The sequence below is a fragment of the Chenopodium album genome, chromosome 17, assembly GCF_948465745.1.
Source record: "Chenopodium album chromosome 17, dcCheAlbu1.1, whole genome shotgun sequence".
Taxonomy (NCBI): domain Eukaryota; kingdom Viridiplantae; phylum Streptophyta; class Magnoliopsida; order Caryophyllales; family Amaranthaceae; genus Chenopodium; species Chenopodium album.
Genome location: NC_137850.1, coordinates 9,010,212 through 9,082,300, shown reverse-complemented (window position 1 = coordinate 9,082,300; position 72,089 = coordinate 9,010,212). Strand labels below are relative to the sequence as shown.

General features: G+C 37.5%; 2 protein-coding genes, 3 long non-coding RNA genes, 1 other non-coding gene and 1 pseudogene across 12 annotated transcripts; 3 read left to right on the top strand and 4 right to left on the bottom strand.

Moving 5' to 3' along the window:
* Positions 1-1,921: 1,921 nt before the first annotated feature.
* Positions 1,922-2,027, bottom strand: LOC145590314 (small nucleolar RNA R71). The gene has a single exon (XR_014101945.1). It is a non-coding gene; the product is annotated as a small nucleolar RNA R71 (small nucleolar RNA).
* Positions 2,028-17,199: 15,172 nt separating this feature from the next.
* On the top strand, positions 17,200-22,156 carry LOC145588625 (D-ribulose kinase-like; annotated as a pseudogene). Its single transcript, XR_014101613.1, has 9 exons — positions 17,200-17,335; positions 17,708-17,753; positions 18,310-18,562; positions 18,657-18,789; positions 19,120-19,208; positions 19,418-19,695; positions 20,179-20,278; positions 20,797-20,920; positions 21,946-22,156. The product of XR_014101613.1 is annotated as a D-ribulose kinase-like (transcript).
* Positions 22,157-25,572: 3,416 nt separating this feature from the next.
* On the top strand, positions 25,573-33,105 carry LOC145587557 (protein disulfide-isomerase 5-1-like). 2 transcript variants are annotated; one of them, XM_081644287.1, is made up of 5 exons: positions 25,573-25,789; positions 28,982-29,040; positions 29,174-29,349; positions 32,326-32,425; positions 32,691-33,105. In XM_081644287.1, the coding sequence occupies exons 1-4, from the start codon at positions 25,649-25,651 to the stop codon at positions 32,418-32,420; spliced, it is 471 nt and encodes a 156-aa protein (XP_081500413.1). In that variant the 5' UTR covers positions 25,573-25,648; the 3' UTR covers positions 32,421-32,425; positions 32,691-33,105. The 2 variants fall into 2 exon arrangements, with proteins under 2 accessions (XP_081500413.1, XP_081500412.1); XM_081644286.1 differs by having other exon boundaries at positions 25,574-25,789; positions 32,326-32,429.
* A 3,459-nt stretch (positions 33,106-36,564) lies between these two features.
* LOC145587556 (uncharacterized) lies at positions 36,565-45,271 on the bottom strand. 5 transcript variants are annotated; one of them, XR_014101303.1, is made up of 11 exons: positions 44,921-45,271; positions 42,813-42,991; positions 41,673-41,780; positions 41,106-41,214; positions 40,797-40,868; positions 40,603-40,684; positions 40,354-40,459; positions 38,755-38,862; positions 38,537-38,665; positions 37,381-37,446; positions 36,565-37,143 (listed from the first exon to the last, which is right to left on the bottom strand). It is a non-coding gene; the product is annotated as an uncharacterized LOC145587556 (long non-coding RNA). The 5 variants fall into 5 exon arrangements; XR_014101306.1 differs by having other exon boundaries at positions 40,603-40,730; positions 40,824-40,868; positions 42,813-42,988; XR_014101304.1 differs by having other exon boundaries at positions 40,603-40,700; positions 42,813-42,988; positions 44,921-45,270.
* A 1,528-nt stretch (positions 45,272-46,799) lies between these two features.
* LOC145587554 (uncharacterized) lies at positions 46,800-48,936 on the top strand. Its single transcript, XM_081644284.1, has 2 exons — positions 46,800-48,214; positions 48,301-48,936. Exons 1-2 carry the CDS (start codon positions 46,855-46,857, stop codon positions 48,924-48,926), a joined length of 1,986 nt encoding a protein of 661 aa, XP_081500410.1. The 5' UTR covers positions 46,800-46,854; the 3' UTR covers positions 48,927-48,936.
* On the bottom strand, positions 48,878-49,475 carry LOC145587555 (uncharacterized). Its single transcript, XR_014101301.1, has 2 exons — positions 49,214-49,475; positions 48,878-49,126 (listed from the first exon to the last, which is right to left on the bottom strand). It is a non-coding gene; the product is annotated as an uncharacterized LOC145587555 (long non-coding RNA).
* A 58-nt stretch (positions 49,476-49,533) lies between these two features.
* Positions 49,534-52,045, bottom strand: LOC145587553 (uncharacterized). Its single transcript, XR_014101300.1, has 3 exons — positions 51,784-52,045; positions 49,710-49,832; positions 49,534-49,624 (listed from the first exon to the last, which is right to left on the bottom strand). It is a non-coding gene; the product is annotated as an uncharacterized LOC145587553 (long non-coding RNA).
* Positions 52,046-72,089: the final 20,044 nt, after the last annotated feature.

Here is a 72,089-nt window from a genome sequence, read left to right as displayed (position 1 = left end):
TTTTGGAGAGGAACTGCCAAAAATTGGCAGGAACTCCCCGCGGTTGCCCCGAGGGCTTCCCGCGGGCGAGGGCAAAATGGAGAGGTCTCTCCACTCAGAGAGACCGCGGCCCCCTGATCTGCCTTTGGGAGCAGGGGATTTAGCCGCGGGCGCGGATCTTCTACCCGCGGGCGCGGGCCCCTGATGCCGCGGGCGCGGGTTCTGCCCAGATGGCCGCGGAGGGTTCCGTACCCATTTTTCCGCGGGCGCGGGTTTAGCGGGAGAGACCGCGGGAGCTGCCGATTTCTTCTTTGTTTATAAATAGAGTTGTATTTCCTTTTTAAAAACAAGAAGAACTAACTTTTAGATAATATTGATTAGCTTAATTTTAGAGAGAGAAGTTAGAGAGAAGATAGAGAGAACTTGTTAGCTTTGGATTTGTAACTCAACATTTGATCAATCAAGTTTGGATTTCTTCATCAATTTTAGTGAGATCTTCTTCTTTCCTTAATCTTTACTTACTTGTTAATTGATCCTTTTGCTTGATGTTTGTTTTTCTTGGAATTGAGTTGTGATAATATTGAATACTTTGATTTCTATTAGATTTTGATTTAGAATGATGATCAATGCAATTTCTAGTTATTTGTTCTTGAGTTTCATCATGTTTAGTGAGTAATTTAGTTGCTAGGGAAGGGGGGAAGCATGTTTGATTGATGGAAATGCTAGTTGAAGCTCTTGATTGGTTGATTTGTTGCAATTAATTTGGTTGACATAGTTTTGCATGAGATTGATTAGACTAGGATTGATCACCCTATAAGATTAATCTAGATTGCATTGCAAATCTTAATGACATGACCAATTGATTTAAAAGTTGCTTTAATTGATTGAGTTTGTTTATGATTCTTCTTGGTTTGCCTTTCATAGTGACCACTAGATTGGCCTATAGGAGATAGTATTTGAACTCTCTTGATTGCTACTATCGTTTGTCCATTGCAAACACTTGAACTAATTGAATGAGTTTTAATCTAGCATTATCATTGGTTTTGCATGTGGAACCCATCTCCCTAGTGTTTAGACTTTTGATCTAATTCATTTAGTACCAACCGATATCTCATTCTCATCTCCGAGGTAGCTTGACTTAGACTTAGGTTTTCATCATTGCATTCCCTTGGGATCGACCCTTAACTTACCCTATATTCATATAAGGTTGGTTAGGTGTTTACAAATTTAGTTTGGCTAGGGGAAAGGGTAGGAACGACATGCATTTTCCCCTTGTCAAAATGGCGCCGTTGCCGGGGAGTCGCTTTTGATGCTTAGCTTTTGTTGTTGAGTCTACTTCAATTAAAAAAAAAAACAAAAAGATTTTGTTTCTTTAGGCTACACTTGTAGCCGTGCTACTAATATTGTTGTTTGAGTTTTTGCATGCACAGAACCCGTGATCGTCCCCTTCTTCCCCTTGATCTGGAAATAGAAAGGACTATTTCAAGAAGAAGAGTGGATATTAGATCCTTGGCTTACAGCTCTTCAAGTGAGGAAGAAATTCAAGAAGGACAAGGAATGGGTGAACATCCTAGATTAGCCTTGAAGGAGCTTGGAGTCCCCGGGGCTTATAGATTTGAAAGTGGAATAGCTCCTCCCACTACCCCGGCAAATGACTTCGAAATCCGTCCGGCAATGATCACCTTGATCGAGAGAAGGCAATATAGTGGGGCTAAGAATGAGAGCCCATTGAACCATTTGAAAGAATTTGAAAAATATTGCAATACCATTAAAGTCAATGGGGTTTCTCAAGAATTTATCCGCCTCAAGTTGTTCCCTTTCTCTCTAATCGGAAGATCCTTGGAATGGCTAGACAAGGAAGTGAAGCCCAACTCCTTGAGAACTTGGGACGATGTCACAAAGGCTTTCTTGTCCCGCTTCTACCCCCAAAAGAAGACGGCGGAGGCAAGAGCCTTGATTCAAGGGTTCAAGCAAAGGCCGAGTGAAAGCCTTTATGAAGCATGGGAAAGATTCAAAGAGTATCAAAGGGAGTGCCCTCATCATGGAATCCCCACATACCAAGTGATCCAAATCTTCTATGGCGGTTTAAGTCCCCAAGGCAAGTCATGCCTTGATGGAGGGGCCGGGGGCCCTATCATGAACAAAACCGAAGAAGAAGTTGTGGACATCATTGAGGATGTGGTGACTTATTATAGGGATTGGCAAGATGGAGAGAGGGACTCTTCAAGCAAACAATCTTCATTGTATTCGGTGGACCATCTCAATGCAATCAACAACCTTTCCTCTCAAATGACAAATTTAGGGAAAGAGGTCACCGCAATCAAGGCTAAGTTGGAGAGCACTTCTTCCTCTTCTCAAGCTTCTAATCTTCCCTCCCAATTTAAGGGGAGAGGTACTCTTTCTAACTCTCAACCCCCTCCCTCTTCGCATAATATGCCTTTGGGGTGTTTGTTTTGTGATGCATGTGGATCGTATGATCATGATTCTAGTGTTTGTCCTAATGAATGTGTTGATGAGTTTGATAACCATGAAAGTGAACATGTGAATTATGTGTCAAATAATAATGGTCAACGGTTTGAAAACCAAAGGGGTCAATGGAATAGGAACTTCCAAGGCCAAAGCAATTTTGACAACTATAACCAAGGCGGTGGTTATAGAAACCAAGGGAACCAAGGTTCCCGTGGTAGCTATAATGGTCAAGGTTATAGTGGCCAAAATCAAGGCCAATATTATGGTAACCAAGGCCAAAGCTATGGTTCTCAAAACCAAGGTTATGGAAATCATAACCAAGGTAGTGGGAACCATAATCAAGGTGGTGGAAACCATAATCAAAATTATGGCCAAAATCAAAATAGGAGTAGTTGGAACAACCAAGGTCGGGGCAATTTTCAAAATAATTCTCAAAGAGGTCCCCCACCCGGGTTTGTTCCAAAAACTCAAGGGGAAAGTTCCTATTCTCAACCCTCTTCACCCAGGACTAATTTGGAGGAGATAATTGAGAATCAAACCAAGTTGTTGAACACATACATGGCCGTGAGCGATAAAAAATTCAATGAAATGATGACTCATAATAAAATGCTTGAAAACCAAATCTCTCAACTTGCTAATGCCTTGAAAGATCATGCTAGCCCTTCTTCTTTACCTTCCCAAGGCCTTGACCCAAAGAAATCCGTGAATGCTATTGTTACTAGGAGTGGAAAGGTTCTTGAGGAGGTATTGCCTAGAAGTGGTGTAGATAAGGAGGTTCCTAGGGAGATTTTGGTTGAGGATGAGGCAAGAAAGGCATCTTTGGATGAGGTAGTTGTTGAGACACCTAGAGAGGTGAGAGTAGAGAAAGAGATTGTAAGACCCAAACTCCCCTACCCACAAAAATTCATGAGACACAAATTGGATGAACAATTTGGGAGATTTATTGAAATGTTAAAACAACTTCACCTTTCTCTACCTTTTACCGATGTGATCAACCAAATGCCAAACTATGCCAAATTCCTCAAGGACATTTTGAGTGGGAGAAGAACTTGTGAGGTTGTGGAGACCATCAACTTGACCGAAAATTGTAGTGCTATCATCATGAACAAAATGCCACCCAAGTTGAAAGACCCCGGAAACTTCTCTATCCCTTGTGCAATCAACAAAATGCAAATTGATAATGCCTTATGTGACTTGGGAGCTAGTGTGAGCCTAATGCCATATTCGGTTTATCAAAGACTTGAGTTAGGGGAACTTCTACCTTCTAACATTACCTTGCAATTAGCGGATAGGTCTATCAAATTTCCAAAAGGTAAAGTAGAAGATGTCCCTTTGAGGGTAGGGAAGTTTGTGTTTCCGGTAGATTTTGTTGTTCTTGAAATGGATGAGGATGCCACCATTCCAATCATTTTAGGTAGACCCTTTCTTGCTACCTCGGGAGCTATGATTGATGTGAGAAATGCTAAGATCTCCCTTAAAGTGGGAGAAGAGATTATTGAATTTGATTTGAATGAAAGCATGAAATATCCATGTTCTTCTTTGGAAAATTGTATGATGATTGATTCTCTTGATATTGTTGTGTCTTCCATGCATGAGCACTTGCTCACTTCTAACGATGCTCTTGAGAATGTATTGTTGAACAAAGACAAGGTAGGTGTTTCATGCAAGGAGATGAATTTCTATGAGGAATTACTTGATAGAAGTGTGGAGGATGTGGATAAGCAATCATGTTTTGGAATCTCAAGCAATGAAACTTTGCAAGCAACCATATCACAAGAAGGTAATGGTGTGCCTATGGTAGAGCTCAAACCTCTACCATCACACCTTAGGTATGAATTCTTGGGCCCTCATTCTACTTACCCCGTGATAGTTAGTGCATCCTTGAGCAAAAGCCAAGCTCAAGCGTTATGTGGTGTTTTGAGAAAACACCAAAGTGCTTTGGGGTACACAATTGATGACCTTAAAGGTATAAGCCCCGCTTTGTGCCAACACCACATAACGCTTGAGGAAGGCGCCCTTCCTTCTATTGAACGACAACGGAAACTACATCCCCAAATGGGAGAAGTAGTTAAGAAAGAGATCACCAAGCTCTTGAATGCGGGAATCATATTCCCCATCTCAAGCTCAAGGTGGGTTTCCCCCGTGCATGTCGTTCCTAAGAAGGGGGGTATGACCGTAGTTGAGAATGAGAAAGGTGAGCTCATTCCAACTAGAACGGTCACCGGTTGGAGGATGTGTATAGACTATAGACGTCTAAACACATCAACCAAAAAGGATCACTTCCCTCTCCCTTTTATTGACCAAATGCTTGAAAGGTTGACTAGGCACAAATTCTATTGCTTCCTTGATGGATATTCGGGATTCTTTCAAATTCCCATTCATCCCGAAGATCAAGAAAAAACAACCTTCACATGCCCCTATGGTACTTTTGCATATCGAAGAATGCCCTTTGGATTGTGTAATGCTCCGGCAACCTTTCAAAGGTGTATGATGAGCATTTTTGGGGACATGCTTGAAGAGGAAATGGAGGTTTTCATGGATGATTTTTCTGTGGGAGGTGTTTCATTTGAGGATTGCCTCAAAAATCTTGAGAGGTGCCTAGAAAGATGTGAAAAGGTCAATTTGGTGCTTAATTGGGAGAAGTGCCACTTCATGGTGGAGGAAGGGATAGTGCTTGGGCACAAGATTTCACATAAGGGCATTGAGGTGGATAAGGCAAAGATTGATGTGATAGAAAAGCTTCCACCTCCAATAAATGTCAAGGGAGTGAGATCGTTCCTTGGTCATGCGGGTTTTTATAGGAGATTCATCAAGGACTTCTCACTCATTGCTAAGCCCCTAAATGACCTTCTTCAAAAAAATGTTGAGTTCAATTTTGATGACAAATGCTTGAAGGCATTTGATACATTGAAGAAGGCCCTAATCTCTACTCCTATTGTTCAAGGCCCAAGGTGGGACCTACCTTTTGAGTTGATGTGTGATGCAAGTGATTGGGCAATTGGAGGTGTTTTGGGACAACGGGTAGACAAGAAACTTCATGTCATTTACTATATGTCCAAGACTCTCAATGGGGCTCAAAAGAACTACACAACAACGGAGAAGGAATTTTTGGCTATTGTGCACTCTTTTGAGAAATTCCGGTGTTACTTGTTGGGTTCCAAAACCATAGTCTTCACGGATCATGCGGCCCTCAAGTATCTCTTTGCTAAAAAAGAGTCCAAGCCACGGTTGATTCGATGGGTACTTGAATTACAAGCTTTTGAGATTGAGATTAGGGACAAGAAGGGTGCGGAGAATGTAGTGGCGGATCATCTTTCTCGCCTTGAAGGGGATCATATTCATGATGATGGTTTGCCAATAGAAGATAAGATGCTTGATGATTTCTTATATGCCATAGAGGTGAAGGAACTCCCATGGTATGCCGATTTGGTCAATTTTCTAGCATGTGAAGAGTTTCCACCCTCTTTCTCCAAGAATCAAAAGAGGAAGATCAAAAGAGAAGCAAGGCACTATTTGTGGGATGAGCCTATCTTATACAAACGTGGGGTTGATGGTTTACTTAGGCGTTGTGTTCCAAATGAAGAGGTGCCTAGTGTTTTAAAAATGTGCCACTCGGACCCTAGTGGTGGACACATGGGTGTTTCCAAGACCGCTACTAAAGTCCTTCAATGTGGTTTTTGGTGGCCTAATCTATTCAAGGATTCATGGGGCTTTGTTAAATCATGTGACCAATGTCAACGAGTTGGGAACATTTCCAAGCGACATGAGATGCCTCAACAACCTATCCTTGAGTTGGAGGTGTTTGATGTGTGGGGAATTGACTTCATGGGACCATTTCCCTCCTCATATGGGAACCAATATATTCTTGTGGCGGTGGACTATGTTTCTAAGTGGGTTGAGGCCATCGCCTCTCCAACAAATGATCACAAGGTTGTATTGAAGTTATTCAAGAAGATCATTTTTCCAAGGTTTGGTGTTCCAAAGGCGGTGATAAGTGATAATGGATCCCATTTTGTCCATAATGCCTTTCAAAAGATGTTGAGGAAACATGGTGTGCATCAACGATTTGGGCTCCCCTATCACCCTCAAACGAGTGGCCAAGTTGAGGTTTCAAATCGTCAACTCAAGCTTATTCTTGAGAAGACGGTTGCTCGTAATAGAAAGGATTGGGCGGACAAATTGGATGATGCTCTATGGGCTTATAGGACGGCTTTCAAGACACCAATCGGTACCACTCCATATCGCCTTGTCTATGGCAAATCATGCCATCTCCCGGTTGAGCTTGAACATCATGCCATGTGGGCTATCAAGACGATAAATTTTGACTTAGCAAGTGCGGGAGAGAAGAGGTGGTTGGACCTTCATGAATTAGAGGAACATCGACTTGATGCCTATGATTGTGCTAGCACTTACAAAGCTCGATCGAAAGAGGTTCATGACAAGTTGATTGAGAAAAAGGAGTTTTGTGTAGGTGACAAAGTCCTCCTCTATAATTCTAGAATGAAGTTGTTCCCCGGAAAACTCATGTCAAGATGGAGTGGTCCGTTCTTGGTAAAGGCTGTTTTTGGTAATGGTGCCGTGGAAATTTCTCCTTTGGATTCCTCCTCATCGTTTAAGGTTAATGTTCATCGGCTCAAGAAGTACTTTGACAAAGTTTTTGTTGGTCCTGTCCACCATATGATTCTTTTCCAACCACCTTGAGTGGAGTGAAGCACGTCGAGCTAACGACGTTAACCAAAAGCGCTTACGGGAGGCAACCCGGATTCTCATCTCATTTTTCTTTTCTTTTCTTTTCATTTTCCTTGTTTCGTTTTTGATTTTATTTTGTGTTGGTTTTATGTTTGTTTTGTAGGTTGCCTATTGTCATCACTTGTTGAAAAAAAAAAAGGGGTTTTATGAAGAGTTTTGAGTGCAGGGGAGAGGGCTCCCCGAGGGCTTGGAGAGACCTCGGGGGCCTCTCCAGTTTTCAAAGGCAATTACAATCAGGAACTCCCCGCGGTTGCCCCGCGGTCTCTCCGCGGGCGCGGGGGAGTATAGAGAGGCCTCGGGAATTTGGAGAGGGCGCGGCCCATTAAAACAGCCAAAATCGTGTAAACAGATCAGGAACTTCCCGCGGTTGCCCCGCGGTCTCTCCGCGGGCGCGGGAGGTTTCGGAGAGGGCGCGGCAAATATGGAGAGGGCGCGGCCATCATCAGGTAAATTTTCTTCCATTTTGGTCAGGAACTCCCCGCGGTTGCCCCGCGGTCTCTCCGCGGGCGCGGGAGAGTTCCCGAGACCGCAGCAGTTTCGGGAGAGGGCGCGGGTTCCTGGGTTATTTTTACCCGGACGCTCCTCCCTCTCTCTCTCTCTCCTCTCTTATTTTCAACTTTCCTCGCTAATTTTCCCCTTTCTCTCTCTACATACTCTCAAACCCTAACCCCAAATCATCAAATCCTTACTCCTTTCTTCAAATTTCCATCAAATCTTCACAAAATCTACCTTATTTCTCCATTTTCATCACTTCTACTCAAGTTTCTCGTGGTTTTTCGGCAAATTTTGGTAGTGTGTGGTGTTCTATGCTTGATTTGAGTCTCCAATCTTGGTATACTTCTAACCTTTGTATTATTCTTGTCAATTTTGCTTGATTTCTTTACATTGGTTGGTATTATCTTGCTTTTGAGCATGATTTTGTGTTTCATGGCTATTTTTTGTGAAATTTGGTATTTTTGAGTGATGCTTGTTTTTCTTGATAAATCTTGCATATATTTGATGGATGATTGTTAATATTGGTATTTGTTGTTGGAATTTTGGTTGTTGTGTTGATTGAAACAGGTACCTTGTAGTTTTTGGGGGTTTTGGTTGGATTTGAAGGAGGATTGTGCGTGTTTGAGGTGTTTGTTGTTTGATTGAGGGAGTTGGACTATTTCTTGAGCATTTTTTTTTGTGTGAGTTTGTGTGAAAAAAAAAAAAGAAACAAAATGAATTTGTTGAGACGTTCCAAGAGTAGCAAGAACCGCTCCTCCCAATCCCCCGGCCAATCTTCTCAAGGCCAATCCTCTAACCCTAACCCACAAACACACTCTTCTAACCAAGATGACGCCCCTCCTCCTCTACCTCCTCTAAAATTGTGGAATCGGTCTAAGTAATTGCCCATTTACAACAAAATGAAAGACCGTAGGTTTAGACCCACCCGCCACTACTTCCGTGATGATATGGCCAAGCTAGGGATAGATAATGATCTTGAGGTTCTTCTCAACAACCTTAGCTTAGGTGAATTTTTGAAGTACAACCCCCGAACTTACTTAGAACCCTCGATTGAGTTTTTCTCCACTTTCGAGTTCAATAGGGTTGGGGACACCGACTACATCATCTCCTTCCAACTTTTCAACATTAAACACACAATGAACCTAGCCGAGTTTAATGTTGCCCTAGGTTTCAACCCGGATGGTGATATTTTCGAACCCCTTATCACCCTTGCCCAAAGTGCGTACAATGAGGTTTCTTGGTGGAGAACCATAGCCCACAAAAGACATTTCGACTCTAAAACTTCCCTTGCTAGTGAGATCATTCATCCGGCCCTTAGGATCCTCCATAGAATTCTTGGGTACTCGGTGTATAGTAAGCAAGACTTGGGTAAGTTGTCTCGAGAGGAGATAATGGTTTTGTGGATGGCTACTAAGCCGGAATTGGGTTCTAGGATTAACTTTGGGTACATTTTCATGGAAGGGTGCAAGGAGATCATGCACGGGGTGAAAACGGGGGAGGTTCATTGTGGGGGAATGGTGACCCGGTTGGTGAGGTATTTTAACCAAGAACGTTTCTTGGAGTCTTGCACTCCGATTGGAGGGAGTGAAGACATTTGGATCAACTTGAGGCAAGTTAACACCCTCCGTTTCATCACTAGTACTAAGAGAGCCGGTACTTACTCTTGGCTAGTAAGGAATACCCACCATTGCCTTCTCCCTAACCCGGTCGCTACCTCCATTTTTCGCGAGGCTAGGAATGTGTGGATGGTCCCTAGGGACAATGGTAGGGTTGATGAGGATGAAATGGAGGAGGATGCTGCTTTTGTTGAGGGGGTCGGGTTAGAGGAAGTGAATGAGGAGGAGGAGGAAGGTAGAGGAGAAGAAGATGAGGAACAACAACAACAACAACCATTTCAACAACAACACCAACAAGGAAGGAGGAGAAGACAACAACAACAACAACAAGAACAACAACAACAACCGTCATACGACATTGAGCAAGATATGGCGGCTATGTGGGCGCAAATGGACCGCATGAGACTTTCCATGCATGGTATGTATTCTGACCACCAAACTCTTTCTTATCAAACTAGCGCTTTATATGATGCTAGTGTACGTAGGGGGGAGGTCGCACCCCCGGTCAACTATCCTTATGTGCCGCCCCAACAAGGGCCGGTACCTTCCCGGGGTGGTGATGGCCTCCCTACGTACCCTTATTGGCAAGGGGTTGAGAACCCCGATGTGCCAAGGCGCAACTTCCCGCCTTATGACTATAGGGCCCCGGGGGGGAGTGATTATAGGGGTGACCCCGCCTATTATTATGTTGACCCCCGTCACCCCGAGCCCCTTGTTCAACAACCGCCCTTTGACCAATTGACCCCATCCCAACAGGACCTATTTAAGGGTTATTACGGTTTTCCACCCGGTTTCACCGGAGGTTGGGATGGGGGCGACGGTTTTGGGGGTGATGATGGTGCCGGCCCGAGTGGCCATTAGTCCTTTTATTTGCATTTTTGTTTCCCTTTTGCTCTCCCCTTTCCCTATTTTTGCATGGTAGACGGCATCGGGGTCGATGCTTTCATTTTGTGAGGGGGGAGGGTCAAAAGGATGTGTTAGCATGGGGACGGCACCTTTGGCTCGGTGGTAAGTCTTTGATAAGGTTTTTGGTGGATCTTGCTATTTGGTCTTGTTGTTTGTTGTTGATTATTTCTTTGGATGGTGCTGTTGGGTTCTTCTATACAATTTTTGATGATGATGGGTTCTTCTAGGTTTTGTATATAGTTAGTGTTTTCGTTTTCCTTATTGTTTGCTTTTGTGTGGAAGTTACTAACAATTTCACTTTGTATATATAGCTTTCTTTTCTTTTACTCACCTTGTTCGTAGCTCATGCTTTGGATTGCGGACCCCTTTGGAGAAGCTTCTGCGAACTCTTTGGGTACTTTAATCTAGCACGGACGCTTGGTGAGACCTTTCTTATTTTACTTCTTTTTATCTTTCACTCTATTTTTTTTTTTCTTGGTTGCTTAGATTAAGATTAGACTTAGGGGAAGTTGAACGGTTCGAGGATGTATGAATTTAACACCTAGTGTGTTTGGGGTCTTTGGCGATGTGGCCATTAGACCACTTGTATGTCGATTGGGATAAATTTGTTATGATTGCATCTTTGCCTTTTCCTCTTTCTCTTTTCTTATCTTTGTCTAGGTTTTCCGTCTTTTCCTTTCTTTTCTTTTCTTTTATTCTTGTTGGTGTGAATATCTTTTTTAGGCTTTCCTTCTTACTTTTTCTCTTTTTGAAAGTCGGACTTGTATGCAATGGACTTTTGCTCTTGAATAATAGTCTTCCTAGGTAATTATGGTATGCACGGTTTGAGATTACGTTTGGTTGATTCTAGGATAAAGCATGCTAAGGTAGATGTCTAGAACTAGAGGGATCATGAAGCCGGATTCTACTTGTTTGTGGCATGTTTGGTAGTTGCTCCCTATCTTCGATTTGACAACCTTAGTGAGTTTTTGCTACAACCATGTGGGGTGTATATTTGTTCAAGCTTTCATCACATTCTTGCATGAGCGGCATGGATCCTTGATTTTCGCAAACCTAATCTAGAATCTTAGCATATGATTCCCGAGACCGCGACCGAACTTCCTAGGAAGGACAAAGGCACCTTTTTCGGGGTGGTATTTTCATTTTAGGATAGTTTGATTCAAATTTGTTTTTTTTTTGGGTTTACATTTGCCTTCTTGCAACCATTTGAGCCTTTTCCCTTCTTTTCAAGCCACATCTTTAGATATTTGGCCTTTTGTTTCATTTCCGTTCTTCCTTGTTTTTGTGAAGCAAATCGATCATATTTGTTGGAGTTTGTGGTGGAAAAGTTGGATATTGGGTTTCCATAAGTGCAAGATTACATCTTTGTGAATAATGGCAAGTGCTATTGTAAAAGCCGTCCTAATTCATAAAAGGCATGGACTAATAAATTGCATTATAGAAAGAAAAAAGCTGTCCGAATTTAGCAAAAGGCAAGGACATTGCAAGTTTAAGCTTTAAAAATGGAAAAAAAAAAAAAGTTGAAAAAAGTAAAATTCCAAAAATATTTTGTTGAATTCTTCCCTTCTAAGCATTGAGGACAATGCTTCCTTTAGCTTGGGGGGGAAAGCGTTTTTCCTTCACGCTTTTTGGTCTTATTCTTGTAGAGTATAGCGTTGAATAAGCTTGGGGGTGTTAATTCATTTTTGTTTGGTGATTACTTAAAGTTTGGTGTTGAGATTTGGCCGGTCTTTGCTTCACATTTTAGGATAACCACCAAATTTTAAAATTTTTAGCCTACCTTAACCCTTCTTGCCCTACGTTACAACCTTGGGGAAAGACCTTTGGACCTAGGAGTTGAGTCTTTCATCGGTGGAGGGAATCATAAGTTGTGGACTAAGGAAAGGGGATGCGAAATCAAGATGTCGAGTAGCCTAAAACTTTGATCTTTTTCCGGTTCCTTCGCGGAATCTATGAGATGCTCACTAAGGGGAGATATGAGATTAGTAGGGGGAACGCGGTAAGATTGTATGGGATGAAGGTGGAGTGTGATAACTAGTTCCTATGCTTAGCATATTTATGTTTCAATCAACCTTAGGTATCTTTTAATGTGCATACCATAATTCGCTTTAGAAAGGGTGTTATTCATTTGTACTATAGTCTCTTTGTAAAGTCCATTTCATAAAGATTTTATTTCCTTTTTCTTCTTTGTGCTTTTTCCTTGGTTTGCCTCTTGGGGGTTTGGTGGAGAGTTATGGGTAAACTCTTTGGAAACCCTTACGAGAGCATCACTCGTCCTCTTGAGCGATCTAGGGGTTCAAAATGGCTTGTTGTAGCTAAAAACAACCGTGATTCCTACGACAGTGAGTCCTAGTGTAAATTCTTACCCCTCTTTTTCTTTTTTTTTGTCCCCTCTTATTCCTTCTTGGCCTTTTTTTTGCTCGGGACGAGCAAAAGTCTAGCTTGGGGGAATTTGATGAGTGTCATTTATGGCACTCATAGGGTAGTCTTTTAGGTTATTTCTTTCCCTCTTTGTTGCTTTCTTCTCTTAGTTTTGGTTCTTTTTCCTTTAGTTTCTCCCTTTTCCTCTTTTCTTTTTGTTTCTCGTGTTTTTATCGTGTTTTCCTTTATTTTGCACTTTTTCCCTTTTATTTCCTTCTTTTGTTTACTTGTGTAGGTATTGTGAGTTTCACCTCGGCAAAGGATACAATTCGGGACCTCAAGGATCAAGCAAGGAAGAAGCATTGGGCTAGAGAGGGCTTAGAGAGGGCTTAGAGAGGGCTTAGAGAGGCCTCGGAGAGGTCTCTAAGGCATTGCTGCAGGCCGCGGGCGCGGGTCATCAAGCCGCGGGCGCGGGTCTTTTGGAGAGGAACTGCCAAAAATTGGCAGGAACTCCCCGCGGTTGCCCCGAGGGCTTCCCGCGGGCGCGGGCAAAATGGAGAGGTCTCTCCACTCAGAGAGACCGCGGCCCCCTGATCTGCCTTTGGGAGCAGGGGATTTAGCCGCGGGCGCGGATCTTCTACCCGCGGGCGCGGGCCCCTGATGCCGCGGGCGCGGGTTCTGCCCAGATGGCCGCGGAGGGTTCCGTACCCATTTTTCCGCGGGCGCGGGTTTAGCGGGAGAGACCGCGGGAGCTGCCGATTTCTTCTTTGTTTATAAATAGAGTTGTATTTCCTTTTTAAAAACAAGAAGAACTAACTTTTAGATAATATTGATTAGCTTAATTTTAGAGAGAGAAGTTAGAGAGAAGATAGAGAGAACTTGTTAGCTTTGGATTTGTAACTCAACATTTGATCAATCAAGTTTGGATTTCTTCATCAATTTTAGTGAGATCTTCTTCTTTCCTTAATCTTTACTTACTTGTTAATTGATCCTTTTGCTTGATGTTTGTTTTTCTTGGAATTGAGTTGTGATAATATTGAATACTTTGATTTCTATTAGATTTTGATTTAGAATGATGATCAATGCAATTTCTAGTTATTTGTTCTTGAGTTTCATCATGTTTAGTGAGTAATTTAGTTGCTAGGGAAGGGGGGAAGCATGTTTGATTGATGGAAATGCTAGTTGAAGCTCTTGATTGGTTGATTTGTTGCAATTAATTTGGTTGACATAGTTTTGCATGAGATTGATTAGACTAGGACTGATCACCCTATAAGATTAATCTAGATTGCATTGCAACTCTTAATGACATGACCAATTGATTTAAAAGTTGCTTTAATTGATTGAGTTTGTTTATGATTCTTCTTGGTTTGCCTTTCATAGTGACCACTAGATTGGCCTATAGGAGATAGTATTTGAACTCTCTTGATTGCTACTATCGTTTGTCCATTGCAAACACTTGAACTAATTGAATGAGTTTTAATCTAGCATTATCATTGGTTTTGCATGTGGAACCCATCTCCCTAGTGTTTAGACTTTTGATCTAATTCATTTAGTACCAACCGATATCTCATTCTCATCTCCGAGGTAGCTTGACTTAGACTTAGGTTTTCATCATTGCATTCCCTTGGGATCGACCCTTAACTTACCCTATATTCATATAAGGTTGGTTAGGTGTTTACAAATTTAGTTTGGCTAGGGGAAAGGGTAGGAACGACATGCATTTTCCCCTTGTCACCCCTACATTTAATGAATTGCCGAAATTGCCCTTGCTTAGCTTTGTGCATTTTCTTGCCATCTGTATTGGAGAATACAACTGTTTATTCAGGCCTTCCTTTGACTGCCAGCTAAGGTGGGTTGAAGCTTGGCTGCTCTTTCTCATTTCCTCAACTCATTCACCGACTTCATTCGCTCTCTGCCAAAAACCTAGAGAGAGAAACCTTCGACTCCTTCAGCAATCACCGATCATCCATTCGATGATGATTATGGGGCTTCGGTTCTTCTTTGGGGTAAGATCTTTATCCTTTTTATAAGCATCTAATATCAATTTGACAATCTAGGGTATAGCTATAATTTTATAGAAGTCCACTAATCCTTTTTTTGGTAATTCTTCTTAATTAATAATCTGAATTTCGATTGAGAAACCGAAGGTAATTCTTCTTAATTAATTTTCTAAATTTCGATTAGAAAATCGAACTATTTCTTGATGAAGAAGTGCTGATGGAATTTCTCGAACTTTGATGGAATTTCTGGTTGTTCTTCCTCTGTTTTCTTTTATGTGCAGGATGAACACCCTTGCCCCCAACATTAATGTTTGGTACGAACTGGAAATTATGAGGTTTTTTTACATCGTCAAAGAAAACCTGACCTAGTTCTCAAGGTTCGCAAACTCTAATCCTTAACTCTACGATTTTATTGCTTTCTTGCTGTGATTGAGTTCGTCTTTGATCTTATGTTAGCATTTGTTTGCTTTGATTTAAGATTAAATGTGTCAAATTATCAAGGTAATTTCCTCTAATTCTCTACTATTGCATGTTTGAAATGGGTTTTTTTTTCTTTTTTTTTTGCGGGTTGCTAATTCTTCTTTGCGTAATTTGTGTGTTAATTTTTCCCCTTTGTTATGAGAATTATACATGGAGATTAGTTTTTTTTTTTTTTTGTTCTTTTTTCTTTTAGTGAAAAGGATGATATTTGGTGGCTTGGATATTAACTTGAGTCATGAGAATGAATAAGGTTTAGTGGATTAGTTATGTGGACATTGTCATGGAGTATGAAATTTTAGGCTGCTTACATGAGAATTTTGGGGTAGGTGACCACCTTTTTGGTCTGTGTTAAGTGTATTTCTTTGTTGGTTGTAAGGAGGATGGGGTAGGGTGGTTTGGAGGTGGGGGTGGATGGTGACTGTAAGGAGAAGGGGGGTTCTACACCAAGTCAATTGGCTCACTTATTAGGTTGCAAATGGTAGCTACCTGAATCGGTGGAAATTGACAGTCGAATTGCCTCTTTGTATAGCACTAATGTGCATTAAGTGTTGTCTCTGAGGAAATGATTAGTGTGACAGGTGGTTATGATGTAGCAGTAGCAACAATTAACATAGCATTAATCGCTTTTCTATAACATTCCAATTATTCTTTCTAATTTTGTTTAATTTGGGTTGTAAATTCAATTTTAGGATTCGGATAATCTCAGAGAAGCTCTCAAGTACTCTGCTCAAATGCTTACGGAGCTCCGAAACTCTAAACTTTCTTCTCCTCATAAATATATCGAACCGTGTGAGTAATTTCTTGCTTTTATGATTTTTTACAGATGTTTATAATAATTATTTTTTCTGATTTTTTTTATATGTGTTTTGGAAGCTATGAGAGCTTTTAACGAATTAAGGAAGCTGGAATTGTTCTTTAAGGATGAGAGCAGGCATGGATTTTCAGATTTTGATCTTTACGAACTTGTTCAACATGGTAGCAACGTGCTATGGAGGCTGTAAGTTTATCTGCAATCTCAATTACATAGTTAATCTGAGTTGGTGAGCTTTGTTTTGACGAATGGTTTGGGGAGTTCTCTGATTGGTGAACCTTGTCAACTTCTGGTAATCGTTTGATCCAATTGTGGATGCTATTTCCTTTCCTTAGTATACGTTACACATACTATTAGGCTATATGCTCACTGATCAGGGGTTTTTTGGGGCTGGATAATAAGCCTTAACCTGATGTTTATTTGGTTTTACACTCGTGGTTGGAATTTGGAGTTAAGATTTTAGGTGTTCTTGGTTGTTGTGCGTCTTGTTTCTGAATTAGCACCTAAACCGTTGCATACAACTTATTGATTTGCTTACAAAGCAAAGTTTTTTTTTCAATTATGATAGATTCTTTGTTTTCCTTTCCTTTTTCTATCAAAGGCATGAAGGATATTCACATATTTTGTCAAGCTTCACTCTGAATTTTGGACTTTGACACCTTACTGCATATTGTTCAGAGTAAATTTCTTGCTCAATAACCCAAAATGAATCTCTAATTAGCGCTTTTCTTGTTTTGTTGAGAGCTAAAGGCGAGACCTTTGAAGAAGTAAGCTCCACCCTTTTCATTCTATCATTATTGTAATTAATTAATGGGTTTTAATTTTGAGATTATGTAATCTAAGGTTAATTACGATTTATTCTGAAAGGATAGGGTTAGTTCAAAAAGACCTAGGTTTTGATTTTATGAAATTAGCAATTTTAGGATTTTTTTTAAACAGGCAGTAAAATGACAACTTAAAATTATGGGTTTTGGGAATTTGGTTGAAATTCCATATTTTCAATTGGCCTTTGACTTTAAAAATAAATGTTGATGTTGCTGATTTCAAATTGATGAATGTATGTATATTCACCTAGTTTTGATCTACAGGTTTCCCAAAATGAGAAAGTACGAGGCATTGCTCGTCTCAAAGAGGAGCCTCCCCCGGCGCTGGGTTTTGCTGTATGTACTGTGCAGGGAGGGGGCGTGGTGGTTCAGATAGGCAGCAGGTTCCGGTATGTGAGAAGTGCAAGAAGGTGGGACACGAGACCACCAAGTGTTGGTCCGATAAAATCTGCAGTTTCTGTAAAAAAAAAAGGGGGGGGGGCATGAAGAGAACCGTTGCTATGATAAATATGGCTGGCCGGAAGGGACTGCTGGTAGTCCGAGGGGGGGGGGGGCAGTCTTCGGCAGGTCGTGGGGGTCCCGTGAAGGCTAATGCGGTTGCAAGTGGTGGCTCGAACTTAGAGGACACAAGTTCTTTTGCTTCGGGTCGGTTTTTGGGTTTATTTGTTCGATTGTTTTTCGATTTTTAATGGGTTTATTTGTTCTATTTAATTTCGTTTTTTGGGTTGAATTTTAGTGCCCTCTTCGATTGTGTGGTGGTTTTTTTGGGTTGAATTTGAGTGATTTATGTTTTTTGGGTCGATTTTTTATATTGTTAGTAGCATTATTGTCTGATTTGTAACAGAATTGTTGATCTCCAGGTACAATTCTATCTCCCATTTCTCTTTCTTGTTCTAATTGATTCCATTTTCATCATGAATGTCTGTGTTTTTTTGGTTTTGTTTTGTTTATTTCTCTTCTATTTTCCTTTTTTTTTTCTCATCCTCCAGTTTCTCTGTTTTTTTTCTTCTAAAATAGGCGGAAGGAGTAAGACGGAGCAAGGTTTGGTGGATTCGAGTTTGAGGTGAAGAAACTCAGATATTATTGCATGGTCAATTTATTTTTAATTTATTTATTTAATTTCTAGAATGTAATGATTTATTTATGATCTGTGCTGTGATTTGTGTGTTATTGTTGATGGTTGTTTGTGTTTTGTTGAATTGATGGAATTTTAATTTGATTGATTGAGAAACAAGCTCAGTTGATGTTACGCTTTTTTTTTTTTTTGTCAAATCTGAAGTGTTTTTAGTAAATTGGTAAATAAATTGGTGAGCGTTTTGAGTGGTAATTTTACACATTGATGAAGTGTTTTGTTGTTCAAGAATTTTAGGTAATGCTTAAATTAGGTTTTATTTGCACCATTATTGTTAAATTCGGTTTGAAATTTACTAATTTGTGTTCTTTTGTAAGAGTGATGTATGATGTGGTGGAGACTCGATCTCCTTAGATTGACTCGCAATCAAATGTGGATCATGTCACCACGTGGCTTAGCTTGTTATTATTTAGGGACAGAGGAAGTAGTTTTATTTTACTTGTTATAGTGGTATATGAATTTGTAGCATTTAGACTTGTGGATGTAGCTCTACAGGGGAGCCATTATGTAGGCCTATTTTGTATAACGAGAGTTGCCCGGATGCTTTACCAGCAGTTAAGTCCATAGCTCCCCCAAATCACACAGTCTGTACTAGCTCCTCTACGCTGTGCAAGCTGATTTCTTGGTGGCATTCTGATAGCCAGAACAAGGATTCTGCTGCATTATTGCATCAACCAGATTGGTTACTTTAGCTGCTTCATGGAAAATTAGGCATCTCGGACTACAACAATGCTCTGAAGGTACTTTGCTTCTCGGTTGATCATATGTTTCTCATTTCACTCAAACTTTGATTTAATAGGGAGTGTTTTATTGATGGAATCTGTGTGTATGTAGGTTGGTTTTGACCCTGAGACGGATGCCTATCCACCTTGGCTACTTTCACAACCTTACTCGAGTATTTTACCTTCTATTATAGCTCCAGGATCTGCAATAGAAAATGTCAAAGAGGATGTCAGAAAAAGATTAGGTATTGATTTTTATTCTGTTCTGAGGATTCTCTATACAATCAAGTTATGTATGTTGTAAGATGCATACATCCTTCTACCTTTGAGTTTGATGTGATCTGAGTTGAGTACGCATTTCATGCTTGATTTTAATAGGGGCTCTGAGTTACATCTAAGTTGTTGCCTTGTTTGTGAATGAGCCAATGGCTGTATTTTCTGCAGGGAAGTAACAAGTCGACAATAGCTCTTATCACCAGTCAATACGAGGACATAAATTAAAGATAATTTTGTCAAGTATTGTGTAATATATGACTTATATTTACATGTCATATAATCATTGAAATGCTTGACAGGTTTCTCTGAGGATTGCACTGTTTGTGCTGGAACAACTGATAGCATTGCCGCGTTTCTTGCAACTCGTGCCACAGAACCAGGAAAGGCGGTGAGACTTGCATTTAACATATAATTGTCATCACCGTTGTTTCCCTTATAATGTCAATGTTAATCTTGTCTTTAGAGAATCATCACTCAGTTGCAGGTTCTTTACTGCAAATCTTGGGGGGTTAAAATTCCTCTGCCTTGAGTCAATATGTAGTCCTAACTTGCATTTGAGACTAATCCAAATAACTTTTGTTAACTAACTGTTTCTAGGTAACATCTTTGGGTTCAACCCTTGCAATAAAACTACTAAGTAAAAGCAGGGTTGATGATGCGCGATTTGGAGTGTACAGCCATCGGTTTGATGATATGTGGCTTGTTGGAGGAGCTTCGAACACAGGAGGGGCTGTCTTGAGACAACTCTTTACAGATGAGCAGCTGGAGAAGTTGAGTGAGGAAATAGATCCTGCATTACCTTCTACTCTGGATTACTACCCTTTACTAGCTGTTGGGGAGAGATTTCCTGTTGCAGATCCCAACATGCAGCCTAGGTAAGAGACTATGCTAAACTGCATACTTTGTGAAAATCAAGTAATTTGGTTGGCAACTCTATTTTAGTCCATCTTCTCTTACATATTCTAATGTGTGCACCTTTATGGTCAGAGAACCGAGATGGAACTCAGCTCTATATATACTCATTCAGTGACCTTTATCTATACTGATTAACATTATCTATAAAGATTCAATAGATGTTGGATTGCTAAATTTGGCTTCTATTCGCTTAATAAGATTGTAAGCTACAAGAAATAGGTGTAGGATTAAGGCATACTGTCATAGAATTTGGGATTTGGGAGGGACTTAATCTATTTGATTGTTGTACTTGGAGGATTTTGGATAAGTTATATGCAAATGGTTTTTAAATCCTTTATGCAGTTGTTCGAATCTATCAGCTAGCCCTGATACAACAATTGAGTTGTAGTAACTCTAAAGTTGTTGTAGTTCTCACTCGCTCGTCCTGCTTTGTTGAGTTCCAGGGGGAAAAGAGGAGAAGATCGTGAGGAAGACAATCTCAGAGAAGTTCTCAAGCACTCTGCTCAATTGCTTTTGGAGCTCCGAACCTCATAATAAGTATTTGTGAGTGACTTCTTGCTTTTATGGATTTTTGCAGGGATTTTTTTTTTTTTGGGTACTTGTATGAATTTAACTGTTTTTTATAAGTATCCTTATTAAGCTTTAAAGAAAGATTTTATTGACTTACAAATATCTGAACATTTAGGCTTTGGTACTATAAATAGAGAGAAAAAAAAAATCAAGCGAGTGAACTAGGTTTTAGTATTCCTTCTCGAGCTTCTATTTCAATCATTCCTGAATTCACAAATAAATGAATGGGAAATTTGAAGCAAGTTGATCCTAGAAGACTAACTTCTTGATTTTGTATGATGTAGGCATCAAGCTTACACTCTCTTTTTCTGGCAGCTCTTGCTAAATTGTTGCTTCTTCGTGTTTCTTCTGCACATCCTATATGCCTTGTTCTTGAGTATTCTTGGGATGGAGGCATCATTGGCATTCCAGAATAATGATGCTGAATGAATAGTGGGTTAACTCAGGAGAAGTTCTGTGAAAACTTTCCTTGATAATCTTTTTTCTTACAGGTGAAAGCAGCTAGCAAGCTTCTAAAGGGAAGTAAGGAAACTGGCAGGGGACAGTTGATGGTGCTCCTGTTTTCTCAGCTCAGAATTTAGATATTGCAATAGCAACTCCTGAGGGAGTTAAGTGGTAAGCCCTCCTATTGTTTTGTATATTACCTTATAAGAGTTGCAACTGTTATTCCCTTTTAAAGTGGGACCTGATTCATATCTAATTGTCCATAACTCTTAAAAACATGGTATCATTCTGAAATCTATAATATTTTGGAGTTGATACATTGATACGAGATGCAAAGTATTCTACATGGTGATGATTTATTTGTTAATGCTTTGAGTTAGTTGTAATAATAAAAGCATTCTGGAAATATGTCCAGATTTCTGGGAGATCAAACTCAGAAGCAAGTACTGTATGTAAGAGTGATAGTGAGTTTTGACAATTGAAGAAATTTTATAAGACCTTTTGTTGATTTGTTAAAGTGGGTTTTAGGATAGGAGTTTCAGAACTTTTTACCGGGGACCTAGCCATTTTTTTCATTACTTACCTTGGGGTGTGTATCATATTGCAGTTAGCTCTGTAAATGGTGCAGAATAAGTAGAGAATAGCTTTTAAAAAAATATAGATACTTTTATGTCAGAGTTTATTTGTCAAAGTTTAATGCTGGATTGCAGGACTACCATGAAATGGATTGAAACATGATTAAATAATATTACTTTGTAATTTTAGAGTGGGGGACCTGGGATATTGTACTGCTAAGACGAGATCATGGGATGTAATGATGTATAGCTTGGAAAGAAGTGCACATTAATGGTGTAGGAATAGCTATTAGAATTTTAACTTTCAATCTAACAATTGTTAGGTTTTAAATATGCTCAAGCTTTGTTATGACATACATTGCCATTTCTTCTAGAAATTGTCTATTTTCCAAACCAATTAGGTAACTAATAAGGATAGAAATAGTTGCCTTAGTGACTTATTCTTTTATTGATTGTCGGGCAGCAGAATAGAGGTAATACTAAAATACAGCTTATTGGTAGATGGTGTCCTGATTAGCCGATTATTGAGTAATGACTGAAATGTATGGCATGTTTGTTTTATTTTTTTGATTACCGGAATGCAATTTTTGATGAAGTGTATGGTATGCTACATTTTTACAGGTCAGGAAACATTGCTGCAAAGATGTTGAGAGCTGAAAAACATCCAAGATAGAAGCAATAGATAGTGCTAATCTAGATCAGATTTGTAAGATGTGTTCTATTTAAGCTCCCTTGCCAGATTATCAAGAATATTGAGTCATTAAAGAACTCATAATTGTACCTCAAAAAATTTTGTTGATTTTAAATTAGTGTCACAGTTTCTAAATTTAAATGTTTTGCTAACTACTTGGGGGGTGTTAAATGTTGAGTAATCTAACCATGGAATACATCTCTATTTTAAATAAATAATGACCATGAGGGTTTTTAAAATTATTGCTTTTTTTTTTTTAAATAAATGGATGATTTTTTTTAAAACTTATGAGAAATAAGTAGGGTTTTTTAAAGCTTTGGATGATCTAATGTGATGGTGTGCTCTATGTATTTCTCGATTATTAATTCTCTCTCAATTTATGTGTCCAAAAATCATTTTGGTTAAATGTCGAATAAGTTATTCGGTAAAGATTTTGGGAATCATATTCACCGTCAAGAGTTTACGTTTTAGTCAAAATTGACATAAAATTAACCAAAAATAACTTTAATTTGCGTGTGAAAAATTGGCGCATACCATAAATTATTCTATACATTAAGAGTTAGAGGGAAGGTAAGGGTGATAAATTCATAAATATAAGTTTAAAATTGGCTTTAAGAAAGTAGGAAATTTTTCTAAAAATGAGAAAAATATTAATTAGAGAAATCATAAAACTGAATAGAAGTAGGAATCCTAATTAGAGAAATCATAAACCTGAAAGGAAGCAGATACAGAGTAAGCAAGAAGCTAGAATAAGATTTCAACAATTAGATCCCAACAAACTCCTTTCATAAAAAAAATGTTGTGATTAACCCTACATGGATTCGTGACAATTATGAGGAACTCAATTAATCAAAAACACATTTTATAATGAAAATTTCAACGTTATACTAGATTAAAATATAAGTAAGTGTTTTAAATTATGTTTATACAATCATAGTAATAGATACCTTTAGAAAAAGAGATGGTGGAATTGAAGCATAGGAGAGAGGGAGAGAGAGAGAGCAAAGGGGATGAGAAGAAGAACAATGCGTTGAGAGAGGGAGGGAGGGAGGGAGGGAGGGAGGGAGAGAGAAGTTGAGAGAGAAAGAGGGGGAATGTGTGAAAGGAAGATGCTTTGAGAGTTAGAAGGTCAAGAGAGAGGAAAGAGAGAGCATGAGAGAAAAAAGGTCAGGGAGAGAGGAGCCGAGAGAAAAGAAAGAGAGAGAGAACGAAGAGCTAGAAGGAACTTAAGAGATAGAGGATGAGAGTGAGAGAAGGAGGGTCAGGAAAGAGAAATAGACGGGGATTAGAAGAGAGACAAATATATCGATAAAAATAGTAAGAGATAAAGTGAAACTGATAAAGAGAGAGGGGGGCTAAAAGAATGAGTGGGATAAAGAGAAGTCGGGTGAGATAGAAGGGCCAGGGGGAGAGTAAGGCTAAGGGGGAGGGAGCAAATACAACCTATTAATTTTCACAACCTTTTAGAGGATGGAACAAGGACAAGAAATATTAGGAAACAAGAGTGAGAGAAAGAGTTTAGGTCAATAAAAGAAGGAATGAGTGAGAGAGGAGCAAGTCGACCAATACCTTTCAAATCCATAGAAAAAGAATAATTAAGACAAGGCAAGGGGAAAAGAAAAGGAAAAAGAGAGAATGACAATATAGGGCAACAAAGAAATGAAAAGGTTGGACTTGTTCCTCTATCACTTGCTTCTTACCACCCTTTTCAGATTATCCTCTTTTTCCACTCATTTCCAATTTACTCTACTGTTCGAAACTAATAAGACACTTTGTAGAAAACGAGTGAGTAATTATACTCTACTAAATACTTTAGAGATACATATTTAATTAACTACCAAATTCTAGATAACTTTACTTATTAAAATTGTTTTTCCATAGATATTTCTCCATAGCAACTTTATCACTACTCCTTGTTACTACTTGCTATTACAAAACCCGAATATAGCCACAAATATCACAAAAACCAAACACAACTTAACCACGAATTTTATTTATCTTGCCGTCGGGGAGGGGGGCACGGAAGAGAGAAAGAGAGAGACGGTCACTCAATAAGTGCAAATTTGTGCTAAAAGAGGAGAGCGCATCCTAGGAGAGGAGAGGCCTTGCTAGGAGTGGAGAGAACGGCTGGAAGATAGAGAGGGGAGAGAGAGAGAGAGAGAGGGGGGGGGTAGGCTAAGAGAGGAGGTATGGAAAAGAGAGAGAGAGAGAGAGAGAGAGTCATTCAATAAGTGCAATTAAGTGCTAAGAGAGGAGAGAGCATCCTAGGAGAGGAGAGACCTTGGTAGGAGTGGAGAGAACGGCTGGAAGAGAGAGAGAGAGAGAGGGCAGACTAAGAGAGAAGAGCTAGAGCATGCTAGGAGGGGAAAGGTTTTGGGAAAGAGAATAAAAGGAGAGGAAAAAGGGTCGGGAGAAGAGAGAGAGAACAAGGGGTAGGAAGAGAAAGAAAGAAAGAAAGACAAGGGTCGAAAGAGAAACAAGGGTCGGAAGAGAAAGAGAGAGAAATAGATAGAGTGATAGAGAGAGAGAGAGTGAGAGAGGGAGAGAGGGAGAGAAGCCAGGAAAGATAAAAGGGTCGGGGGGATCGATTACAAACTTTAGTACTAGCTACAGTTTTCAATAGAAAAACAACATTATACACATAGTCACTCGAAATTTTTTTTATCTTAAAGAGTCTCACTAACAACAATACAATTCTTTCATATCTTTTACGTTTAATCCATTTTACATAACCTTAACCTTTAATATTGCATTTTTTTTATTACTACTCATTATTATCACAATCATTTTAATACAAAGCTATTCAAAAATTTTTTAAGTAACAAGAAATTGTATTGCGTTTTAAAATATATAATATCGTTTTAGATTACCTCACTTTTAATAATTGTTTATTCATAGATATATGTTCATAGAAACTTTTTCACTACTTATTACTCCCTCCGTCCCCTATTGATGGTCATTTTTGCTAAAAAATCACGGGAATTAAGGAGAAATAAAGAAAGTACATTGAAAAAGTAAATTTACATTGGGTATGCAAAAAAGTAAAGAGAGAAAGTAATTAAAGTACATGGGAAAGTAAAATTTACATGGGAAAGTTAAATTTGCACAAACATTTTTGCAAATGTTAGAGAATTTTGGTAAAAAAATAATATTAATGGTACTTGAAAAAAGCAAATATGACTAACATTTTAAGTCACCAAAAATGGCAAAAGTGACCATCAATAGGGGACGGAGGGAATACTACTTACAAATTCATGTATCCTTGCTATTTCAAAACCCGAACACAACCGCGAATATCACAAAAAAAGAACACAACCACGAATTGTACTTATCTTGCCGTCGGGGCGCGTGCTCCAACGACTAGTTTACTAAAACATGAAGTACACTAAGAGGTAATTATTAAATTTTTCAAAAATAAATACGAAATAAATAAAAGATAGAATTTGTTACATACAATTGGGTATGTTGTATACCCATCTAAATTAAAGTTAGATTTTTGTTCTTTGATTAAATAAAAAACAATCGTCACGCCGGGGTGTATATAAGAATATCTCCAGGAGAGCACAACAAAACAAAGCAAATCCGTACTTGGAGAGTATTAACGAACACGAACACGAACACGAAGAGAGAAGCATGAGAATAGCAATGGCGGACAGCAGGAGGTTTCAATTCAAACTATCACCATGTGTTCTCCTCTTCCTTCTCCTTCTCACCATCCATACACGATGCAGAGCTGATGTTATTACCCTAACTGAAGATATTTTCTCCGACAAGGTACCAATTTTTATTCCTAATCTTCTCGATCGATTCTTCAATTTATTGAATTTTCTGTCATTTTTTTTTTTGCAATTTTTTTTTTCCAATTATCATCGTATTTTTGTCAAGTATCAGCTTATTAGAATGATTTTTTAGTATAGTTGAGATCCAGGTTATTGTGATTGCAGTTGCTATTGATTTTTTTCTTAATTGTGATTATGAACTGTGATTTTTTGTAAGATTATCGGAAATGGTAGAAATTGGTGAATGTTAAACTAGATTTGTGATCCACATACTTTGATCAATGGTTAATCTTCTAGTAAAATTATATATTGTGTTGTTGACTTCAAGTATCAGGAGTAATAGGTTAAAGATGTGTGTATTCATCCTTAATAAATCATCAGACGTAGTCGGTAGTCGATCGATGGATTGCTTGAAACTATTGATTTTATTGGAATTAGAGATTAGTATCGAACATTCGTGGTTAGCATGATGAAGCAAACATGTAGTCATGAGATAAGCAACCTATTTTTTTGCTTATTTAGGGCTTAACATTTTTATTAATCCTGCTTACAGGCAGTATTATTGAAATATCTACATTAAGAGGAATCTTAGTTTACAAATAATTTGGCAATAAAATGAGGTAGCAACTATCGTGGTACCGGCTGTGAAAATGAAGGAAAGTTTTGCCTGGTGAAAATCCCGAAGGATTACTTCTCCGCTCATTGGAATGACTAGCCTTACAATCTTCCATAAGCAAACGCCTAGAATCGCCATCATCATAAGCTCCTTGATTATTTATTCATCATGGGCTGCCGTCATTAAATGCAGATACCAAGAAGTACCAACACAAGCGCCAGCCACAATAGCGTCATGAAAATTAGAATTGAAAAAGTAGAGACCGTTTGAGAAATAAATTTCTAAAGGCACGCAAGCATTATGGCTGTAGGCCTGTAGCTTCATGGGCATTTCAACCATTATGGCACAGTCCTTATAATGATACTGCAACGCCAAAGGAACATTCTAGGACATTAGCTTCACTATCCCTTGGCGTTCCTTTACTTTTGGCCTGATACACTAGAGTTCTTTTTGCCAAATGATCCCTCATAGCATTATAAACCACCTACCATAAGAATTTAATCATCAAATTCTACCTTAAGTTATTTTTTTTCCATCCTTAAAGTAATGAATTCAGGTCTGATAAGTACAAATTACTTCAAAAGTTTAAATATTCATGAAAGGTTCTAGTAAACTTATACTAGGATTTTATCTTCTATTCACAACCAAAATTATGCTCAGGTTAGGGCTAATAGAATTAGTTTGGGTAGCTCAAAGTTCTGATTTTTGAGGTGAAACAAGCACTTCTTTATTGTAGCAATAACAGGTTTTATAAAAGAGAGGGTGCAGAGATGAAAACTAGACGAATTAGACTGTAACAGTCACTTCTTTATTGTAGCAATAACAGGTTTTATAAAAGAGAGGGTGCAGAGATGAAAACTAGACAAATTAGACTGTAACAGTTTAATCTTGACATCTGGGGAGTAGTCTCTTCTGTCTTCAATTCCCATGCAATTAGTGAATCCCAAAAAGACTTGATCCTGGATTGCTTCTCTATGGCAGCCCTAAATAAGCTACTAGATTCTAGATACCATTGAATTTGACACCTTAGCCATGATTAGAATTAATTCTTCCTAAACTACTCTCGGAAAAATTAGCCTCATACCGAACACTAATTTTTGAATTCGCTAACCTGTAAGAACCTGGTTGATTAGTTGAGTGTATCTGAGGGCAGCTAGCGAGTCATTAAAAGAAAAACCATAACTTCTTTCCTCCCTGCCACAAATTTTCTAGTCCCTAATTTGAAAGAATTTGCTTGAGTATTAGAGTTCATTTCATCAGCAATTAGAGAGCCATTAATAGAATCCATCGCTTCTTCCCTCTCTGCCTCAACACCCCCCCCCCCCCCCCCACAAAGCACAATTATCTGTAGCAAATTATTTAGAACATTAACCGATAAAGTAAAGAGAAAAGATGATGAAATATTTTCTTTTTTAAAATTCTCATGATGAAAACAGATACTCCTAGTGAAGCCCATAATTTAATAGTAGAAATTAAAGAATTAGAAACTACACCATATCCGGCATTTCAGCATCTCCATTTCCCACCAAACCCTTTCTTTCAAGCAACACCATTAGAAAAGATAAACTCTTCTTACTCCTTTATCTTCCTTAAAATTCTGACTTTAACCTCTTTTGGATATAAGGAAACTATCACTTTCATCTCATCTCATAAGGCCCCTATGTTTTTAACTTATAATTATGACCACCAATTCTGTGAAGTTGAAGGATTAATATACATAATAACATGGAATTAACATTATGAAAATAATTTTAAACATGTTTTTTCTTCTTCTTTTTTTTTTTTTTTTTATTTATTTATATTTTTATAGCATTCTTTATCAGTATATTTTAAGTGAATTTGACAGCGGAAATTGTTTCTTTACCTTTGAATTATTTTTTTTTGGTGAATTCCATTTCCAATTCTGAGATCCATGCCTATGTGACCCTCATTTTTAAGTCATAGCATCACAGATAAACAAAAATGAATATGAATTGATATACTTTGGGAATTGAAGCAATTTGGTGTGCTAGGGGCCTTCTCCTGGATCATAATCTTACTCTTGAAATGGAAATTATCTCTCTAGAAGGCAAGAGTATGCAAGTTTGGAAGCTCTTACCTCTTGCTGATGGAGGAAAGAAGTCCTCAAACCCATCCTTCCACTTAACAGTGAAAACGGATCCAAGGGAGACCTATTAATCACCCTGTAAACAAGGCAGCATTGCAGCAGATTAACTCTGATACTTGATTAATTGCAGCTGTGCAGTGCAATTATTCAATGCTGAAGCTGTAAAGTAGCCTATGTTGAGTTTGCAATGTACTAAATGATATATTTTGAATTCTTAATTGATACTTCCAAAGAAACAAATCATAAATTATTGCCTTTCTACCTCTGAACTTATTTGCATAAGTCGTGTTCTGCTCCCCTTCCCTCTAAAATGATGTTCTAAACCCTTACATTCAGCATATATCCATTTTAGGAGAGCTGATTGATTTACTATCGTCTAACCTTTATTAACAATAGACTAAAGTTCTTTATAAGCTGACAACTATGTCTCTGGTGTATTCATTGCACAATTGAATTTTGTATAGATAAAGGAGAAGGATACTGCTTGGTTCGTGAAATTCTGTGTTCCATGGTGTAAGCACTGGTAAGAAATTATCTCTACTTTAGAATTTATAGCTGGGTTAGTAGTGAATGGTGAACTATAAATTATAATCTTTTTATTTATTTTTAGTTATTTTGTATTGGCTTCTATTAATTCTAATACTGGGTAATTTCAGTAAGAATTTGGGATCATTGTGGGAAGACTTGGGGAAGGCCATGGAAGGGGAAGATGAGATTGAAGTTGGACAAGTTGACTGCGGTACTAGTAAACCCGTTTGTTCCGAAGTTGATATTCATTCATATCCAACATTCAAGCTCTTCTACAATGGTGAAGAAGTTGCAAAATATCAGGGTAATTATTTCGGTCATCTGAATGATATGTCTGTTTTTATATGGAACTGTTTATGCTTCATTGCTATGGCTTGGCTAATCCTTTACGTCGGATCAACATTCATGTTTCCTGCTTAACGGAAAACCTAATACAATGTTGTTAGATGATTAACTCTTATTATGCCTGATTTTCTTAACTAAATTTTTGGATATAAACAAGTTAAAAAGGACTGCCATTGAATAATATTTCCCTTTATTGTGGCCTGAAATGAAATTTAAGTACCAATTACTAAGAAAGTACGTCCTTAGGCCTTGGATTATATGACAAGCTCAAACTTTTTTACCTTCATACACCATATATTTAGATTACTCATAACAGCCACTAGTCTTGGAGACCCTTTTTGTTATTTTGAGTCTCTAATTCCAAGACTGAACTTATCTAACTTTAGCCCACCAGAAAAGCTATTTAATCCAAACTAAGGCTGCTAATTAACAATTGAAGAGTAGGTGATTAAATCCTTATGAACTCGTGTTCTACCCAGAAAATGCCGAGGATGGACTTGCATCCCCACTTAATAAGCTCATCTTAGTGCACTGCCCTTTAGCCAGTCAGCATAATTCTTTGCTTGCAAATTTCTGCACACTAGTTTTTTTTTTTTTTTTTTTTTACCCTTTTTGTTTACCAAAGAATCTTATAGCAAGTTCTTATGGAGGACTCATTTTTTGTACGAGTAGAAACCAATCTCCTTGAAACCCCTAACAGCGTTAAGTATTTACTGGAGCCAAAAATCTCTGGCCATCCAACTACGCTTTTGAAGATGCTTCCTGGATTTATTTCTGTGAATATTATGCTTATAGCCTCTTTGCCATATTTGTCCTTTTTGCATCATAGCCTGAAGAAGTGTAAGGATAGCAGCCTACTTATAAGTAGTAGTCTGAACCCCTATAGAGTCTACTCTGTGCCACAACATTCTTTCATCCTTGACAACCAAACACTCCAAGAACAGAAGGGTCCTATAAGTAGCTTCAATCAGCTTGAGGATTTCTGAAGTAAAGGGAAAAAGATTTCTGGACTTTGGACACCTGCGATGCAAGCAGGACCTATATAGAACCATGACAGAACATGTTTAATAAATGAGATTCACCTAGCATTGGATAGCATCCTTGCAGAGATAGGATGACATTCTACAAGACTGCCATAAGACTAGTGTTGCTCTATGGTACAGAATGTTGGGCTTCTAAGAAGGAGCACATTAAAAAGATGGAGGTTACGGAAATGCGTATGTTAAGATGGATGTGCGGGAACACTCTAAGAGATGGAATCATAAATGAGTTTATTCGCAAGAAAGTGGGGGTGGCAGTGCAGACAAACTAAGGGGAAATCGCCTACGTTGGTTTGGGAATGTAAGGCGGAGACCTAGGGTGCACCGGTACGAAGAGTGGAAGAGTGGGACTATGGAGGGGTTAAACGAGGGAGAGGTAGACCGAAAATGACTTGATTGGAAGGAGTTAGGGAGGATATAAAGTATATAGATTTGCACGAGCTTGAGGCATTTGATCGTAAGGTTGGAGGAGGAAGATTTTTGTGGATGACTATATGGAATAATCATTTTTTGTTCATGTAGCCGACGCACTTATGGGATTAAGGTGATTGATTGCTCAAAGTAGGTATCAGAATCAAAAGTGATAACTCAGTCGGGCAATCTGATTATCTGAGAGTGTCTACTTAGATTCAGGTATAAGTTTTCTACCGGAACCTAAATTATGATGTAGAGAGGCCAAACTCAAGTCATTCATGACAAGCATTAGACTACCCAAGTACCAGGAGACGAATAAAAGTGAGGTCGAGGATTCTACTGTATTGCATGACCCTCAATCCCAATACTCCTATTTAGAAATTTCTATCATAAAAACAGAGAACTAAATATATGAACCTCATAAATCCTACCTTCCCCTATCTCTCCCATATGTAACATTATTGATCTGCAAGTACACTGAAACACAATTTGGACGGACTCACTGAACATATATGATTGCTAGCAACTAATTCCAAACATCCCGGCCAATCACTGTGCAAAAAGAGTTGATATTTTTGGTTATCTGCTCATCCATGAGAGATAGGGAAAGGAATATAGAAATAAAAATGAAAGGAAAGAACTAAAACATACTTTCCAAAGAAGCATCCCTTAATATATTGAAAATTACATTACAGCGTTCGTCAATGAGTTTGGTTTCTCATAAAAGACTAAAATATTGATATCTAAAAAAAGAAACTCAATGTGAGCTTTTACTCCGGGATGGTGGAAGATACGTAGGGAATTGTCTAGCATGTGAAGAAGCTTGAATTGCTTGTAAATGACCAGAAGTTACTGTTTGACTATATTAACTAAATTCTTGTACATATGTCAAACAAAGGTATGTGTCCAGTTGTCATACTTAATAGTGTTAATTTTCTATATAAGGATCTTCTCTAGCTATTTTCCTAATCCCATCTTTGTATTAGAAATTTAGAACACCTAAACTAGCAATCAAGTGGAAGGCCAAACCCACCCCCCCACCCCTTCTTTTTTTCCTCATCATGTGCATCCAGGTACTATGACCTTTCTATTCCTAGGGTTGGGTTTATTTATAACCATGTAAGTGAGTTGAGAAATCTACCATCGTGGAGGTGAAATGAAGAATTTGTGTCGTGCTCATCATTCTTGTATCTCGTTAAAAATATGGTTTTGTACTTTTGCTGTGCAGAATTCAATGTCCTTGATTTTGTTTTTCTGTTTGCATTTTGTAATGGCCACTAGTAATGTGTTCATGAAAAAACATTTCTCTGAAAAGACATTCAAAACATGAAATTTGGAAATTCTTCCTTTTTAGAATATGAAGTACAGTATTTTTGTAAAAAGTGCTTTCCAAGTGTTTTTGGGTAGTAATTACTTAATTAAAAGATTTTGTAATAATTGTAGTTGATAAGATTTTGATTTTGGTCTTGTTATTATTTTAGGGAAACGAGATGTAGAATCACTCAAAGCATTTGTTTTGGAAGAAACAGAGAAAGCAGCAGCCAAAGCAGAAGATGATATTGACAGAGAATTATAACTTATGTAGGTATGCAGAAGACAGCCTAATTAACTTATTATAGTTACTATGTCTATATGAACTTGGTAGTCCTTATATTTCCTTTTTTATTATAAAAATCTTATCTTTTACTTAACTTATATAGTATGAGCTTATTAACTCTTAGCTGAACTTCTTTATCCTAAAATATGTGGAAGTAGGGTGAACAAAAAAGGGTCCTTAGCACGTGAATATCCAGTTCTATTTGTATATTTTATGAATTCAATTACAACTTTATTTATCTCATTGCAGGATTTCACAGAAGCTGGTATGGAATATTATCATCAGAATGAATGTGCAAAATGTAGCAAGCCTAGAATTCAGAAACCGGACATATGATTGATCCCTGGGCTGTATGGCTGCTGCCCCCGCAGTGATCATGAGTAATTTTTGATATTGAATTTACATTGGCGTTCATCGGCCCATGTACTCTTTACCTTGGATATTTCTGCTAGCGATGCAGTCTTTATTCTATTATACCACAGAGGATGGGTCGATATAAAGAAGAAAACGCATGTAACATTAGATTATTTAACATTGTACTGAATATTGCAGCGTCTGGCGTGCTGGAAAGTTATTATTTAGGAGCTGAATTTTCGTTTTCCACTGTTGTCACTGTTATGGATGCAATTTTTATAATGCAATTAATTAAAGTTTTCTATGGCCATTTCTGTAAGCAGTCACGTACCTGAAGGTAAGTAGGTAACTGCAATATTATACAAAGTATTAGTTATATAAATGCGATCATTGAAACACTAGTACAATTGAAACACTAGTACAATTGAAACACATCTGTAATTTGTGTGGGTACATTGAATTATCCTTTTAGCTCATCATTTTATATGAAATTGTTTTATGAAATCGAGCAAGAGATTGATGTGCCCATAGATAGGTACACTCAAGTGTATAATTTAACTGGTGTTTACTTTTCGAAAATACATTCTAGATAAATAACCTAACCATGGATTCTAGATAAATAACGTAACCATGGAATCTATCATATATATATGTTCTTCGACTTCTTTCTGCTGACGTCGAATGCCTGACGTAATAAAATTGTGAAGATAAAAACCACATAGTTCACGACTTCACGTTTCTTTAATATTTAATAAATAAAATAAATAACCCACGCCATAGAAAAAGGAGATAAAAGTTTTAAGGTGGCGCAGAAGATAATAATGCAACTCCCACAATTATTGATTGTTAAGTTATCCCACTTGGCTAGCCACATAAAAACAAACCTTGAAGAATCATTGGCACACTGCACACAAAGAAAGTCATGAAAAACATAGACAAAAATGTACCAAAAATCATTTTGTTTAGTATTTGAAACATTAGTGAAGAAGAAATGAAAGGTTTACTTCGCAGGAGAGATGATGCCTAATTTGAAACCATAATAAGTTCAACTTTGGTATCATTTCTCTTGCATAGTGAACCTTTCATCTTCTTCTACGAAAATGGTGCTTCGATAATGATCGATCATGGAAGCTTAATATGAAACCCGAAACAGGTAAACTCGATGTTTATGCTTGAAAATCGATATACATTACATATTTCATTTTCATTGCTTATGTTTATGAGCTATATCTGAAGCACCTTGTTAATGTTGGAGTTATTGGTTCTAACTCTCAATTGTATGCTTAAAAATTAAGATTAATCTCTTATAGCTCTGTCATAACTTTGGGGTGTAAACTGTGGGATAAATTTTGTGATGGTTAAATCTGTAAATTTGACAGTTTGGTTTAAGTACCATTTAAGCCTACTTGACTTCTTCAGTTTTTCTTATTGATTGTCACTTAATAGTAATTGACTAATTGTCACATTTTATACTCCAATCTCGTCATTTTATTTATTTATTTTTTTTTTTTTTTTTGATTTTGAAGGAACTCATCTTATTTTAGCTTAAATGAAATTATTTTTGTTGAATTGTAATTTTTTTTTACTAGACTTAAATTATCTTTAATGAACTAAAAGTATTGTTACTAATTAAAATTAATTTTACTAATTTTCCATTATATTTGTTCATTAAAGTTACATATTATTGAACTAAAATTGCTTTTATTGAATATTATTATTGTATTCTTAAAAAAAAAAAAAATTATTATTATTATTGTAAAATGAATAGAATATGGCCTATATGCCATGCCATTTTTTGTTACAGGCCCTATTCTCTTAACTTTATACTAGCTCTCTATGCAAGTATGGATTTTATTTATTTTTTTAATCTATATTGTAGCTTGTCAAATGGACTCTTTTTTTCTTTATGAAAATACGCTAATCATGGGTTAAAATATTGATAAATATACATTATGTAAATGATCTAAAGATCAAGGGTAATTCATTTGTGTGAATTTCCATCAAAACAAAATTTAACAATTTTTAAGATTTAATGACATTTAATTTATTATTAACTGTTTTAAAAAGGCCAAAAAAATAATGAGATATGCATGAAGAAATTTCATCATTAATTAGCGCCCTGTTTTATAATAAGTTACTGTACAAATTAATTTTTTCTTATGTGTAAGTTTTTTTTAATAGTATATAAGTAGTTTAGGTCCCGTGTCATACACGATAATTTCTAAATATAATATTAACTTTTTATTATAACTAGTTGTCCTATCGCGTGCGTTGCGCGCGCTAGCCAACATTTGTATGTTTAACGTTAAGATTTGCGTGATTTAATGCTTTTAAGTGGAAATTCTTTTGTTGAATCAATTTGTTAGATTGCAGTACATTTAATTTCGCCAGTAATTGTTGCTAAATTTATTAACATAAGGTCTTCGGAAGAGACATAAAACGGAAAAATATACATGAAGAAATTCTAGTTTATATTACAAATTCAAATCATATATAAACCAAATGCATGCATGAATTTTAAGACTACTGATTTTTTGTTTTAAATATAGTGAATGTTACTGTTGTTAATCTTTGTTGACTATGCTGTACTATCTAAGGTTAAAAGTGTAATTTTTTAGGTGAAAATAAGGTAAAGTAGGAATTAATGCGTTATATTATTTCTATTATTTTGATAAGAATTGATGAGCAAAAAGGGTAAATTTAATCTAAGGGTAATGATTGGATAGCTATTGTAAGATTGACATTATGTGGACCAAGTAATTGCTAAAAATTAATTGTCAAAATTGTGAATTAGCTTTGGTTACATATACTTCCTCCGTTTCTTTTTAGTTAACACGTTTCTTTAGTCTCGTTTGCCAATTCACAACTTCAACCATTCATATCTTTAATTACCGATGAGCAAAAATTATAAAAAATTGATATTTTGTAAATATATATCGTGACGAATCTAACAAGATCCCACATGACTATTTTTCATTACGTATAAAGCACAAAACACAGTCAAAGGAGAAAGTGTGAATGCTAAAGTCAAAATGTATCAACTAAAAAAAAACAGAGGTAGTATATATTTAAGGCTTGACAGAATAGTAATAGATATGTGTAATTGACTAATTGTGTACCTATAATATTATTAAAACTCAATGGGACAACATACTACCGGCATGTGTCACCATTCCTTTCATATGACTTAGCCCACATGAGCAATATGTATCACCTTACGTGTCATCATTCATTACCCTAAAACTCTTTAAACATTTATACTTGATTTCCCCATAATATGTATCTCCTAAATAATTATAGCACATTAAGACATTTTGTTGATTCCTTGGATGCTAATTTCCTAGAATCCTAGATTCAATACCAACCAAGCAATTATACAAAATACTCCGTAATAGTTACATAAATTATTATTTTATTATTATTATTGTATTCTTAGAGCAACTCCAATGGTTGTAGCTAGGGACTTGCTTGCAATTTTAAATAGTCTCTAGCTACTAGCTTGACCATTGGAGCAAAAATATGTAATTAGCTCAGTCAAGCAAATTAGCTTTGCCAAGCTAATTTGCTTGAAAAAAAACTTGCCAAAAAGAAAATGCTAATAGTCAATTAGTAATTAAGATAAAAATAATAAATTGATAATTTAGATAGTAAGCTAATAGCTAGCCATTGGAGATCAAACTAGCTACAAACATAATTAGCTTAAAAGCTTATGTGGCATGATAAGCTAATTTGACAATTAGCTTGTCATTGGAGTTGCTCTTATTCACTTACAAATATTGGTGAACACTACCCTTTTAAATTTAGTTTTTTCAAATATACAAATATATAGTGATCCGGGACATCATACAGGCCAATAACTAGTTAGGTAATTAAAAAGTTTTAGAAAATAAATCAGAGAGTATGTTGATGAGACTTACTATACCCACATTGCACAATAATCATCAACACATTCATCTACAATTCCAGTTAAATCATCAGCAAGCAAAGCAACTACTTTAACTGAGGTCCAACCTAACATAGCATAACCTAATTTCGACCAAATACATAATAATCTCAAATGCTTTGGTGGACAAATAATTCAACTAAAACATCCCTCTCTTCATCATCTTCAGTTACATGTTTTATCTTCTCAGCATCCCCAACCAAGTCCATCCAATCAAGTCCATTCCATATGAAGCGCAACCAGAAGCAAGTAACCATAATCTTAGTTTCTTTACACGAAGTGATAAATCGGGTAAAGCAACCCCGCAGATACGAAAGGCAAAGCAATACTTATTATACAAAACTTTGCTTCAGTGAGTGAAACCTACCCTTGAATTTCAAATGAACTAGAGATAGCCCGAGGAGTCTTCACGAACAAAGCAAGAAACATCGATAAACAATTTAAAAGGGAAAAAAAAAAAAGTTGGAAACGTAGGTAATATTCAATTATCATCATTAAACTTAATCATACCCTTCAAATACTCTCAAATTTTTTTCTTGATATTCAATATTCAAAAAAAATTGGAAAATATTTGAAGGGCATGATTAAGTTTAACGATGAATATTATCCCACCAGCTAAAAGAATAAAAGGGAATCGGTTACCTATTCCAATATTTTACGAGAAGAGGTACCCAGGAAGAATTGTTTAGTCTCCTCCCTGTCTTCTTGCTGAAAACCAAATACAAAAAACTCCTCAGACATCCTTATCCTACTAAAACACAAAATTCCAAATTATCATGTTAAGAAAATCAAAACTCAACTCACCTAAAAAGTAGCTAAAAAAAACAGGTTGACATCAACTACAACACTTCCAGTATCAATTACAATTTACAGAGTATGAAAGAGTAGTAACTGATATAACAAGGCAGCAGTAATGATAATATTTCAAGGGCTATTTAAAATGACAAACTATTGACATGGTTATTGTAGGTATCCCAAATATTTTAGATATAGAATTTGAGGGCAAAGTTTTTGACATCAAAGCTCTAAATAGAGATTTAGTTCATTGGTAAGCTGGAGATTAACCCCAAAATTTGGGATTTATGGTTATCTCTATGTATGCAAAAAATAGTCCAATCTCCCTCAATTTAGTTCTATGGTAAGCTGCAAAAATATAAGATTTATATCTAGTAATTACAAAAATATTTATTAATTCCATAGGTTGTACTTCAACGTGATCAAGCTGCTTACCATGAAGTAGAGCTTAAATCGTTTCAAAGTGATCTCTACGTCCCAATGTATTAATATTGCTTACTTCCCTCCTTGCCTGTCCTTCACTCTCTCACCTATTATGGTTGTGAGAAAATTAAAAGGCTCCTATAAGATTTATGTCTCTCTTCCTCATTTACATTCTAAAATGGTCTCTTAAGGTACTCCCCAATTCTTCCTCGACTCCTAGTCTTTTTCTTACCTCATATTCTCTCCCTCTCCCTCTTCTCTCCCTTCTTTCACTCTTTTATTATGGTCTTGATAACACAATTTTCCTTGCTCCCCCACCCCTCCTCGCTCCTTTCTACTTTCCCCCCTCTCATCTATCTAATAAATGTGTAATTAAGATATTCTCTTATAGCAATTTATATTTTTGTCATGTCATTTAAAAGATATTATGTTCTATAACAGTATCATGAAAAAAGCTTTAATTTTCATGCCTCTTCTCCGTAGTTCTTTCTATATCATCTTAGCCTTCCCCTACAATGAGAGCCGGAAGAACAAGTAATGCACAATGGAAGCAACATACTTCAGTTGAATATGAACTTACCAAAGCCCACATACTGAAAACTTTTTGTTTGCAGTCCTCCTTAGCAGCAACAGGTAGATCAAGCTCGTCTTCTCGCCTAAATGGGTCATAAATCTTTGAGAGAACCTCAGCGGCCCGGGGCTTATCTTTCTGCAAAATAGCAAATATTGATCTCACTTGATATTTCTCAAAGTTATTAAAGAAAGAATGGCTATAAATGATTTGAATAGGCTTCTGACCTTCATATGTAGCCATCAGGGGGATTCTGGCAAATGAAGCATAAAGAGAAACTGCAAAACAACAGGGACTCTTGATACTCCAAGCAGCCAACGCCAAGTTCCAGGCACCTGCTCAACAAACACATTACAAAAAAATGTAGGAATTAGTCCTATATATATTAAACCAAAATTCAACAATGCAGCCTCCATTTATTTTTTTAAACAAGAGGCTCAGATCCACATTTCATCAAACAATCCGGTGGAGAAATTTGAGGTGGTAAAATCAACTATGGCAGCAATCAATCAAATTAGTAAAAATAATGAAATTCCAACCGAACCAAACCACAAAATAAAAATAATACTTCGTATAAAATAAACCAACAATTAATCTTTCTACAAAGTCAAATGGATAAAATTACCCAAAACCTCAAAAAATTCTCCAAACCCAGATTAAACACTTTGAATGGTGTACACTCATCACATTCTTTAATGGCCGGTGATTTTTGTGGTTAGAAGATCAATGAGCATGCAGTCAGCAAAGTTACACAGTCTCAGCTCACAGAGACAGATAAAGCAGCTAAGGTTCTGGCATCTAATGGTTTGAGGACTGTTTTAATAGGTTCTAGATAAATCAACGGCGAAAGACAACCACTGTAACCAATAGTCATCTAAGAAGAGGGGAAAAAGGGTCCTCGGGAAACTCCCATGACCTCTCCCTGCCTCATTCTTGGTATTAATCAACGATAAACCCTAGATTATGAAACTGATATTCGTTGATTAAGAAAAACATTTCACCTCAGAAGCTCCTTCAATAGAGGAGAGAAAGCTCACAAAGTCATAAGCCATTTCAATGGAGAATTAAGAGTACGCTTCAATGAAGGAGAGACTGAGAGATAGGGCACAATACCATATTCATTCACCTTATCCTCTCATACATCATTATTGCATTATATCAAACAAATTTTATAAATTACCTTGGGTGCTCAATTATCCAAATAAAAAATCATCAGAAAAATATTCATCTTAGGAATTTGCGATTTTTTTAGCATGCAGATCATCAGTCACATCCAAGAAAATAGTTGAAATTCCAATCTTTTGAGCTACCCTTACAGATTTAATAACATTGACAACACTAAAAATTTAATTATTATAGCTCGTAAATGAATATTATCAGCCATGTTGTCACCATGTACAGAAATTGTTAAGTCAAGGTAAAGCTAATTTCAGTTACCAGTTGATAAAGTATGAATAATCATTTTCCCAATTTCTCACTAATACTCGCATCAAAACAGAGAAACTAAAATCAAATTTAAACATGGATAATCAAAAAATCCAAAAGGATATTCAGCTATCTGAGTATAGTATCCACATTTAGATCAAAGTGCACAACTAAATTTGATTTTTTTACCCCTCTAAATGGAAATCCAACAATACCTATCTACACATTTTTAGTCTAATTGCATAGATAAACAAAACTCGAATACCAAAATTCAATTTCACCACAATAAACACCAAAAAAATAAACATGAGAAATAGAAACATCAATAAACAAAGAAAGATACCAGCCTAAGAATAAAAGGATACCGAAAACTGAATGCCTAGGAGAATTGTGAAACTCACTTAATGCTGCCCTTTCGCTGGCCGTTAATCTTTTCACTTCAGTTTCCAACCTTTCCAATTTCCATTTCAGTTCCCATTCAAGTTTTCCATCTTCCCCTGTTACTCACTTCACAGACAAAGCAAAAATCAAAGGAAAAACAGTCAAAATGGGGTTTTACATGAGAACAAATTTTAGCAAAATAAGCAATAACCCGTAAATCAGAAAAAAGACCCAGAAATATGTGATCTAAGAGAGAGAAAGAGGGATACCATTAAGGCCAATAGAAGTGTGAGTAATGTCGATAAGTTTTTACAGACTTTGATATTCTTACAGACAGCTTCTTCGACCCCACTGAGATTGCAATGGCCTTACTTAAGCATCGATTGTATACCAACGACTATTAATTAAACAAAATAATCACAAATTAAAGAGGAATAAACAAAGTGTATAGAAGAGTGATTACCATTAGAATTTTCGATTCAATTTCAACCTTGAAGGACTTGTGGCTACATCACCTCCAATGAAACTTGGCAATCTAATTAAAAAAAATTATAAATTTTTTAATATAAAAAAAATAAAATAAAATAAAAAAACCAAGATGACCAAAATTTAAACCAGATAATCGAGTTTGAACCCAGCTACAATTTAAGTTTTAAAACAAAAAAACTTAGGCATTTAGGGTTCGATTAAAAACTGTATGAAATCTATGATCAATGTGTTTTGCTGACCCAATTTCATGCTTTGTAATTTGTATAGAGTAAATATTACAAACCTCAATTGCTCAACCTTTTTCTTGGTCAAATTCTCTCCTGTTCTTGCTAGCCCTCTCCACTGACACGTACTCCTAAATTCTTCCAAGTTCTTCACGGTAATGACTCCTCCTATGAATTGTTCCCCACAATTAGTAATAAGAATCCTAACCATGAGTAATCGAGAGCTCTTCTCCGAAAGTGACTATAACTAAGGTGGATATAACTAAGACATCATTAAAACACAATCCTATGAAAATTCGAAATCTAATTCCTATGAAGGTGAATATAACTAATACATAAGCACATATACATTTACACTACAAGCCTTTCCTATAACTAACTCATCATATACAAACAAATTTATAATCAACACCCAATTCAAAATAAAAGCCCAGATACTAAATTCATCAAAGTTCAGATTTCATTTTTACCTCAATTAATCAAACAAATAGTTGTTCAATTCTAACAAAAAAATACTTTTGCAATGACAAAAATTATTACCTTACTATGAACATATACTTAAGCCGCTGTAATTCTATCATAAGCTTGAAAACCCGCAATTTAGAAAAGAGAGAGAAAGAAGTTACCTGAGAGTTGCAATCATCGCGATCAAAGGAGAGGAAATGATGGGAATCGGCTGGAAGCTTAGTAAAAATTGACAATTGTCATTGACGGAGTTCCTTCGAAACCTAATTCTGCAAAATAATCAAATTTCACATTAACGTGATTCCATTTTCTTTTCCACTTAAATGAGATAACTCCTTCCAAAAGGTGGCACGATTGACACATAAAATAGTTTAATAACCACTACTTAAATGATTATAACCAATAGTTTAATAGTATCCTTTAGAATTATCCTAAATTGAGTACACAAATTAAATTTTGATAAACCGATACTTCTTGTAAAGTCCTTCGTCCAAATGACTGGAATTACCATATATAACAGCTCAAATAATCTCCTCAGACCCCATAATAATAGCTCAAATCTAGTAATCTACTCATCATAATGCACGAGGAAAAACCACAGCTCGAGATCTTTACTATACCAACATCCAAGGTTTCGGCACAAAGTCACCACAAACCAAACAAATACTGCTCACCGATCATATCAACTCAACTTTATGGCTCATCATATATACCTATTATGCAAGTATTCACCCATTTACTCGAGATTCAACATTATTCCAAACAACTCAGTAGTCCTTCATCAATCTTCCAAAATCAAAATACCAATCTACATCTATTTCCACAACAAGAACTCAAATTGAACAAAAACAATTCTGAAATTGGTCAAAATGACTCATTTAAACTCAGCAACATTGTCCCAATTCACAATAAAATCTTCAGAAAATCATCAAAAATTGGAACCATCCAAATTATATAAATAAGAAAAAAAAATTATATATATAAACCTTCTCTATCTCTCTCCTCCTGTTCATTTTCCCCAATTTTTATTTTATTTTTACTATGCTCATTGCTCATAAAATTAACTCATAATTGCTCATGTTTGTGTAAAACTTGTTGCCTCTACAACAACTAAAAGGAATAACAATTAAAATGGCTAATAAGACTGTAAGGTTTATTTCTAAGATTGTCTATAATCTAGTTCCCTTCATTGCAAACATAAGATAATAGAAAGAAAAGGAAAAAAAATCACAGAAAATAGTAAGTAATAGATCCCTTAGAGCAAGGAGAAAAAAAAGCAAAGAATACTGCCAGTCGTATACCTTGGAAGACTCTAACGCAAAATTCATCTTATTCCACATGTCTGACAGCTCTTCATTGGCTTCACTTACTCGTCTATAATGATACACACATAAACACCTTTGTCTTCTACCTTGACGATTTCTTTCTCTTTAACTTTAGTTGTTTTGACAGGTTTGACATCCACGTGATTGTCAACCTGCTATCACAATAGTTCCCGTCAAAACAAGGGAAGCAGATTTGATAATTTAGCAATAACCAGGAAACATAATGGCTAGGATTGAATCATAAACAAGCAGCATCAGTTAGCACTGACTATTGAACATGCCCAGGTCGTCACAAATAAGAAAAGGCCATATTTAGTGACTTGAGACACATTAAGAATGAGGAGGACAAAGTTTTTGACATCAAATTTCTATAGAAGCTAATACTATTCTTAGTTTTGTAGTTGTATACTTGTGAAATGATGATGAAGAGTGTAAGGTAGCTAAAATACAAAAAAAATTGCATTTTCAGTAACATTAATCTGTAACAAAAAAAAAAAACTTGAATTTCATACGGTAAAATAAAATCAACAAATTTATAAACATAGAAATTCGAAAACTGAAATTAGATGTAGCAAAAATTGATCTACTACTATTTAGGCTATTTGACAATAAACAGATTTTCTCAAGAGCGATCCAATATCTAAAACAGATTGTTAAATCCTCTCAAATTCAGCATGAAACATACTCTCTAGCATGAACCAATAATATACACACTTGCACTCCCCCAAGTTGGACAACTCTCTAGATTGAAATTACACAAACTAAAACGTTTAAAACATAAACAAATTGTTTTTGAAACATCACAAACTTAAACTCCCAATCAGAAACCAACTTCGAAATTGCAAATTAGTTGAAATCTCCCAAATTGAGGAAAATTTAGATTGAAAAATGCCCTATCAACAAACACAATTGCTCTCCCCCAATCAAGGCAATTCTAAATTGATACTTTCAATTAAAAGCCACATATAAAGTACAATTTGAGCTCAAATTTTCCAAACTTAATCCTACTTTCCTACCTTTGTAAACCCAAACCATCATTCTAATTTGTTCTTATTTTCAACCAATGATCCAAATTATACAACCCAAATCAAGTTTTTATCTATTTTCTCCCAAAATCCCAGTACCTAAAATTTAAAAGAAAAAGGGGTATGAGTTCTCCAAATTCTTAAAAACAAATAAACATTTAGAAAAACATAAAAATTAAAAGATACCTAACTAAAATTCACATGAAAAGTACAAATCAAACTCAAATTTTCCAAACTTAAATCTACTTTTCTACCTTTGCAAACCCAAATCATCATTCTCATTGTAAATCATACATTTTTTATTGAACCAAAACCAAAAATTGCTCTTATTTTCAAGATGATCCAAATTATACAACCCTAATTGAGTTTCTTTCCATTTTACCCCGAAATCCCAAAATCTAAAATTAAAGTAAAAAGGGTATAATTTCTCCAAATTGGAAACCAACATATTGACAGGTCATCTTTGTAAGCAAAGAAACCCATGGACAAAAACAAATAGCCGTATGTCATTCCCAACTGCACCAAAATGTTGTACGAATCAGTATAGCAATTAATTTTCGATCTTCAAATCCACGTTCTAAGGTCATTAAGTACTATCCTCAATAATCCTAAGTAGCCTGAAATTCTTTGACTCCATCGCGCAAACATTAATTACTATCCTCAACTAAGTAGCCCTCGTGTCTTAGCAACAAGGATCAACCATCCACCTTAAAATCAACAATGGTTCCCCTCCACAGTGTTACACCCGAACCAGTGAACCACGCCCCACCACATAATAAGAGTGCTTCCATCCTTGTTAACCCCCACTTAAATCAACATAAATGTACAAAACCTCAAAACTGAAATTCCATGCAATTGGGCTACAATTAACAACAACAAAATTTACCCATCAAATTCTTTGTTTCTTTTTCAGGGTGTCAGTGCTCCATTATTCCACTTCCCAATTATATAGTCTTAAAAACACTATTAATTAGATTATACAGGAATTTTAAACACTAAGTGAATTTAAACCCTAAATTGTCAAATTAATACTTGAGGATCATAAACAAGTAACGCTACCTGGAAGAAGAAGCTGATTCAATGGAGGAAAGCTCAGATTTATGTTCAATGCCGACCGAAATCCTCAGCCGCCATAGAAGCAACATAACTCAAGAACACCCAACGGAAGAAAAAATTGAGAATCTGGAGAATAGAAAAAACAAAAAAAAAAAAAAAAAAAATTGAGGAATCTGACAAAACAAAATCTCTTTGGAAATGGAGATGGTAAACTCAGAGTATAGCTTCAATGGTGGAGATGGAGAAATACAGAGAGCAGGAGGAGAGTGATAGCAAAGTTTTATTTTTCCTTTTTATCATCATGAATAAATGGAAGAGCTTGAAATTGGGAAAGAAATGACAGAGAAATAGTGGAAAATGAATGGAAGGGAGGAAAAAGGGGTTGTTATTTAACGCCCACAAATTACTCAAAACGCCCGCAAAATTACAAAATAATTACGATATTAACCTTGACTCTATTTCTTACCCTCTTCAACTCTATTTGTTATCTTCCATCCCTTTCATAACTCTAACTCTCAAAACCGAGCTAAAGTAAACTCTACCACCACCGAACACCGCCACGGTTACCAGCATCAACACCACCGCCAGCACCACCAACACCCAACACCACTACCACCACTATCACCACCACCACCACCACCGCCACCACCACCAGCACCACCACTATCGCCACCCGGTTACATGTCGGAGGCGGAAAGCAGGGTGTCCACCCCGCCGGACCCACTTGGGGAGGTAAATTTTTAATTTTTCTCGCCGAAAATGTACAAAACCGCCGGAAAAAACCGGTTTGACCATGGTCAAAACGCCCAGGAAAAGCGATTTGACCATGGTCAAACCGCCTAGGACAACCGGTTTACCGTGGTCAAACCGCTTTTTCTGGGCGTTTTGACCATGGTCAAACCGCTTTTTCTGGGCGTTTTGACCATGGTCAAACCGCTTTTCCTGGGCGTTTTGACCATGGTCAAACCGGTTTTCTAGGGCGGTTTTGTATTTTTTTTTTTTAAAAACTCTTTGCTTTAATTACTATTATTATTATTATTATTATTTCTATTATTATTATTATTACTATTATTATTATTATTACTATTATTATTATTATTTCTAATATTTTTATTATTATTATTTCTATTATTATTGTTATTATTTCTACTACTATTATTGTTATTTTTATGATAAGTAGAATTAAGTTGTGATCATTGTTGTGATTATTATGTTTTTTATTTCCATTATTATCATGGTTATTATGCTAAATTTCATGTTATTTCTTTGTTTAGGCGTCATTGCCGGATTATGGGGGTGATGGAGTTGACTACAGTGCAGTCTTTATAACGTCAACGATGTTCCCAACTTTTGAAGAGGCCTTTGAATGGGCTCAAAACATCTGTATTGGTTGCGGCTTTTTCCTTACAAAGTCTTCGTATAAGACACAACGAGATGGTCGGCCGGTCAAGTATCTGAAGTGCGATCGTGCCCATAGAAATACAGCCGAAGACAGGGATATGGAGAATGCTGTACGAAAAAACACAAAAAGAAAGGGTATCAAATGTCCTTTTCGGATCAAGATCACATGTGTGGTAGATGATCTTGGGTGGCAAATAATTCCTGTATCTGGTTTGCATGGCATGCACAACCACCCTATGATGGTTTATCGAGAGGGTCATAGACAAGTGAGTGGTTTAAGTCCGGCTGCGAAGCAATTGGTTCGACAAATGAGTTCAGCATGTGCAAAACCTAGTAACATAATGGCAGCTGTGAAAGATGCGTATCCCAATGAGAACCCTAACATGAGGCACATCTATAATTTCAGAAGTCGTTTAAGGGTTGATGATAGTGAAGGGAGAGATGTCGTAAACCAGTTTCTTCACTTGGCTAACGAGCACAAGTACGTTAGTTGGGTAGCTGCTGACCCCGACACACGTGTTGTCACCCATGCCTTTATGGCACATCCAGAGATGGCGAATATGTTGCGGACTTATCCACATGTCATAGGGATGGATTCCACATACAAGACAAACAGGTACAACATGGCGTTCTTCGAGATTGTTGGGGTCACACCGACAAACCAAAACTTTTTGATCGGGTATGCTTTAATGAAGACAGAGTCTTATGAGAGTTACAAGTGGGTGTTGGAGAAATTGAAGCTGTATATGGGTTTTGAAGTGACTCCTACTGCGATTCTAACTGATCGAGAGTTGGGACTGTTGAAGGCGGTGAAAGAGGTATTCCCAGACACAGCTCACTTGTTATGTAGATGGCATATCAACAAAGATGTGTTGGCCAAGGTATATCATTTGTGTAAGAAAGATATGGTGTTAGCTGAGAAATTTAGAAATGGGAGGTGGTCAAAACTCATGAATGCAACAACTGAGGCTGAGTATGAATTTGAGTTGCGTCAAATGAGGGATACTTGGGGAAGATCATGGCGTACCGTTGTGGATTATGTGAAAAAAACTTGGCTTGTACACAAGGAGAAGTTTATCTTGGCATGGACGAATCAGGTGTTGCACTTTGGCAACGTGAACACGTGTAGGGTGGAGAGCCAACATTCTGTGCTTAAACAATGGCTCGGTAGTTCCAGAGGGTCGTTGGATTCAATATTCAGTCGTGTGCACCGCGCCACAGAGGGTCTGCTTATTGGAATTCGTCATCATTTGGAGGACTCCAGACGACGAATTGGAGTGGAGTATAGGGGCATGCCGTTGCACAATCTCAGTGGCCATATGTCCTTCCACGGTCTCAAAATTCTGAAGCATGAGGTGACCAGGATGAGAGAGTTATCTGATGATGTGTACGAGCGATGTGGTTGTGCGTTGTTGATGACACACGGCCTACCATGTGCTTGTACCATATATACCTCGATTCAGGGTGGCACGGGTTTATATTTGGATCAGGTCCATCCTTTTTGGAAGACTCTCGTCATTGGGGATGGTGTAGGCATTCATACTTTTGCTGATGAGTCGGAACAGGACACTGCACAATTTAGATCCCTAGTTGATGAGGTTCTACAACGCGACCCCGGTTTTGTGCGGAGTGTGAACCGAGTGTTGTTTGCGGAGCTTCACCCTGAAGAAGGAGATTACGAAGAACCTGAGATAAACGAGACAACCAGGGGTCGACCACAAGGCCAGCAGTGGTCTTCGTCTACTAGACGGGATGCAAGTGGGTTCGAGCACATTCCGAGCAGTCGTAGTCGTGGTCGTGGTCGTGGGCGAAGTCGTGGTAGAAGCAGGGGTCGTTCTACATCCAGCTCCGGTCGTGGAATATCAAATGAATCTGTAAACATGAGGACGCCACCTGGTATAAATTGTTATTATTATTAATATTTTTGTACATTACGTAATGAATGGCGAATTGTAATTAATGCGTTGATGATGTATTTACAGGTAATCAGATGAACATCGACGAGTTTTTGTACGTCGATTGGTTTCCAAATGTCATGTTGCCGTATTTGGAAGGATGGGTAGACCCTATCGGTGATGGCAACTGCGGATTTCGTTGTGTTGCAGAATTCTTTTGGGGTAACCAGGAGGAATGGATATTGGCCAGGACTGTGATTGCGAATGAGATAACCAGGCATCCTAACGTCTACTCTCACATTTACGGTGATCAATTGGAAAATGAGGTTCGTCGTATCACGTGGACTGGTGGTAGGTGCACAGGCGACCATTGGATGGCAGTGTTTCAAGACTTGTTCCCGATCGCAAATCTGTTCAACGCTGTCATTATGCTATTCGGTACAGGCATTGATGGTGTAGGTGTGTATCCATGCATCACTGTGTTACCGTGGAGTGCCCCGTCCACTTCCACGGGCCCGAGTAGGGAGCTTGCACTACTAACGGTGGGGAACTATCACTACGTGCGGTTGCAAATGTCTCCTAATTTCCCTGTTCCCCCAATAGCCGGATTTTGGTATGACGTTCGTGAATTTAGCGTCCAAGATTGGGACCAACGATATGCAAGTAGGATAGCAACATGGCATAATATTAATAGAAATTCTACTTGTAATTAAAAACGCAATTTAAATTCCAGTTTTAATTAGTTTTTAATTACAATTTTAGTTATAATTAAAAATTACATTAAATTCTATTACATTCTCATCATTGCATCCCACGCCGCAATAAGCTCCTGGGCCTCAACCACTGTTGGGGTGACCTCACCGCCCGTGTCTGCAATGAATCGCCGAATCACATGCATGGAACGACCCATCCACTGCAAAATACAAAGCAAATAATCATAACGTATAATATTTTGTACAATAATAAAATAATACAATGATGCACTTCATAAAATACTTACGTAATCAGTGTTCGTCCTCTCTGGAACTGCCGGAGGGGCTAGTTCCGCAGTATCGCAGATAAGCCGAGGATGGGAGTACGTAAAAAACCATGGCAAATAGTCAGGTGAGCATGTGGGAATCTCATCTAGTAGAGGTGGATGGACATGCAAGCCGAGACAGCAGCTCCCAGGACCGAACTTCTTCCATAAGACCTGACCCCGAAAAGTGACGCTGTACGACCGGACATTAGCAGGTCTATACGCCTCGTCAGGGACAAAACCAGGGAGCGGTATCCCCTGCACGTGACCAAGTTGCCGTAAGACCCTGTCTGGGATATACGGCTCGACGATGTCCCGACACTGTATACAGCCCATGTAAGTGGTCCTCGGGACGTCCTGCGCAGGGGTGAGAGAGTAGGGCCGCCAGTTAACCTGCATATGCAATAACAATAAGAATGTTACGTTACATGACAACACGTTAAACAATATTACACATTTAATAAAACAATAACCATACCTCAGCATCAGTCATCTGATCAAGTCGGGCCCGAAATGATGCGAGTCGGTGCTCATCCCTGGACTGTGCTCTAGTATCCCACATCGAGGCACGAGCCTCACCAGGCTGTACCACCAAAGCTCCCTGACATGGCCGAAAGGATGGGAAGTACTCATATATCCATGCCTGGAGAAGCGTGAGACAACCACCAATGGCCTTACACTCAACACGGGAGGCGATACCCAACTGACGATAAAGGAAAGCAAGTGCAGCTGACCCCCAAGAGTAACGGTCAAGATCGTCAGTAGACTTCTTCAACTCCAAAATGCAGGAGGGAAGAAGGCGGTTACCACTCTTGTCAACGAATAAGGTGCTACCGAAGAGTGTAACAAAGAAAGCCATGAACTGAACGTCGGGAACCCGATCCAGCAACTTGCACCGCTCATAAATGGTAGTCACCGCAACAGCACCGTTTTCCCAAACTGCTCTTGGTTTCACCAACAGCTCATCCCTACTCAACCCCAGCAACTCCTGAAAATCAGCCTGGAGAGACGCACTGTCGCTGACCATGTCCACCAAGTCCCCGTCAACGGGGATCCCAAGAATGTAAGCGACGTCGTGTAGCATGATGGTCATCTCACCAAAAGGGAGGTGAAAAGTGTTCGTATCCGGCTGCCACCGTTCAACGAACGCAGAGATCAGAGGCCAATCAATGTGGGAATGCATGATAGACGGCAAGTGTCGTAGTCCAGTGACACTAACGCGCTCACGTAAATCAGCACTCAACTCTGTCTCCCACTCCTGCAGCGACTTGCACCACTGAATCCTACTGTGGCACCTCAACGGCTCACGATCCTGTCCGACCCAAATACGTGACGCAATATGAGCCGCGTAGCTGGGAATAAGACTCCCATCAACTGGACCCCCCGGCATCGCCTCCTGAACAAGCCAAGTAGTATCCGCGTCTCGAGCAGCACGAGACCTACGAGTACGGCCAGTGCTCGTACTCGCACTACTAGAAGCCACAAACCTCCCTCCTCTACCTTGCATGACGAAAACCCCTGATGGCGCCTCCTCGTGCTCGCCTCCTGCGGAAGTCGAGGCATCCTCCATGTAGTCATGATCAGGATCATAATCGTACATGTCATCATCCGCCGCTCGAGAAGCTGCCCTCTCCCTCCGAACAGAAGCATCAACACCTCGAGATCGTGTATGTCGAGGACCTGATCCTTCGACATGTGTGAACTCGATGTTTAACCTCCTTATGTTTCGTGGCTGTCATTTAATTAATAAATGTAATTGGTATACGATTCAATAAATTTAATATATATAGAAATATAAATGCAATTACTTTTTTTTATCTAATTTCCTAAATATAATGCTATTAATATATAAACTAAAATTTACCAAATATATTAATTAAACTCAACGTAAAATATAAAACTATACTAGTTGATTATCTAAACATACACCTAATTATTTTAAAATTCAAATACACAAATACATTATTTTATTTCTAAACATAAATTTAATAAAGCTACACATATAAAAAAACAAACATATACAATATCATTTTTTTCCTAAACATATAATTAATAAAGCTAAACATATACGAACATATTATTTAATTTCTTATACATAAAACGTGAACTTAAATTAAACAAATATATATAATTAATATTTTTTTAAATTATACATAAAATAAATATTTTTTTTTTACTAAACAAATATTAAAATTAATCTAAACAATTAATAAACAAATATATTATTAGTATAAATTTAAATTAAAAAAAAATAATAATTTAAATTCCAGTGCTCAAACCGCTCAAGATATCCGGTTTGACCATGATCAAACCGCCCAGTGAAAACGGTTGACCGTGGCCAAACCGGATATCCTGGGCGGTTTGACCATGGTCAAAACGCCCATGAAATCCGTTTCGACCACGGTCAAACCGCCCAGGGAATCCGGTTTGGCCACGGTCAACCGTTTTCACTGGGCGGTTTGACCATGGTCAAACCGGATATCTTGAGCGGTTTGACCATGGGTAAACCGCCTATTTTGGGCGATTCGGTCAAGCGTTAAAAAAAACCGAACCTGCTCCTCCGGCACGCCGTCTTCCTCCCTCGACCGTCCGACGTTCTTCGTCCTCGGCATCTTGGCGGTTCTCCGGTGGTGTTTTTGGGTGCTTGTGGTGGTGGTGGTAAGGGGGTTGGGTGTTGGTGAAAGTGGTGGTGGTTTTTTGTTTTTTTGGTTTGAAGGGAGTTGAAGAGAATGGTTTAGGGTAGAGTGGTTCAAGGGTAGAGTGGTAATTTCGTTGTAATTTTGCGGGCGTTTTGAGTAATTTGCGGGCGTCAAATAGCAGTTCACGAGGAGAAAATGGGAGAAAGTATAATTTGGTGACTCAACAAATTAAACGAAATAGCACCCAAATGTAAGAAATCCAAACTCTCCAAATTTTGCCAACCTTATGAACAGTGAATTTCATTGATTAGTTTCATGTTTGACCACCTCTCACTTTTTAATGGGTAGGGATTGGTTATTTTACAAAAGTTAAAAAATCTTTTAAAAAAAAAAAAAAAATACACACTATTTTGATGTGAATTCTAATCAATAAATAAACAACTATTTTTATCAGGGAAAATATATGTATGAATACTTTCTTGAAGTGATGAAAGTAAGTCGCAAATTATGTTAAAACTTTTTATTATAGTCATAAATTTTTGAATGGAAAAGTATATCAAATCTTATTTATTTCAAGTAATTATCTTTGTTATTAAGATATATAAAAAAAAAAAAAATTATTTTTGTATAAGATTATTTTATTATTTTATACCATAATTGATTTTTTTTTCAAAAGAATAATAAATACTAAGGGCACACCAGAAGATTGACACGTATCATTACTGGTTTGTCTTTTAGTATATAGTTGATGATTTGATTTTCTTTTATTTACAAAGGCAGAAAACATATAAAGGACAAGAAAAAACTAAACAGAAAAAGTAATTGGATTAGTACGACAATCATTAGCAATCAGGTGTGCTTGCTAAACCTTGTCCCGGTCTACCTTGAGGACATTACAGAGCTGAAAATGAGATCCAAGTTGACGAATCTCTTGTAATGTCCAATGCATGGTCACATTGGTATTGGTTGGTCGTCGAAGAAGAGTAACCAGGACCTTCGAATCTGTGTAAACTAAAACACTCATAAGGCTATGACAAAGAGCCCACTTTAAAGCCAAAACACAAGCTATCGCTTCTGTCATAAGTGATGCGTCAGTAATCCCAAAATTCCCTCCGACCTTCATCTCGTTTGTGTTTGTGAAGGTAGTCGTCCATCCAATTCCATACTGGCCCATCTCCTTATTCCAAGACCCATCAATGGCAACGATGCAATCTAAGTGGCCCAAAGAATCCTCTGTCGCATGGCCAAGCCTAGCCTATAAGAACCCTGGTGGATAAAGGCATTTATCATCATAAACCTGAAGGAATCCTAGACAGCGAAGGTCGGGTTTAAGGTAGTCCTGGAGACTCTTCCATGCTTCCTCCAGATTTAACCCCAGTTGTTCCCTAAAAGACCTGTTGGTTCCTAGTTACCCATAAAGCTCACAGAGTGGCAACAAAGTGTTACCCGAACTATGGACACCTTCATGACTATAAAAAAGCAGGATAAGCTTTTGTACTCATTCCTGAATCGAAATAAATGTAGAGTAATTGTAGACAAAAGTTGCACTAGCTAAATCCCATGCATACTTAGCCAAAGAACATGACTGAAAAAGATGTATAGCATCTTCCCGATCACCACTGTCACAAAGTTGACACATAGTATCTAAATCCATACCTCGGGCTTCAAGGTTAGCTGTCACTAGTATACCATTGTGGCCCAATTTCCAATAAAATATGCCACTTAGGGGGAAGTTGGAGGTGCCAAATAAGTTTGAAAAAATCAAGGCTTTCCTTCCGATGGGGAGGTTCTGAAAAGTCAGTAAGGAAAGCATACCCTGTTTTGACCGTATAAATACCTGTAGTAGTAGCTGGCTAATACAAGAAATCTGCCTCCTTAGTAGACGGCAACTCCAACTTCAAGATCTCTTGGGCACTTTCCCACTCAAAACGCTGACGAACAATTGCAGCATTCCAAGTCCTAGTATGTTGATTAATGAAGTCGCTCACTTTCCAAGACATGCTTGCCACTAAGTTCTAGTTTAAACACACAACTGGAATCTTTGAATTAACCCATTTAGTACTACAAGTAAGCAAATTTCATCTTGACCCTATTTTCAAAGCAAAGTCCTGTCTGAATTTAAGCATAACATTAACCAAACTTCGTCTAGCCTAGGATACTTTACCTGAGAAACCCCTAAAAACACTGTCAGGGCACAAAAAACACGATTGCCTGTCATTGAAAACTCGAGCAACTAGCAATTGAGGATGAACATGCATCCTCTGAACTTGCTTGAAAAGTAAGGCATCATTCATAACAGAATCTGACTGAATGCCTAGCCCCCCCATTCCTTTTGGTCATTGGATAACTTCTCGTTTCACCCATTGTGTACTACAAGCTCCCTGTTTGGCCCACCAAAACTGCATGATCAATGAGTCAATCTTATTAGTGACTACCAAAGGTAACTTAAAAGACTTCATAACGTGGGAGGAAATCCTAAGAAGAACCGTATTGATCAAGATGAGTTTAGCTGCCTCCAAAAGTCTGCAAGTAGACCAAGCCAAGACTTTCTCCTTTACCTTCTCAACCAAATAGGCAAAGTGGGCCGACTTCTTCCTTGTAATATCAAAAGGGACCCCTAAATGAATCCCCATGTGAGACACTGGAGTAACCTTAAGAATGTCTTTAAACAGAGCCGCATTAGAAGAAGAAACCGAGGGACTAATAACAAAAGACTTGTTAAAACTAATATGTTGACCCGAAGCTCTACCAAATCTATGAAGAATATCTGCAATCACCAAATATGATTCGAACTACCTTTAAAGAAAAATAAAGCATCGTCTGTAAAGAAGAGATAAGAGATAGAAGGCGACCTTCTTGAAATTTTCACACCATGGAAAAGCTTTATATCCTCCACCAAAGTCATCATTCGAGAAAGGACATCCATACAGAATAAGAACAAATATGGAGAGAGAGGGTCTCCCTATCGAAGCCCACATTGTGGATCAAAAGCCTCTAATGATTGGCCATTAACTATAGTACATAAGGAGACGGTGAAAATGTACTGTGAGATCTAGTGCAGCCACCGATCTGAGAACCCATAGGCCTGCAAGGCTTTGATCAAGAAAAGCCAATCAACCCTATCATAAGCTTGGGACATATCCACCTTAACTGCTGCTAGACGAGTCAAATGTCGTCTAGTATTAATGAAGTTCAAAAGCTCATGGGAGAGGTAAATGTTGTCCTCCATATGCCGTCCTGAAATAAAAGCATGCTGATAATCCGAAATTAAACTGGGCAACACCACCTTGAGACACTCAACCAGGCACTTGGCAATACACTTATAGATCATATTACAAAGGCTAATCGGTCGGAACTGCGAGGCCTATTCGGGTGAATCAACTTTCGGAATCATGACTAAGAGAGTGGAGTTAAACTCCTTAAGCAAGTAACCTGTAGAAAAGAAATGAAGAACACTGTCCACTATCGAGTCTCCAACAATCGTGCAATTAGTCTGAAAAAATTCAGCAATAAACCCATATGGACCTAGAGACTTAGAAGCAACAATATCAAACATTGCATTTTGGACCTCAACCTGAGTGAAAGGGTAGTCCAAAGACAAAACATCTGCATCTGCCGAAGAAGGAAAATGAATATCTCATAAGAGGAGATCAATAAAAGAGTCATGGTCATTGTCAACAACATGAGTGAAAAGAGTTTGTAGGAAACTAGTAATCAAAGTAGAAACCGCCACATGACCCTTAACCCATACACCTTTCTCATCCTGCAAAGTGAGAATTTCATTCAATTTACTCCTTTTCTTAACCTGTAGGAAAAGCCTTTTAGTCGGAGCATCACCTTCTTTAAGCCAGTTACACTTTAGGCGCTGCCGCCAATAATTGAACTATAGACGACATTGAGGAACAATATCCAACAGAGATTGAACAAAAGCACCCCCTTCATGGATGGTATTAATTTCCGAGCCAAGAGACATAAGATCATTCATGAACCCCCTCTAACTTACCCCCAAAACTTCTTATTAACAAGGCATCATTTTTTAATATGAGAACGAACAAGACGCTGTCTCCTTGCAAGAATAAAAGCCAGTGACCCTTGGAAAGGAGTAGGCTAAAAAGAACCAACCAAATGTTTAACTTCCGGGAATTAAGACACCATTGTTCCAGTTGATACGGCCGGTTCGATCGAACTTGTAGAGGGTTCTGTTGGGTTTCGTGATGTTGAATACCACGCGGAACTAAAACCCGACCCCAAGACCAGCACATAAATTAATGCAACTAAAACATGCATATTAATTAACAACATAATTAATAACATAATTAATTAACTAAGATGAAATGACGATCATACCCTTGATGCGTGCTTCATTCTTTCTTAGAGCTTGGACTTGAAAGCGTCGAGCCCCGCAAATGCCCAAGCCTCCAACATCTCACACCCTCGAGACCCGACCCTTACCCGGAAGCTTAGTCGGGGCTAGACCAAGAAAGACTAGAGTATTATGAACTTAATGGTTTTCTCACCTATTGGGAGATGCCTTATTGAGTTCAACTCAAGTGAGTAATCCCAACTCCTAAGGTTGGTATTTATAGGCAAAGGTTCCCAAAAACTTCAATCATCTTTCCATGTTGGAGAAATGATAGAGTGAGAAAAGAATGATTTAATTTAATTCTAAATTAAATTAAATATTCATGCAATAAGTAAACGACAAGTGGCACAAGAACAAGGAGAGTAGGTGGGAGGACCACCAAGCCTTGGGGACCAAGGTTGGTTGTCTGCCCACCATCCGCCAGCTGGCAGCAGCTACCTTGGGAAACAAGGCGTGTTGTGATAGTAGCCTTGTGCTCCAAGGTCGTGTTGCCGCTATGCTTTATTGCAAGGCTTAGCTGGAAGCCAACCTTGTTGTGCGGCACAGACAGCCCACGCACAGGCCAGCTTGCGCGTTGTGCCTCATGCTGGGCGGCTTTGCTGTTCGCATAGCCTAGCATGCTAACTAGGCCTTGCTACCCCATATGCGGCCTGCTATTAGGTCTTTGTCGCAAGGCTTGGCTAGCTGCCAGCCTTACAGGGCGCTATGGCCAGCCCACACATAGGCCACCTAGTGCGCTGGGCCTAGTGATGGGCACCTTGGCAGCCCACATGGTCTAGCATGCTAGCTAGGCCTCGTGTTGCGACAACCAGCCAAGACGAGCAAAGCTACCTAGCATGTTAGGCTCGAGTGGTGCGGTTGGTGTCTTAAGCACGTGTTCTTGTCCTAGGTCTTGTCCAACCATCGAGGTACATCATGACCTTACACTAGGCATCCGGGCTTAGGTAAATATGTTGTTTGACCAATTTCATCATTTGGTCAACTCCTAGAATTGACTCGACTTGCGACGCTCGGTTTCGACGTTCTAAGCTTAGAATCCGACGTCTTTGTTTGTAATAACTCTATTAACTCATTTAATCCTATCGGATTAATTTGTTGTCTCGGATCGGTTACTCGATTGGGTGTGACCCGAAGGGTTCAGTCAAGATTAAGCTGTAATATTAATTATTCATTAATATTACTGATTGGAAGCGGTCTCCAGCTAGGCATTTCGATCACTTGACCTCACTGAATAATTAGCTTCTAATAATTTTGAACCCTTTATCAGAATAATACACTTGTTCGAAGGACACCATTCCTTTCAGGTTCGATTCATACACAATAGCCGTATAGTTAGAAACTAGTATTGGCTCATGAAAAATCCGTCCATCCCAAAAGTCCTCCAACCAACCCGAAGTCACATAACCCTTTCCAATCTCTCCATTATTAAATCACCATCCTACCGCATGTTCGTCCAAGTAAATTTCGAACCCGAAAATGGAACATCAACAACATCATTTTCTAACCTCCAGTCAAGGAAAAGATCAAGCCCTCTAATAAAAGAACTACCACCTAATTTATCCGATAAAACTCTACTTGATTAAAATCACCTAAGAGTAAACACTTCGAATAACTATGTAAATGAAAAGCATAAGTGGAAATAACAATTTAAAAACGTAATTAAAGTTAGATCAAATAAAAAAAATTGTTTTGCAAATCTAGTTTAAATTTACAAAAACAGTATTAAATACACAATAAACAAAAATCCGAAAAAAAAAATTGATTTAAATTGAGATCTTAAAAATAAAAAGGAAATATATAACAAAATTAAAAAAAATGTTGAAAATTGTTATGAAATATTAGGTGGATGCCCATTACCCTTCTTGTATCATCCAGAATATTCTAAATCTAGGGTTTATTATTATCCAAACAAACCCTAATTATATTGTATGTATATATACCCTTATCATATAGAATAAAGATACATACATTAGTTCTCTCCCAATCTCTCATAAGTCTCCCTATTTCATAACACGTTATCAGCACACTCTCTATCCAATTGAGCACAAAATATAATTATTCATGCAAAAACCAACTAGAGCCCTGCACGTTTGATTATAGTAATATCTCAAACATAAACAAAGGTACACATATACTCCAATGCTTAGTTATTAATTAATTTTCCGTAGATATAAGATGGAATGAATGTAAGTTGGAATGTATGTGCTATATTTTCAAGACAACTCGTGATTCGTATGAGATTTTTGATGCACTATGATTTAATCTGCCAAACTTATATTGATTACTTGAGTGCTATAACTTAACAAAGTCACTATTATTTAACTTGTATTCTTTTCATATGTATATTATTTTTGGTTAGTTGAATGGATTATTAAACTCTTGCGTCATAGGATTACTTTTTGATCATTCATGGCTACATTGTATTATAGTCAATTAATACTTTTTTTTTGTTGTTCTCTGAAAAAAGGAAATTAAAAAGTTTATTCTCTCTAAAAAAAGGAAAAGCTTGTTCTTCATTGTCTCTCTAAGATGGTGGATAACACCCACCCTCCTGATCCGCCTCACATTTCTGATGAGGTAATGACTGATTTAGTGAGGAAGGAACCTCCTTTTGCTAGTTTTTGTGAGGTTGTGGCTAGTTCTTCACAATGGTTTGAGGAAGCTAGAAAGATTGTGGCAACATCGATTGAATGGACTCAAGATGAAGATTTTGGTCCAGATTCGGAATTGGCTGTCAGATTTGATAGGGTTACCTTGGATAGATTAAGGAAACCATGGGGTTTAACCTTAATGGGGAAATGTTTGGGTACTTCAATTAGGCCTGCCTTATGCTTAATCGAGCACGAATTATGTGGAAAATCAAAGGGGGTTTGGAAACAATTGATCTTGGTCATAATGTTTTTCTATTCCGATTTACGATGGAGGATGATTACGAGAGGGCTTTGTTTGGAGGCCCTTGGTTTGTTTTTGACCATTACTTGATGATGGCGAAATGGAAACCGAATTTTAGACCTTCTGAAAATCCCTTTGATAAGATGACCGTTTGGATCCGTTTCACAGAGTTGCCGGTGGAATATTTTGACAAATATGCTCTATTTGAAATTGCAAAGCTTGCAGGGACTCCAATTCGGGTGGATTACGCCACCGATAGATTGACAAGGGGGCGGTATGCTCGTGTTTGTATCGAAATTGACTTGAGTAAACCCTTGGTGACTAAAGTGTGGATTGGTGGCGCGTGGCAGCAAATTGCATATGAGAATGTGACTACCTTATGTTTCACATGTGTCAAAGTGGGGCATGTTCAATCCAATTGCATGCTCAATAAAAAACAAGAGGTGGCAGTTAATTCAACAGCTGTTGTGAAACAAGCTTCTCCAGTTCAGAAATCAGCAGAAGTCAATTTGAGTTTTGGTGCTTCAGTTTCTACAAGTGTTGGATCTCAGAATGATTCTGCTACTGTCTTACAACCCACTTCTAATCTTGGGCCTCGGAATATAGGGCCTCAAAATGTTGGGCCTCAGAGTGTTGGGCCTCAGATTGTTGGGCCTCAGAATGTTGGGTCATCTTCAAAGTCAAAGTCTTCTCATACTTTGGTTGACAATGTGTCACAAAGTGATTTTGGTCCATGGACCTTAGTGACTAATAAAAAGAAATTCACAAAATCTGTTGATAATAACAACAGGAAGGGTAATATTAAAAGCAATTCCTTGGTTGATAACAACAACCATAAATTTGTTAAAACTAATATTGTTGATAATAGCAACAATAAAAATAAACTCAGTAATAAAAAAAAAATAATAGTACTAATTTTATGTATAAAAGGAAAGAATTGGGTGAGGCTAGTGTCACAAATGAGAAGGCTAATAAAGTTGACATAGCCTTGGAGATTAATAAGATTAGTACTGCTGATTTGGATATTAGTAAGAAGGGTACTGCTGCTGCTTCTCCTAATGTGGATGTCATTATTGCTAATTTGGATGATAATTCTGAGGTTTTAGTTCCTAATCTGGATGTTAATGAGAAGGCAATTGGAGTTGCAGAGACTAATTCAAAATCAGTAATTAACAATATTACTCCTTCTAACAATGAGATTACTGAAGTTAATATCTCAACTGAAGTAATGATGGTGGATTGTGTTTCAATCTCATCTTTGGAGGAGACAAGTGTCATTAATGCTAAGTTGTCAAACCCGAGTAGCCACTTGGAAGAAATGCAGTTAGATGTTTCACCTACTCCCTTGATTTCTAACCCCCAGCTTTCTTATAGTGAGGTAGTCTCACACAATCATCTTCCTCACCCTGCTTTAAAAGAATTAAATACTACTTCCAATTCCCAAATACAAAACCATTCAATTTCTAGCCATGCAGAACCAAAATCAACCCCCATTATCTCACGCTCTTCCCATGATTACTTACCAGAGACGCAAGGACTCAGATCAGGGGAATTGCTCGAATTTTCGAGGAAAGGAGCTAATTCTCCAGGGGATTCCAGTGCACGAATTGCAGCAGGGATCGGGGTCGAAATCGAACACGCTTCAATTGTTCCCGACTTCACCAATGATAAAAACTCTTTTGATCAAGCGCCGACCGGGTTCTCCGACGGAGTTAACAGGGGCGGTGAGGTTACTGGATGCTCTGAAAAGAAAACAGGAAGCTCTGTCTATTCTTCGGGCGGAGGAAAGGGATCGAACTTTTCCTTTTCAAATTCCAAGAAGAATTCCGGTTTTTCACTTGCAATTAGAAACCAGAGGTCAAAACATGGCAAATCGCCTTATCGCAACATTCATCTCTCAGGATGCGGTGGTGGGGATGCAATTGCAGATTCGATATTATCGGTATCTTCAGGGGTCGAGGGAGATAGTGGCTCAAATGACCCCATTGTCATTAGAGGATGTGTTACCAATAGGGATGAGCGAGTTTTGGAGGGATTGGGAGGTGTATTACCTTCCTCCGAATCCAGGCCCGAATGATCGCCCTTCAATTACTTTGCAGCGCCCGTTGCCAAATTTGAAAATGAAGTTCATTTTATGGAATGTGAGGGGAGCTTATAGGGACGAATTTATACCTCATGCGTGTCATTTAGTTAATTTGCATCGCCCTGCTGTCTTTGTGTTTCTGGAAACCAAATCAGATGATCTTCGAGCTAGGCAGGTTATGCTTCAATTGGGATTTCATGATTTTAAGGCTGTCGAAGCTAATGATAAATGGGGAGGTATTTGGCTATTCTGGAAGAATGTCGTGGATGTGGCTGATTTCAAGGAGGATTTTTCGTTTTTTCATGCCTTGTTCCATTTCAAAAATACCAACAATAAAGCTCTTGTAACTGGTATGCATGCTCCTTCAAGGCCTAAAGAGAGGCATGCAATGTGAAGGGGAATGCAGGATGATCTTCCTCCGTCTAACACTCCATGGCTCTTATTTGGAGATTTAAATGAGGTTACTTCGCAAAGTGAGAAATCTGGGGAACGAGGCTTTAGACATGCACAATGTAGGGATATGAACAATTTTACTAATGCAGTGGGTATGTTTGATATGGGATACAATGGGAATCCATTTACTTGGAGCAATGCTAGGGAGGGTACCACCTTGATTAGGCAGCGTCTTGACAGAGCTCTTGGAAACGCAGCTTGGGTGGAGCAATTTCCTCACACTAAGGTTTTTCATCTTCCTTTTACATATTCTGATCACTCTCCTATTTTAATTGATTGCTCTAATCTGAGAGTTAATGGCCCTTTTCCTTTACGTTGCAAGGAAGTTTGGCTTTCTCACCCGGATTTTAATGAGTTTTTTGTTAGTAATTGGTTGGAACTGTGTGATAATTATATCTTAGGCATGAATAATTTTCAAAATAATATCAAAATTGGAATCATAATATTTTTGGAAATCTAAAGTATAAAAAGGATAGACTCTTGGCAAGATTAGGTGGTATCCAGAAATATTTAGCTACTAGGAATTCGGTTTTTTTGTTAAATTTAGAAAAAGATTTGTTAAAGGAATTAAAAGATATTTATGATAAGGAAAGAATTATTTGGGCACAAAAGGCTGGCATTAATTGGCGAAAATATGGTGATTTAAATACAAAATACTTCCATATTTTAGCAAAAATAAAAAAAAGTAGGGGAAAGATTTTGTGCTTAAAAGATTCTGATGATAATTGGATCACTGATGACTCAGTTTTGAAAAATATGGCTACTGAGTTCTATAATAATATTTTTCAGTAAAAAATAACAAATAGAGGTGGTTCTGGTTCTTTTAATCCTTCTAACAGGATATCAATGGAAGATAATTTGATGTTGGCAGCTTATAGTCCTAGTTTGGTTGAAGTGAAGAATTGTTTGTTTAGCATGGAATCTATGAAATGTCCTGGTCCGGATGGTGTCCAACCAAGATTTTTTCAAGCTAATTGGGATTCCTTGAGTCACATTCTTCATAAGTTATGTGTTGACAGTTTTGCTAATGGTTGTTTTAATTCGGATATCAATAAATCTTACATCTCTTTAATCCCTAAGATTGATAATCCAGTTAATTTAACTCAATTTAGACCTATAGGATTGTGTAATACTGTTTATAAATTAATTACCAAGTTAATTTCCTGTAAACTTAGATCCTTTTTGAATACTTTGATTAGCCCCTTACAATCCAGTTTTATTCAAGGTAGGGGAATTGAGGATAATGTTATCATTATTAAGGAAATGTTACATATCTTTCATAAAGCTAAAGTTGGAAAGAATATCATGGCCCTTAAGCTTGACTTAAAAAAGGCTTATGACATTTTGGAATGGAATTTCATCAAGGAGACCCTCATTGGTTTTAATTTTCCCTTGAATTTTGTTAATCTGATTATGTTTTGTATTACTTCCCCTCAAATTTCTGTCTTATGGAATGGGGAAATTACTAGTGAGTTTATCCCTTCTAGGGGTATAAGGCAAGGTGATCCAATGTCATCTTATATTTTTGTTTTGTGCCTTGAAAGACTTTCTCTCATGATAGAAAACAAGGTAAATCAGAATTTGTGGAAGCCTATTAAGGTAACAAAATCAATCTCTTTATCTCATATTTTTTATGCAGATGATGTTTTCCTTTTTGGACAAGCTTCTAAGAGTAATATTCAACTAATTATGCAAGTCTTACAGGATTTTGGGGATATTTCTGGATTAAGAGTAAATCAGAACAAATCAACTGTTATATTTCCAAAGAAAATGAATCATAATGTGAGAAAAGATTTAATCACTGAATTTAGTTTCACTTCCACTACTTCCTTTGGCAAGTATTTGGGAGTTGAAATTCATCCTAACAAATTAAAAAAAAGTGATTACTTTGGCTTGCTTGATAAAACTTTCAATCAAATCAAAGGTTGGCAATCTAGGTTGTTGAATATGGCAGGGAGGTGTACCTTGGTTAAGTCTGTGTTGTCTTCTTTTCCTGTTTATTTAATGCAGACTAGTATTCTTCCTCTTGCTGTTTGTGATGATATTGAAAGAAATTGCAGGAAATTTTTGTGGAATAAGGTTGATAAGTCTAGATATTCTACTAGAATAGGTTGGAATCACATTACTAAGCCTATGAAAATAGGTGGTCTAGGGATTAGAAGGTTAAAATTGTGGAATATAGCCTTCATGGCTAAGTTAGGTTGGTTTGTTCTTACCAAACCAGAAAAGCTTTGGGTTAGGATATTTAATGAAAAATATCTTAGGAAGGGAGGTTTGTTTGATTGTCATGCTAGCCGTTCTCACTCTCAAATTTGGAAAGACATTTTAAAAGGGAGGGAATTGCTTGCTTCAGGTTTAAGGGTAGGGATTGGGAATGGAATTGCTACTTCCTTATGGCATCATCATTGGTTAGGGAAGGGTCCTTTGAAGGATGTTATACTTACTGATATTCCCTCCCACATGATTGATTGGAAAGTTTCTAATATTATCAAGGATAAGGCTTGGTTTTTGAATGACATTGATCATCTTCTCCCTCAACATATTCTTAATATGATCAAGGCCACCCCCTTGTCTAAGTTTGCTAATTTAGAGGATTTTATAACTTGGGATTTGAGTAAGGATGGTATTTTCAATATTAGATATGCTTATCATTTTCTTTTACAGGGGAAGTGCTTAGTTTCTTCTGATATAAAATCTTGGAAAAATCTTTGGAAAATACAAATTCCTTTTAAGTACAGAATGTTTTTATGGAACTGTGCTCACTCGATTCTCCCTGTTGCTGAAAACTTGTCTGCTTACATGCCTCTTATTTCTCCTATTTGTTCCAGGTGTAATATGTACTCTGAGTCTCATATACATATTTTTAGGGATTGCTTTGCTTCATCTATCTTATGGAATGATATTTTTAGCAAAATTTATCTTCCAAAAAACTTTGATTTTAGCATCTTTAAAAATTCTGATTGGGAGGTTTGGATTAATTATAACCTTGGCTTAGATAAAAAGTGGAAACTGATCTTTGGTACTGCTTTGTGGCATCTTTGGATTCATAGAAACACTTCTATTTTTGAAGAAAAACAAGTTGGTCCGATTTCACTTTTTACTAAGTTTTATTTCGATTATAAGATTTCAAGTTCCTTGATACAGGTCAATAATAAAAGTAAATGTGGGGAATCAAGTTCTGCTGCTACAACTTAGGAGGAACCTAGAGAGGGCTATTTTAAAATCAATACTGATGGAGCATGGCTCAACTCAGCAGTCTCTTCTGGAGGAGGTGCTATTAGGAGATCAGACGGCTCGTGGTATGTTGGATTCTCATGTAAATATGATGTTGTTTCTCCTCTCCTAGCTGAACTGTATGCATTGAATGATGGCCTTTCCATTGCTGAGGATCTGAGGGTTCAGAAGGTGATTGTGGAGACAGATGCCAAAGTTCTTAGGGATTTGCTAATGTCAGCAGGTCCTAATCCTCACCATGAGCTTACTGCTGCAATTTGTGATGTTGCCACGGTTCTTTCCAAGTTTGAGGTTGCTGTAGTCACTCACATTCCAAGGGAGGCTAATGAATTGGCTCACCGTCTTGCTGTTTTGGGAAGGGAGATGGCAGTGGGATATAAAACTCACTACTTGGTTCCAGAGTGTGTCATGGATCTGTATGAAGCAGAGAAAAGCAGGATGGTTGCAGCAGCAACTACTTAGTGGTTGTTTACTTCTCATTCTCTTCTCTATGGATGGATATATATTTTGGGTTAGCTTCATGGTTGTTATAATTTGATAGCTTTGCTTTTGGGAAGCAGATTGCTTTTGGGGTTAGTTTTGATGTACAGTTTGCTCCTTGTGGGAGCTTATTTTCGGATGTATCTATGGCCTTGTGTTTAGGTTTTTTTTGCTACTGCTTTGTTTATCAATGTAAATATTATGGGACTATCTTTGTGAATATTAAGGCTAAAGCCTTTTAATTAATATATCTTCTAATTATGTTAAAAAAAATGGCTACATTGTATTATTTCTTTATTTACTTCTACAATTCCTAAATTTGATTATATATATTCATGATCATATACCCCGTATCATCATGCATGTATTTATTTTTCACTGTACTAGAATCCGTAATTGTATCATTAAGAGTATGCGGTTTCTCCGTTTTAATTAATAATCTGTTATATATTCCTTGAATTATCACTATAAGAATTTAGCGGTAGCTAACATTATTGAACAAATTATCATGAAATTTTGTTTGGTATTAGTGTCGAGTTTCAGATTGAATAGAAAGACGGGGTACAATTGGTAATGCTTTGATTATTGATTATGTACAAAGCAACATTTGAATTAAAAACTCGAATTAGATTTCTCTTCATATACCCCTTTTGTTTTTTTTCAGTCATTCATTGAATGATAAATCACTACAAGTGATGGGGATACACGATTTAAAGAACGGAAAATCCAATATTTTAAAAATGTATTTAGAATGATTGGAAAAGTGGAAACAAGACTCGATATAATTTGATCGTTATGGGCAAATCCAAAATCTTTGTAGATAGAGCTAATCAGTAGTTCCCAACCTTATGGTTCACTTTGCTTGCCATGTTTTGTTATGCTAAGTTAAGCAAATGGATATTGATAATACTACGTATATATTCATTAGGTGAGGTTTCATGTTTTGTTGATTTAGTCGTGGTTTGCAAACAACATAGATGCTTTGAAACATGTGTGTATGTATAGTACATATAATAATTGTTGTAATATAAGAAGTATTTTCAAGGTTATATTGAAATTAAAATAAGAAGATCGAAAATATGATCTTATGACAATGAAAGAGTACGGTGTGTCGTGATGCAAATCACTGACTTGAAAACGAAATTCCGGCGCAACTGGGGTGCACAATTGTATTCGCTGGCACGTTCCCTAGGGTTAACACACCACTTCCACACAAAGTCACTTTTGGGTGGAAGGTTGGACCCAAGTAACTTATGCCCAATATAGAGTATGTGTTTAAGCAAGCTTGTGTTTGATATGTATTTCTTGTATATCTCAAAATCAGAATACATCCTCCAATTTTATAGAAATGAATGATGGAAGAAGATGAAAGATCATGGAGGAATCTTCTATGAACAAGGAAATGAAATCAGAAATATTATGGTGATTAAAACACCATAATCAACCTCTTAAATGGGGGGTTACAAGAAATCAAACAAGAAGAGGAATCTAAGGGAACCGTTGGAGTCCAACGGACAAACACGTGCCCGATCGGGCGGACACTCCCTTTTTCCAGTCGTCTTCTCGCTCCCGATCGGGCGGCGGAACTCTAGAATTTTACGACTCCTCTCGCGCCCGATCGGGCGGGGCTCGCCCGATCGGGCACCTGATTGGGCGCCCATATCTGACCCTTTGAATTTCCTTTCTTTATTTCCAACAATCCCCCACTAAAGTAAGGGAAGAAAAGCCAACAAAAGATGAGGATAAGCAACATATTGGGCATAAGAGGAGATCAATAAATAACACTTAGATATTACATAAGTAATTTGAAATCTAGTGCTTAGTAAAATGAGGCAATGAACTACAAGTCTAAGGGTGGAAAAACCTTGAAACCTTTAAGACTCTTGATCATGGAGAGGACGAACCTTGAAACTCCAAGATTTAGTGCAAGACCCCCACAACACATACATCACTCCAAAATTTACTTGAATTCCGCGAAGAGATATGCTCTTTTATAGCCAAGCATATTCACCTTAGGTCTATTGGAAGCTCTAGGAAATCCGCCCAAGTTTTCCATAGAAGATGGCTAGTCTTCACAACCACATAGGTGAATCACAAGCACTTCTCAAAAGCACTTAGTCAATGGGGTTAAAACATGTTCCTAAGAACTCAACAAACGCTACATTGTAGCCATTAACCCCCACAAGACCATGGATTCATTAAGAGCTTAATGCTCAACCTCACAATAATCATAAACAACGGTGATTCCAAAGTTTTAGCGCGTCCACTCAAACATTTGGATTCATTAAGAGTGTCAAAGGACTTAACCTCAAGCGGCAGATCAATCAAGTGCGTCTCAAATAGCACCAACCTAAATGGTTTGTTGACCCATTGAAAACTCAAAAGAGCCCTCAATCAAGCATTACAACACATGCCATAGGGATAGGAAAATAATGTTTTTAATCTTTTCACACGGGCTTAAGGCCTATCCCCCTCGATATTTCCACAAGTTTATCAAGGATTGTTACATGTCCCAAATTTCCTTACCATAGTGCAAAATTATTTTGCTAGAATACTTTTCCAATAAGGAAAACTAGCATGTTACCAACATCAACTTAATTTGCACAAATGGTTAGAAAATATGTCACTTTCACCATTATGTGAATAAAGTAACAAGACAACCCAAAACTTGAATTGCCAAAACCTTAATTAATCAAGTCCAATCCTTGAAAATAACATAGCGCATTAGTGAACATACTTCACCAACTACTAATCTCCAACACTTGCCTTCTGGAAATTTTATGAACAACTTTTCCTGTAAGCTAGTGTATTTCACAACCTTTGTACCTAAAAAGATACTTAGTAAAAGATGAAGCAAAATTAAACAATGTTAAAAATCATTCACTAATAAAATTTGTAAAATATTGCACACCATTATTTCACAAATATATGCTATGTTAAAATAAATTGCAATGCATGTCACTATTTATCACATTGCTAAGCGTATTAGCATACTCCACTAAAGAAATTCTTTAAGACCTCTTTAAGGTACACATAGATCATGCTAATGCAAAACATATTCTACTCATTGATGACATGAATAACAAATATTATATCATCGCAAAAATCTTTCCAATCATGAAACATGTATGACACTTTGGGAAAAACCAAAACCTCATAATGATTTATTATTTTCAAAATATTAAAACATATTGCCATATTCCAAATCGTGAAAATTCTCAAAAAAATTGGAAAGATAAGAAGTTCAAGAAAGTTTTTAACTACAAATCCCATGTGATTCTCAACACCACTACATTATTCACATTGTAGACATACAACAAATATATTACCTTAAAGCAAGTAGTAAGAAGCAAACTTAATCATAAGTATCAAATCCTCACAAGGTACTAACCAAATCCTTGTACCACTTCTTAGGTAATAAACCTAAGTCAACTCACACTTGAACTTTCAACAACACTTAGAGAATTGATATTGAAAAACTTTAGAAGAAGTTTTGAGAAGCATACTCCATAAGAAGATAGGAGAACTCTAATCATGTTAGAAATAAACTAACTTATTGTAGGGAATATTTCAAGCATTACCCCAAACTTGAACCCCACTGTGATCATACACTTAAGTATGGTGGCGTCGAAAGGGAAGGAAGCTAGAGTAAAAGAGTCGCCAACAAGTTTTAGGAACTTGTAAACCGTTCACGAGGTGAAGGTTACACCCCTTAACGATCCAGGAGATCGTCAACTCCAAAAGGTTTGGAACCATGACTGGTGTTCGGGGATGAAGGTACAAATCCAACCTAAAAGAGATTGAACCTGCCCTAAATAGGCCTCTACTTTATTCTTCTCGTATTCATGTGCGCTTTCTGACTAACATGCAATCAATAGATTAACCCTAAACCTGTTTAATCTATGTTGGTTGAATATTAATGCACAAATAAAACTATTATTGGCAATCACTTGAATTATAATCATATTAGCCCTAAACAAGATCATTAATTATCTTATTAAGCGTGATTACAAGTACAAATTCCCTTTAAACATGCATAAAAGGCGTGATCAAGCAATAACAATAAATAAGCATCAAGCAACATGATAACAATCATAATAATAATAATCATAATTATCATAACAATAACTATAATAACAAAATAATCATGTTAAAGCATAATATTAGCAAGATCCTAGGCATGATACTAACAAGATTAATAACAAATCCTAGCATGTCACTAAGCATTAAAGATCAAAGCTTTAGACCTAACACGATACTAACATGCTATTGATATGATATTAGAAAGCATAGGAAGCACCCTAAACATGATACTAGAAAACAATAATAACATCCTAACATGATGCTAGGAATTAAACAAATTTAAACATGATTCTACAAGAATAGAGCAATAAGATTACATACTTTGATGCCTCGTATCTCTTTCTAATAACAAAATACATGCGTTAGTAACTTCAAGGAAAAGTATAAAATCAAACAATCAAATTAAATAATTGAATAGAGATTAGGGACCAAACCCTCAAAAATTATAACCTTTCACGTCTAGGGCGAAGGCAACTTCGAACTTGGCTAGGTGTTTCTAGATCTTGTGAATGCGAAATCGTGTTTGTAAAAAGCTAGAGAGATGAGAGCTTAGAGAGAATAGATTAATTGTAGATTGTAGAATTGATTATAGATTTTGATGAATAAAAACGGAGGTTCAGGACCCAATTTATAAGAAAACAACCCGGAAATAGGTAGAATTTGATAAGGAATAAAACTCCACGCTGTCGCCGCAAAACCAAACTTGTCGCTTGGTGACAAGGTCTATCGCGTGACGACAAGGCTTGTCGCGTAGCGACAGGCTTGTCGTTTGGCGACAGCCTAGATTACTACGCGCTTTCAAACACGGAGTCCACTTATCAATCAAAATTGACTTGTAAAGTCCGTATGAAAACTGAAATCGTATTTTTCATAAAATAATATTTTATTCCAAGTAAAACTTATCAAAATATAATTATTAATTCTAATTTTATTAGGACTTAAGAGAACCTTCTAGAGAATTCTAGAAGACTATAATTAATTCTAATAACTTTAGGAATAATAATTAACATTGGGCCCTCCCCTAGATCATCGGGCCGCATGTAAAGATCAAACCGGGCCCAGTTTAGTATTTTGGCCATAACTTCCTCATTATTCATCGGAATTGGGCTTATAATATATCGTTGGAAAGCTCTTTGCAAGCCCCATACAACTACACTATTATTGGACCCTTGTCGTGGACCAAAATAAACTGGATTGGCTATTTTCATAAAATAGAGTTGTTTTTCGAAAACAGAAAGAAAGAATTTTTAATAAAAACTAACCGCAACACCTGACCTTTCACACTTTCACTTCGTTCGATAATCATTCGACGCAAAAGTTATTCATCACTGGATTTGGTTTTGGGGAGACACAAATGGGTGTCTACAGAAGCCCCTACTTTGACTGAGTTTGGAGAAACGCAAGTTTCGAAAACGAAAGTCAAAGTAGCGATAGGGACGGAGAATGGTTTGGAACGTTCTGCGATCCCAAATCATTCTTATAACGCCGAGACCTGCAAACTAGAGTTAGTTAAACAGATAAAAGAGTTAAGAAACGCGTATCTTGCACCGTCGAGCACACGTCTCTAAAGGTAACCGATTTGTTGCATTTTGTTTTGACGATCTTCCTCAAGCTAGGGGATACCACCTGAAGACCGCTACGCCTGTAACTGCCTCCAATTTTTGTTGTGATAGTCTTCTGCAAGCTAGAGAACACCATCGAAGACTGCTTCGCCTGAAACGATCTCCATTGCTTTGTGACCATCTTTCACAAGCCAGGGAACATGATCGAAGATAACTTCGTCGGAAATCACCTCCTGTTGTTTGTGACAACCCTCCACAAGCTAGGAACGCTGTCAAAGATATCTTCGCCTGAAGTCATCCTCATTTGTTGTGACAATACTCCGAAGAATATCACCGAAGACCAACGCCTGTTGATCCTTTAAAGTTTGCTTGAACTTGATTTTGCTATGCTAGTGCGTCGGCGCTTTTGCTTGCTTGTGAACCATTACGTCGGTGCTTTTGCTGTTGATGAACCATTACGTCGGTGCTTTTGCTGTTTATGAACCATTATGTTGGTGCCTTTGTAATGAGCCAATGTTCAGGCGCTTTAAGCGAAGTGAGACAATCTTTTTACCAGGTCGATCACTTGATTTAATCGTAATCGAGCCAATCATTAAATCATGTCAAGTTTCTTAGAGGGGCTAACTGGCGTACCAAGGAACCCAAACCGCTGCATGAGGTTCACATAACCATATTATGGAGCCCTATACTCTATCGCCGCTCCAGAGCTAGCCGGAACTGCTTGTCGCCGCTATTTTTTCTTGTCGCCAAGCGACAGGCTTTGTCGCCACGCGACAAACTTGTCGTTTGGTGACGGGGTCGGGTTTTTCAAATACCCCCCCTTTCTTCTTCATTTTCCGCTGCTGCTGTTCTGTTTTTTCGCATTTGCTCAAAACTTCAATCTTCTCGTTCTCGCTCAATTCTCAACCGAATTCGCTCAAACTAGTTGCAAACCAAAGCTCATTTCATCTTTTTTCCCGATCCATGTAAGTTTTACTCAAACTTAACTCGGTTTTAGCTGAATTATGCATTCTTTGTTCGCGACTTTCACCTGGTCGGGACGTATGACTGGGCGAGTTTGGCCTATGCT

What these genes read in the sequence shown, in the direction of transcription:
- LOC145587557 (XM_081644287.1), top strand. Translation starts at nt 25,649, where the DNA reads ATGAGAATAGCAATGGCGGACAGCAGGAGGTTTCAATTCAAACTATCA. An exon ending in GTTCCATGGTGTAAGCACTG is followed by an intron (nt 29,041 to 29,173) that starts GTAAGAAATTAT and finishes GGGTAATTTCAG; the next exon opens with TAAGAATTTGGGATCATTGT. An exon ending in AGAAGTTGCAAAATATCAGG is followed by an intron (nt 29,350 to 32,325) that starts GTAATTATTTCG and finishes TTATTATTTTAG; the next exon opens with GGAAACGAGATGTAGAATCA.
- LOC145587554 (XM_081644284.1), top strand. Translation starts at nt 46,855, where the DNA reads ATGGCACATCCAGAGATGGCGAATATGTTGCGGACTTATCCACATGTC. An exon ending in AAACATGAGGACGCCACCTG is followed by an intron (nt 48,215 to 48,300) that starts GTATAAATTGTT and finishes ATGTATTTACAG; the next exon opens with GTAATCAGATGAACATCGAC.